Source organism: Homo sapiens, chromosome 20, assembly GCF_000001405.40.
Source record: "Homo sapiens chromosome 20, GRCh38.p14 Primary Assembly".
In the NCBI taxonomy this organism is placed as follows: Eukaryota; Metazoa; Chordata; class Mammalia; order Primates; family Hominidae; genus Homo; species Homo sapiens.
This window is the reverse complement of record NC_000020.11, coordinates 16,720,118-16,792,206: the sequence shown is the minus strand read 5'-3', so window position 1 is coordinate 16,792,206 and position 72,089 is coordinate 16,720,118. Positions and strand designations below refer to the sequence as shown.

The 72,089-nt window shown below is 39.6% G+C and overlaps 2 protein-coding genes across 4 annotated transcripts, besides 4 other annotated features; both read right to left on the bottom strand.

Annotated features, from left to right (window-relative positions):
* Positions 1–40,042: 40,042 nt before the first annotated feature.
* OTOR (otoraplin) lies at positions 40,043–43,849 on the bottom strand. Of its 2 annotated transcripts, NM_020157.4 has the most exons (4): positions 43,691–43,849; positions 43,201–43,340; positions 42,197–42,304; positions 40,043–41,112 (listed from the first exon to the last, which is right to left on the bottom strand). In NM_020157.4, the coding sequence occupies exons 1-4, from the start codon at positions 43,803–43,805 to the stop codon at positions 41,089–41,091; spliced, it is 387 nt and encodes a 128-aa protein (NP_064542.1). In that variant the 5' UTR covers positions 43,806–43,849; the 3' UTR covers positions 40,043–41,088. The 2 variants fall into 2 exon arrangements, with proteins under 2 accessions (NP_064542.1, XP_016883448.1); XM_017027959.3 differs by lacking the exon at positions 40,043–41,112 and having other exon boundaries at positions 42,009–42,304.
* Positions 43,850–49,642: 5,793 nt separating this feature from the next.
* SNRPB2 (small nuclear ribonucleoprotein polypeptide B2) lies at positions 49,643–62,181 on the bottom strand. Of its 2 annotated transcripts, none has more exons than NM_003092.5 (7): positions 62,043–62,181; positions 60,441–60,539; positions 59,871–60,043; positions 54,806–54,946; positions 53,305–53,355; positions 51,794–51,882; positions 49,643–51,361 (listed from the first exon to the last, which is right to left on the bottom strand). In NM_003092.5, the coding sequence occupies exons 2-7, from the start codon at positions 60,502–60,504 to the stop codon at positions 51,202–51,204; spliced, it is 678 nt and encodes a 225-aa protein (NP_003083.1). In that variant the 5' UTR covers positions 60,505–60,539; positions 62,043–62,181; the 3' UTR covers positions 49,643–51,201. The 2 variants fall into 2 exon arrangements, with proteins under 2 accessions (NP_003083.1, NP_937863.1); NM_198220.3 differs by having other exon boundaries at positions 62,143–62,181.
* Positions 61,724–61,773: a silencer, noted in NCBI's record as "silent region_12684". NCBI's record gives its function as "represses an Ori minimal core promoter by ATAC-STARR-seq in GM12878 lymphoblastoid cells {active_cell/tissue: GM12878}" and the evidence as "EXISTENCE:reporter gene assay evidence [ECO:0000049][PMID:35858748]".
* Positions 61,924–62,043: an enhancer, noted in NCBI's record as "active region_17563". NCBI's record gives its function as "activates an Ori minimal core promoter by ATAC-STARR-seq in GM12878 lymphoblastoid cells {active_cell/tissue: GM12878}" and the evidence as "EXISTENCE:reporter gene assay evidence [ECO:0000049][PMID:35858748]".
* Positions 62,094–62,143: an enhancer, noted in NCBI's record as "active region_17562". NCBI's record gives its function as "activates an Ori minimal core promoter by ATAC-STARR-seq in GM12878 lymphoblastoid cells {active_cell/tissue: GM12878}" and the evidence as "EXISTENCE:reporter gene assay evidence [ECO:0000049][PMID:35858748]".
* Positions 62,202–63,070: an enhancer, noted in NCBI's record as "H3K27ac hESC enhancer chr20:16709782-16710650 (GRCh37/hg19 assembly coordinates)". NCBI's record gives its function as "activates a minimal SCP1, AML or CMV promoter by ChIP-STARR-seq in primed H9 embryonic stem cells {active_cell/tissue: H9 hESC(primed)}" and the evidence as "EXISTENCE:reporter gene assay evidence [ECO:0000049][PMID:30033119]".

Below are 72,089 nucleotides of genomic sequence, written 5' to 3'. Positions count from 1 at the left end.
AGATGTCTCAGCAGAAACCCTACAAGCCAGAAGGGAGTGAGGAACAATATTCAACATTATTAAGGAAAGGAATTTTCAAACCAGAATTTCATATCCAGCCAAACTAAGCTTCAGAAGTGAAGGAGAAATAAAATCCTTTACAGACAAGTAAATGCTGAGAGATTTTGTCACCACCAGGCCTGCCTTACAAGAGCTCCTGAAGGAAGCACTAAAAATGGAAAGAATCAACTGGTACCAGCCACTGCAAAAACATGTCAAATTGTAAAGACCATCAATGCTATGAAGAAACTGCATCAATTAATGGGCAAAATAACCAGCTAGCATCATAATGACAACATCAAATTCACACATAACAATATTAACCTTAAATGTAAATGAGCTAAATGCCCCAATAAAAGACACAAACTGTCAAATTGTACAAAGAGTCAAGACCCATCAGTGTGCTGTATTCAGGAGACCCATCTCACATAGAGAGACACACATAGGCTCAAAATAAGAGGATGGAGGAAGATCTACTAAGCAAATGGAAAGCCAAAAGAAAAAAAGGCAGGGGTTGCAATCCTAGTCTCTGATAAAACAGACTTTAAACCAACAAAGATCAAAAGAGACAAAGAAGGCCATTACATAATGGTAAAGGGATCAATTCAAGAAGAGGAGCCAACTATCCTAAATATATATGCACCCAACACAGGAGCACCCAGATTCATAAAGCAAGTCCTTAGAGACCTACAAAGAGACTTAGACTCCCACACAATAATAATGGGAGACTTTAACACCCCACTGTCAACATTAGACAGATCAACAAGACAGAAGGTTAAAAAGGATATCCAGTACTTGAACTCAGCTCTGGACCAAGCAGATCTAATAGACATCTACAGAACCCTCCACCCAGCATCAACAGAATATACATTCTTCTCAGCACCATGTCACACTTATTCTAAAATTGACACATAATTGGAAGTAAAGCACTCTTCAGCAAATGTAAAAGAACTGAAATCACAACAAACTGTCTCTCAGACCACAGTGCAATCAAATTACAACTCAGGATTAAGAAACTCACTCAAAACTGCACAACTACGTAGACACTGAACAACCTGCTCCTGAATGACTACCGGGTAAATAACGAAATAAAGGCAGAAATAAAGATGTTCTTTGAAACCAATGAGAACAAAGACACAATGTACCAGAATCTCTGGGACACATTTAAAGCAGTGTGTAGAGGGAAATTTATAGCACTAAATGCCCACAAGAGAAAGCAGGAAAGATCTAAAATTGACACCCTAACATCACAATTAGAAGAACTAGAGAAGCAAGAGCAAACACATTCAAAAGCTAGCAGAAGGCAAGAAATAACTAAAATCAGAGCAGAACTGAAAGAGATAGTGACACAAAAAACCCTTCAAAAACTCAATGATTCCAGGAGCTGGTTTTTTGAAAAGATCAACAAAATTGATAGACCACTATCAAGACTAATAAAGAAGAAAAGAGAGAAGAATTAAATAGATGCAATAAAAAGTGATAAAGGGCATATCACCACCAATCCCACAGAAATGCCAACTACCATCAGAGAATACTATAAACATCTCTATACAAATAAACTAGGAAATCTAGAAGAAATGGATAAATCCCTGGACACATACACCCTCCCAAGACTAAACCAGGAAGAAGTTGAATCTCTGAATAGACCAATAACAGGATCTGAAATTGAGGCAATGATTAATAGCCTACCAACCAAAAAAAGTCCAGGACCAGACGGATTCACAGCCAAATTCTACCAGAGGTACAAAGAGGAGCTGGTACCATTCCTTCTGAAACTATTCCAATCAACAGAAAAAGAGGGAATCCTCCCTAACTCATTTCATGAGGCCAGCATCATCCTAATACCAAAGCCTGGCAGAGACACAACAACAACAACAAAAAGAATTTTAGACCAATATCCCTGATGAACATCAATGTGAAAATCCTCAATAAAATACTGGCAAAGCGAATCCAGCAGCACATCAAAAAGCTTACCCACCATGATCAAGTTGGCTTCATCCCTGGGATGCAAGGCTGGTTCAACATATGCAAATCAATAAACTCAATCCATCACATAAACAGAACCAATGACAAAAACCACATGATTATCTCAATAGATGCAGAAAAGGCCTATGACAAAATTCAACAGCACTTCATGCTAAAAATTCTCAATAAACTAGGTATTGACGGAACATATCTCAAAATAATAAGAGCTATTTATGACAAACTCACAGACAATATCATACTGAATACGCAAAAACTAGAAGCATTCCCTTCTGGCACGAGACAAGGATGGTCTCTCTAACCACTGCTATTCAACATAGTGTTGGAAGTTCTGGCCAGGGCAGTCAGGCAAGAGAAAGAAATAAAGGGCATTCAATTAGGAAAAGAGGAAGTCAAATTTCCCTGTTCATAGATGACATGATTGTATATTTAGAAAACCCCATTGTCTTAGCCCAAAATCTCCTTAAGCTGATAAGCAACTTCAGCAAAGTCTCAGGATACAAAATCAATGTGCAAAAATCACAAGCATTCCTATACACAAATAACAGACAAACAGAGAGCCAAATCATGAGTGAACTCCCATTCACAATTGCTACAAGGAGAATAAAACACCTAGGAATCCAACTTACAAGGGATGTGAAGGATCTCTTCAAGGAGAACTACAAACCACTGCTCAACGAAATAAAAGAGGACACAAACAAATGGAAGAACATTCCATGCCCATGGATAGAAAGAATCAATATTGTGAAAATGGCCATACTGCCCAAGGTAATTTATAGATTGAATGCCATCCCCATCAAGCTACCAATGACTTTCTTCACAGAATTGGAAAAAAAACTACTTTAAAGTTCATATGGAACTAAAAAAGAGCCCGCATTGCCAAGACAATCCTGAGCCAAAAGAACAAGGCTGGAGGCATCATGCTACCTAACTTCAAACTATACTACAAGGCTACAGTAACCAAAACAGCATAGTACTGGTACCAAAACAGATATATAGACCAATGGAATAGAACAGAGGCCTCAGAGATAACCTCACACATCTACAACTATCTGATCTTTGACAAACCTGACGAAAACAAGAAATGGGGAAAGATCTCCTGTTAATAAATGGTGCTGGGAAAACCGGCTAGCCATGTGTAGAAAACTGAAACTACATCCCTTCCTTACACCTTATACAAAAATTAATTCAAGATAGATTAAATACTTAGATGTTAGACCTACAACCATAAAAACCCTAGAAGGAAACCTAGTCAATACCATTCAGAACATAGGCATGGGCAAGGACTTCATGACTAAAACACCAAAAGCAATGGCAACAAAAGCCAAAATAGACAAATGGGATCTAATTAAACAAAAGAGCTTCTGTACGGCAAAGTAAACTACCATCAGAGTGAACAGGCAACCTACAGAATGGGAGAAAATTTTTGCAATCTACCCATCTGACAAAGGACTAATATCCAGAATCTACAAAGAAATCGAACAAATTTACAAGAAAAAAACAAACAACCCCATCAAAAAGTGGGCAAAGGATATGAACAGACACTTCTTCAAAGAAGACATTTGAAATGCAGCCAACAGACACGTGAAAAATGCTCATCATCACTGGTCATCAGAGAAATGCAAATCGAAACCACAATGAGATACCTTCTCGTGCCAATTAGAATGGCGATAATTAAAAAGTCAGGAAACAACAGATGCTTTAGAGGATGTGGAGAAATAGGAACGCTTTTACACTGTTGGTGGGAGTGTAAACTAGTTCAACCACTGTGGAAGACAGTGTGGCAATTCCTCAAGGATCTAGAAATAGAAATACCATTTAACCCAGCAATCCCATCACTGAGTATATATACCCAAAGGATTATAAATCATGCTGCTATAAAGACACATGCACACATATGTTTAATGCAGCACTATTCACAATAGCAAAGATTTGGAACCAATCCAAATATCCATCAATGATAGACTGGATTAAGAAAATGTGGCACATATACGCCATGGAATACTATGCAGCCATAAAAAAGGATGAGTTCATGTCCTTTGCAGGGATATGGATGAAGCTGGAAACCATCATTCTCAGCAAACTATCACAAAGACAGAAAACCAAACTCATTGTTCTCACCCATAGGTGGGGATTGAACAATGAGAACACTTGGACACAGGGCAGGGAACATCACACACAGGGCCTGTCGGGGGGTGGGAGGCTGGGGGAGAGATAGCATTAGGAGAAATAAATGACGAGTTGATGGGTGAAGCAAACCAACGTGGCACATGTATACCTATGTATCAAACCTGCATGTTGTGCATATGTACCCTAGAACTTAAAGTATAATAATAAAAAAAGAAGAAAAAAGAGAAAAAGCAAAACAATCTAGAGATTCCTTAAAGAACTAAAAGTAGATCTATCATTTGATCCAGAATCCTACTACTAGGTATCTACCCAGAGGAAAAGAAGTCATTATACGAAAAAGATGTTTGCACATGCATGTTTACAGCAGCACAATTCGCAATTGCAAAAATATGGAACCAGTCCAAATGCCCATCAGTCAACAAGTGGATAAAGAAAATGTGGTAGATGTATACTATTGAACACTACTCAGGCATAAAAAGGAATGAAATAATGGCATTCACAGCAACCTGGATGAAATTTGAGATTATTATTCTAAGCAAAGTACCTCAGGAATGGAAAACCAAATATTGTATGTTCTCCGTGATAATTGGGAGCTATGCCATGAGGACGCAAAGGCATAAGAATTATAAAATGGACTTCAGGGACTCTGAGAAAAGGTGGGAGGGTGGTGAGAGATAAAAGACTACACATTGGGTACAGTGTACACTGCTTGGGTGATACATGCACCAAAATCTCAGAAATCACCACTAAAGAACTTATTCATGTAATCAAACAACACCTGTTCCCCAAAAAACCTATTGAAATAAAAAATAAATTTAAAAATAAATGAATAAAATAAGATAAATGTTCTCTGCCTGTATCAAAACATCTCACGTACCCCATAAATACATACACCTACTATGTACCCACAAAAATTAAAAATTAAAAAATTGTTAATAATAAAAAATAAATTGGCTGGGTGCAGTGGCTCACTCCTGTAATCCCAGCACTTTGTGACGCCGAGGGAGGTAGATTGCTTGAAGTCAGGAGTTCGAGACCAACCTGGTCAACTTCGTGAAACCCCATCTCTACTAAAATACAAAAATTAGCCGGACATGGTGGTAGATACCTGTAATCCCAGCTACTCGGGATGTTGAGGCTGGAAAATCGTTTGAACCCAGGAAACAGAGGTTGCAGTGAGCTGAGATGGCGCCACTGAACTCCAGCCTGGGTGACAGAGTGAAACTTCGTTTCAAATATAAATAAATAGAATTAATTAAATCAACTTACTGTTGTTATAAATAACTCCTACTTACATAAAAAATGAGGTTTTTGTTTCACTGATATGAAGATTATAAAAACGTGTTTAAGTGATAAATTATTTTAAACAAAAGAAAATTTAAGTAAATAAAATACAGATTTTGTAAGATACAGTAAAACTCAAGTGAGTAAAATTTGGCAAACATATTTGCATTTTAAAAGACATTTTCTTGTTCTATAAACCTTCAAAAGTATATCTTAGTTCCTCTTATTAGAAGATGAAGATATTAGGCCCATTTTAATTCATTCCACCTTACCTTCTTCTACCTTCCCAATCCCCCTACCTATAGATTTACACTATCAAGATTGGTAATATTAATATTCTGGTATTAGCCCTAATTATTTTTATTCTTTTTGCATATTTTATTCTAAAAGTGTAAAACTATAAGCATCTATATAATTACAACTGTTTTTCTTTCATCAGAGGCCACGTAGTATACCATCTCTATTTTTTCCTATTTCATGACTCTTGTAAGTAGAGAACACAACTATCAATGCTTAATGGAGTCCCTTATTACATTCTACTATTTCTTAAAAATCATGCCGAATTTCAGCTTCCTCCATACTTGGACCTCTACTTCCTGATCTGGTTGTTTATATTATTTTCCAAAAGTTTTTTTAATGCTGTTCTGATTTTAAATTATGTATGCATTTATTTAATAAGTATTAAGTATATACCAAGTATCAGGCAAGAAACAAATAGTCAAATATTCCTGACTTCATGGGTATTATATTTTATAAAGGAAGAAGAAAATTACCAATAAACATAATAAATAGATAAATATTTGCTACCCTCTGCCTGCACACACATGCAGGACTCACCTGCAGGGATTCCTCCTGCCTCACTATCACCCACTGATGTGATATTGCTGTCACCCCTTATCAGAGTGTTGTTGTCAACAAACTGGAAACACCTTAACCCCTCCAGCACATAGGGTGCTTAACCTCAAGAAGCCAGAGAAAAAACCAAGTGTCTGGTCTCAGCCACCCAGTGTTAGCACACACAGCCCAGGAGTGCTGTGGCCCCCTAAAGTCATCCAGAAATGAAGCCAATCAACTAAGTCCAACTTATATATCAGTTAAACCCTAAAGGGTATCAAAGAATGTAAGAGCAAAAAGCCATATCCAAAGGATAGCAACTTCAAACATTAAAGGAACATCAGCCCACACGATTGATAAAGAACCAGCACAAGAACTCTGGCAACTCTGAAACCCAGAGTGACTTCTGACCTTCAAATGACTGCACTAGCTCCCCAGCAATGGTTCTGAGCCAGACTAAAATGGTTGCAATGACACACATAGAATTCAGAATCTGGATAGCAACAAGAATCATTGAGATTCAGGGGAAAGTTGAAACCAATCCAAGGAATCTAAGGAATCCAGTAAAACAATACAAGAGCTGAAAGGGCAAAATAGCCATTTTAAGAAAGAACAAAACATCCTCTAGAGCTTAAAAAATTCATTACAAGAATTTTATAACACAATTAGAGGTATTAACAGCAAAATAGACCAAGCTGAGGATAAAAGTCTCTGAGCTAGAAGACCAGTTCTAAAAAAAAGAAAAAAAAAACTCCATCAAACAAACATAAAGAAAAAAGAATGTAAAACATAGAAAAAAGCTCCAAGAAATATGAGATTATGCAAAGAGATCAAACATACAATGCATGGCATCCCAGAAAGAGAGGAAAAGAGGGCAAGCATTTTGAAAATCATATTTGAGGATATTATCCATGAAAATTTTCCCAATCTTACTAGGGAGATTGATATGCAAATTTGGAAAATTCAGAGAACCCCTGCGAGATACTATACAAAATGTCTATCCCCAAGACATATCGTCATCAGATTCTCCAAGGCCAACATGAAAAAAAAAATATTAAAGGCTGCTAGACAGAAGGGAAAGATCACATACAAAAGGAATTCCATCAGGTGAACGGCAGATCTTTCAGCAGAAACCTTACAAGCCAGGAGAGATTAGAAGCCTATATTTACCATTCTTAAAGAAAAAAATTCCAACCAAGAGTTTCCTATCCAGCCAAACTAACCTTCATAAGCAAAGAACAAATAAAATCCTTTCTAGACAAGTAAATTAAGGTAATTTCTTACCACCAGATCTGGTTTACAAGAGGTAACGGAACTTAAGGAGCAATCTGGGTATTCCAGTGTTGGGTGCATATGTACTTACAATAGTTAGGTCTTCTTGTGGAATCAAACCCTCTATCATTATGTAATGCCCTTCTTTGTCCTTTATGACCATTGTTGGCTTAAAGTCTGTTTCGCCTAAAATAAAAATAGCAACCCCTGCACTCCTTAAGGTGGTGCTAAACATGGAAATGAAACACTATTACCTGCCATTACAAAAACACACTTAGGTACATAGCCCACTGACACTAAAAAGCAACTATACAATCAAGTCTACATAACAACCAGTTGACAACAAAATGACAAGATCTGCCTCACATATAAATATTAACCTTGAATGTAAATGGGCTGAATGCCCCCACTTAAATGTACAGAGTGTCAAGTTGGATATAAAAGTAAGAATCAACTGTATGCTGTCTTAAAGAGACCCATCTCACATGCAGTGACAACCATAGGCTTAAAGTAAAGCTACAGAGAAAGGTCTATTAAGCAAATGGAAAATAAAAAAGAGCAGGAGTTGCTATTCTTATTTCAAATAAAATAGACTTTAAACCAACAATGATCAAAAAAATAAAGAAGGGCGTTACATAATGATAAAGGCTTCAATTCAACAACAACATTTAACTATCCTAAATATATATGCACCCAACACTGGAGCACTGAGATTCATAAAACAAGCTCTTAGAGACCTACAAAGAGACTAAGATAACTACATAACAATAGTAGGAGACTTAAACATCCCACTGACAATGTTAGACAGATCATCAGGCACAAAGCAAAGACATTTGGGACCTAAACTCAACACTCAAACAAATGAACTTAGCAGACAATTACAGAACACTCCACCCAACAACAGAACATAATTCTTCTCATCTTCACATGGCACATACTCTCACATAGACCACATGCTCAGCCATAGAGCAAAACTCAACAAATTAAAAAAGAAATTATCATACCAGCCACACTCTCAGGCCACAATACAATAAAAATAGAAATAAATACCAAAAAGACCTCTCAAAACCATACAATTACATGAAAATTAAACAACTTGTTTCTGAGTGACTTTTGGGTAAAGAATGAAATTAAGGCGGAAGTCAAGAAATTATTTGAAACTAATTAAAACAAAGATACAATATGCCAGAATCTCTAAGACAAAGCTAACATGGTGTTAAGAGGAAAGTTTATAACACTAAATGCCTACATTGAAAAGTTAGAAAGACCTTGAATTAAAAACCTAACATCACACCTGGAGGAACTGGAAAAAACAAGAGCAAACCAACCCTGAGGCTAGCAGAAGAAAAGAAATAACCAAAATCCGAGCTGAACTGAACAAAACTGAGACATGAAAATTCACACAAAAGATTAATGAAACCAAAAGTTTGTTCATTAAAAGAATAAATAAGACTGTTAGACCACCAGCTAAACTAATAAAGAAAAATGAGAAAATTCAAGTAAACACAATCAGAAATGATGAAGATGACATTACCACCGATCACACAGAAATATATAAAAACTCTCAGAGACTAATTCAAACACTTCTATGCACAAACTAGAAAACCTAGAAGAAATGAATCAATTCCTAGAAACATACAACCTCCCAAGATTGAGCTAGGAAGAAATGGAAACCCTGAGAAGACCGATAACTAGTTCTGAAACCAAGTCAGTCATAAAAAAACCTACCAACCAGAAAGAGCCCTAGAACAGACAAATTCACAGCCAAATTCTACCAGACATACATAAAAGAGCTGATATCAATTCTACGGAAACAATTACAAAAAATTGAGGAGGGACTCCTCTCTAATTCATTCTATGAGCCAACATCATTCTGATATCAAAACCTGGCAGAGACCACAAATAAAGAAAACTTCAAGCTAATACCCATGAAGAACATAGATGCAGTGAAATACTAGCAAATTGAATCCAGCAGCACATCAAAAAGCTAATCCAGTGCAATCAAGTAGGCTTTATTCCTGGTATGCAAGGTCGGTTCAACATATGCAACTCAATAAATGTGATTCATCCTATAAACAGAACTTAAAACAAAAAGCACATCTCAATAGACACAGAAAAGGTTTTCAACATCCGTTCATGTTAAAAACCCTCAACAAACTGGCATTGAAGAAATGTACCTCAAAATAATAAGAGCTATCTATGACAAACCCACAGCCAACATCATACTGAATGGGCAAAACCTGGAAGCATTTCCCTTGAGAACCAGAACAGGATGAGGATGCCCACTCTCACCACTCCTATTAATATAGTACTAGAAGTACTAACCAGAGCAATCAAGCAAGAGATAGAAAAGGCTTGCTCTGTCACCCAGGCTGGAGTGCAGTAGCACAACTTCTGCTCACTGCAACCTCCGCCTCCCAGGTTCAAGCAATTCTCCTGCCTCAGCCTCCCAAGTAGATGTAGCTATATGTGTGCACCACCATGCCCGGCAACTTTTTGTATTTTTAGTAGAAACTGAGTTTCACCATGTTGGCCAGGCTGGTCTCGAACTCCTGACCTTAGGCAATCCACCCACCTCAGCTTCCCAAAGTGCTGGGATTACAGGCGTGAGCCACTGTGCCAGGCCAGGATGGGTATTTTTAAAAAGTCAAAAAATAACATATGTCAGTGAGGTTCCAGAGCAAAGGGAGCACTTACACATTACTGGTGAGAGTGTAAATTAGTTCAACCACTGTAGAAATCAGCTTGGCAATTTCTGAAAGAACTTAAAATGGAGTTATCATTCAACCCAGCAATCCCATTACCAGGTGTATACCCAAAGGAATATAAATTGTTCTACCTTAAAGACACACACATGCGTGTATTCATCATAGCACTTTTCACAATAGCAAAGACATGGAATCAACCTAGAGGCCATCAATGGTGGACTGCATTTAAAAAAATGTGGTACATATATACCATGGAATACCACACAGCCATGAAAAAGAATGACATCATGGGATGATGCTCAAATTAGTTTTCTGTGTAAGATAAATGACAATAAATATAAGGAATAAGAAAAAACTTTAAAATTTATTTTTTTAAATGTGTTTATGTGTTTACTCATGTAATGAAAAGATAATTCAAGGAATTAAAAGCTGAAAGAGAATCAGCACATACCAATACATCTATGAAGTTTGCACTAATCCATATTTGAGGGGCAGTTGGAAAAGAAGGACTCTCCAGTGTAGTCTTGCTGCTATTTCCTTGTTCTCTCACCACCTACCATCTCTCTAGCTTCTTTTCTGCTCAAATCAGCCCAGGACAGAGAAACATATTTAAAGCATGCCTAAATATACAGTTGGGGGGAAAAAATTGAAGCAGCAGAATAGGGGAAAATGATAGCACTTTACACATAGATGGGGGACTGCCTACTATAGCAATTCTCCACCAATGCTTCTAAACCACAGAAAATTAGCATAATTATATATTATTCTCATTCCAAAGTTGAGTAGACAATGTCTCATCCATATTCATCAAGTTGCCATTTTCCCGCTTTTTATTTTAAAATGCTAATGAAATCCAAATGTAAATAGACATTGGAAGAAAATCTGTGCCATGAAAGAGAAGAGCTGATATTATTAGAGAAGCTATTAACAGGAGATTAATCTTCTGTTCTTTCCAACAGAACTTCATGTGATGCTGAAAATAATGCTACGTTTGTACTGTCCAGTGCAATAGCACTAACATCATGTGGCTATTGAGCACTTCAAATATAGTTAGAATGATTGAGAAACTGAAAATTTCAGTTGTATTTAATTTTAATTAATTTTTATTTAAATAGCTGTATCTGGCTGGTAGCTACCATATTACACAGCACAGTCCCCAAGTAGGGATGAGATGACAGCCACCATGTAGAGTTGCTTTAGCCACCTTTTAGTAAATTCTGTGGGGTATGTCTGGTGGCTCTTCTTAAATTATTTTCAGATTTAGATTTGTTGTTATTGTTGTTTTTTAATTCAGACAGAAGAAGAAAACTCCCAGTGAACAGATGAATTTTCCATTCTTTGACCTCAGGCAATTCTCCACTTAAGCTGCACATGCTTCCCTCTCACCTACTCATGACCTTCCCTCTCACAGTCATTCCCTCCCTACTGTTGCTATTTTATCAATTTATCTCTAGCATACTAAATGCTGAATTATCTTTCATCTGTTAAAATGTTTTCCCTTGAAAACTGGTTAGCCATATGTAGAAAGCTGAAATTGGATCCCTTCCTTACACCTTATACAAAAATTAAGTCAAGATGGATGAAAGACTTAAATGTTAGATCTAAAACCATAAAAACCCTAGAAGAAAACCTAGGCAATACCATTCAGGACATAGGCATGGGCAAGGACTTCATGTCTAAAACACAAAAAGCAATGGCAACAAAAGCCAAAAATTGACAAATGGGATCTAATTAAACAAAAGAGCTTCTGCACAGCAAAAGAAACTACCATCAGAGTGAACCGGCAACCTACAGAAAGGGAGAAAACTTTTGCAATCTACTCATCTGACAAAGGGCTAATATCCAGAATCTACAAAGAACTCAAACAAATTTACAAGAAAAAAACAAACAACCCTGTCAACAAGTGGGCAAAGGATATGAACAGAGACTTCTCAAAAGAAGACATTTATGCAGCCAACAGACACATGAAAAAATGCTCATCATCACTGGCCATCAGAGAAATGCAAATCAAAACCACAATGAGATACCATCTCACACCAGTTAGAATGGCGATCATTAAAAAGTCAGGAAACAACAGGTGCTGGAGAGGATGTGGAGAAATAGGAACACTTTTACACTGTTGGTGGGACTGTAAACTAGTTCAACCATTGTGGAAGACAGTGTGGCGATTCCTCAGGGATCTAGAACTAGAAATACCATTTGACCCAGCCATCCCATTACTGGATATATACCCAAAGGATTATAAATCATGCTGCTATAAAGGACACATGCACACGTATGTTTATTGTGGCACTATTCACAATAGCAAAGACTTGGAACCAACCCAAATGTTCAACAATGATAGACTGGATTAAGACAATGTGGCACATATACACCATGGAATACTATGCAGCCACAAAAAAGGATGAGTTCATATCCTTTGCAGGGACATGGATGAAGCTGGAAACCATCATTCTCAGCAAACTATCGCAAGGACAAAAAACCAAACACCACATGTTCTCACTCATAGGTGGGAATTGAACAATGAGAACTCTTGGACACAGGAAAGGGAACATCACACACCAGGGCCTGTTGTGGGGTGAGGGGAGGGGGGAGGGATAGCATTAGGAGATATACCTAATGTAAATGACGAGTTAATGGGTGCAGCACACCAACATGGCACATGTATACATATGTAACAAACCTGCACATTGTGCACATGTACCCTAGAACTTAAAGTACAATAAAAAAAATTTTAAAAAAGAAAATAAATTAATAAATCAAATGTTTTCCCTTGACTTCATGTTTTCCGCTAGCTAAACCCTCATTTCTCTGTTCCCTTTTCTGGTAAAGCTACTCCCAAACAACGGCCTAGTTCTCTCTGCTTCCTCAGTTTCCAATGGCACTTGAGCCCACTCTAATTGAGCTTTTGCCTCCCCGAATTCCACTGAAGCCTCCATGTTACCAAATCGGTGATCAGTTCTTAATTCTCATCGTTCCTGCCCTCTTAGCAGCATTTGACACAGTTGATCACACTTTTCTTCTTGAAATATGCTCTTCCTTTGTTTCTGGTTCACTATTTATTCATTGATCAAATATTTACTGAGTGTTACTTGAGAAAATCATGTCATACTTTGAAATAGGAGAAATGCAGATTCCCGGTGTCCTTTCAGAGCCTGCTTCTGGAATTGCCTGCCTTTTATTGACTTTGAGGTAGTTTATAACTCTGTAAGTTGTAGAAAACTGATAATAAAACAAATGATTTTTGTCCATAGAAGTGCAAATGATTTATGTTCTGTGGAATGTAATTAGCTATTCCCTATAGACAGATCAATTCTGCATCCATCTGAAAATTCTTTTCAGCATTCCTTACTACTTATATACATTAAGTTCTTGTAATTCTCTTTTGAACCAGTGGTAGTATGTTATTGGTTCTCTCATTAATAAATCAGTTAAATAAAATCTTAGACCCAGTCTCATTTTATATTTCTTGAAGAGTCATAATTTTACCTTCAATAAGGTTGTGCTTTAACAGTTTGGACTGTTTTCTACCATCATATTTTTAGGGCCTAGAAGAATGGCACACAGCGTACCTGCTCATTCAATATTTGTTGAATAAGCATTTGTTGAAAAAAATGTTGGAGCAACTGTGGGTTCATCCACTACCATTTTCTATGCATGGCCTTCTCTGATCTCAAATAGAGTCAAATAAATTCTACCCAATCCCTAGTAGTAAAATAAAAGAAGAAAGAGGCATATTTTTAAAAGAACTATAAATTTAGTCTTTGTTCTGCTTTTAGGGATAAAAATTATAACATCAGAAACTGTCATCACCTCCTTTCTCTTTCCCTTCTCTTTCATCTTTTCAGGAGGCTCATCAATCAGCTTCCTAACCAGCTATTTGCTATCTGGAGACCTGGGGGGCAGCACCTTTACCACCTGCTGGCTGATGCCTGTGGCAGTGCCATCCTAAAGGGCTGCCTATCTCTTTTATGTCTCACCTGCTTTCTCTTCTACCTGGGCAGCCAATTTACCAAAATAGTAGGACTTCATTATGTTATTTTGAAGGTTTTCCATGTACTCTGAGATCCCAAATAAATGTTTTCCTTAGCTTTTCAGGCACTCATTCATCAAAACAGAAAAAGAAAAAAGAAAAAGAATCATCCACTTTTGAAGGCATTTCTAACTCACAAAACAAATGGAGATGGTGATTTGACAGTTGCTTGACACAAACACTTGACCTCTACAAGAGTTCCTATACAACGAATACTGCCACAATAACCATGATACTCACAGTATTTCACTGGCTTAGAAATTAAAAGTATTTTAAAACTATTTTTTGTATAAATAAATGCTTCTCCCATTAGGAAAATTTCTCATCTGTGGTACAGCTGACAACATGGGGGCTTGTAAGAAGAGAGAAAACATTTTAAAAGGGGCAAAAAGCAAACTGGAAAAATAAAGATATTTCAGGATCCCCATTATCTCTTTCCTAAATAAATTTTCTAAAATGGAATGACAAATGCCCTTCCTATGTCTATGCAGCATTCCCAATTATTGGGACACATTTTCCTGCAGAGCCTGGGCCAAGTTTCAGTATCCTTTTCAACAATGTGTCTATACAGACTCTGCCAGTTGATCAGAGTTTTCACAGGAGATAAATTCCATATGTTATCCTTGGCGCAGGACCAGTGTTGTGCTGGTAAAGCCAGCTGTGTTCACATCTTCCTAACTCTTCACTCAGTAACATCTTGTTGGTAGCTTGAAATCAGCAAGGGTGGGAGTATTTGCACCATGAAAATTGACAAATGCTACAAATCAGGGTTTGTTTTTTCTCCTGAAGAGCTTGTTGTTAAACATTTACCAACACGCTATTGCCTAGAACATTCACCCAAAAAATGAGCACTTACTATGTCTCAGACCTTCTTCTAAGTATTAAGGTTACATTCAGTGAGCAAAACAGATAGAAATCCCTGCCCTGGTGGAGCTTCAATTCTACTGGAGGAAATAGAGAGTAGACAATAAGCACAATAAACAAATAAATTGTGCAGCACATAGAAGATAACAATTATTAATAAAGCTGGATAGAATATGAAGGTTTCAGAATGTTGTGAAGATGGTCAAACTTACATAAAGGGGTCAGGGAAGGCCTCAATGAGAAGGTGAAAATTGGGCAAAGATTTCAGGAAGGAGAGGAACTTCACCAACAGGATCTCTGGGGATGAAGGTTTCAAGCAAAAACAATGCAGCATAGAGAAAGACACTTTCCCAGAATGTTTGAAAAACAATGAGAAGGTCATTGTAAATGGAAAGGAGAGAGCATGGAAAAGAGAAAAATGAGACGATATCAGAGGGATAAGAAGACCAAACTTTTAGTTCCTTGTAAGCAATGATGAGGACATTGGTTTTAATCTAAGAAAGATTGGATATCCCTACACAAGAGTAGCATGGTCTACTTTGAATTTTAACAAGAGCACTTGACCAGTGTGTTAAAAAAGATACAGAAAATATACACCACCCTTTTACTATACAACAACCTTTTACTGTAAAAATACACAACAAACTCAACAAACTAGGAATAGAAGGAGCCTTCTTCAACTTAATAAAGGACATCAATGAAAAACCTGCAGCTAATGTCATACTTAATGGTGACAAAATTGAATGGTTTCCTCCTAAGATCAGGAAAAAGACAAAGTCTACTCCCCCTATTTCTATCCAACATTGTCTTTGAAGCTCTAGCCAGGGCCATTAGGCAAGAAAAAGAAATGAAAGACACATGCAGATTGGGAATAAAGAAGTAAAACTATGTCTTTTCTACATATAAGATGACATCATCTTATATAGAAATAATACTTTTTAAAAATTCATGAAAAAATGATTAGAGCTAATAAGTAAGTGCATTAGTCCACTTGCATTACTATAAAGGAACACCCGAGACTGGGTAATTTATAAAGAACAGAAATTTAATGAGCTCTCAATTCTGCAGGTTGTACAGGAAACATGGTGGAAGCATCTGCTTCTGCTGGGGCCTGAGGAAGCTTACAATCATGGTGGAAGGTGAAGGGGGAGCAGGCACATCACATGGCAAGAGCAGAAGCAAGAGAGAATGAGGGGAGAGGTTTCACACACTTTTAAACAACTAGATATTGCATGAGTAAGAACTAACATATCACCAAGGGAATGGTGCTAAACCATCCATGAGGGACCCACTCCCATGATCCAATTACCTCCCACAAGGCCCCACCTCCATCACTGGGGATTACATTTCAATATGAAATTTAGAGGGAACAAATAACTAAACCATATCGTTCTGCCCCCAGTCCCCCAAATCTCATGTCCTTCTCATATTGCAAAATAAAATCATCTCTTCCAAACAGACCCCCAAAGTCTTAACCCATTCCAGCATCAAATCCAAAGTCCTAAGTCTCATCTGAGACTCATCTCCTTCCACCTATGAACCTGTAAAATCAAAACAAGTTATTTAATTCCAAGTTTCAATAATGATACAGGCATTAAGTAAACATTCCTGTTCCAAGAGGGAGACATTGTCCAAAAGGAAGGAATAATAGACCACACACAAGTGTGAAACCCAGCAGAGCAGGCATTAAATCCTAAAGTTCCAACATAATCCTTGACTCCATATCCCACATCCTGATGTGAAGAGTGGGCTCCCAAGGCCTTGGGCAGCCCCACCCCTGTGGCTTTGCAGGATGCAGCCCACGTAGCTCTCTTACAGGTTGGAATTGAGTCCTTGAAGCCTTTCCAGGCTCCAGATGCAAGCTACCAATGGATCTACTGTTTTGGGGTCTGAAAGGCAGTGGTCTTCTTCCCACTGCTCCACTAGGTAGTGCCCCAATGGGGACTCTGTGTGGGAGATCCAGCCCCACATTTTCCATCAGCATTGCTCTAGTTGAGTTTCTCTGTGGGGCCTCTACCCCTGTGGCAGTCTTCTTTTTGGACAACAGGATTTCTTTTTCTTTTCTTTTTGCTTTTCTTTTCTTTTCTTTTCTTTTCTTTTTTCTTTCTTTCTTTCTTTCTTTCTTTCTTTCTTTCTTTCTTTCTTTCTTTTTTCTTTCTTCCTTTCTTCCTTTCCTTCCTTTCCTTTCTTTCCTTTCTTCCTTCCTTCCTTCCTTTCTTTTCTTTCTTTCTTTTTCTTTTCTTTCCTTTCCTTCCTTTCTTTCTTTCTTTCTTTTCTATCTTCCTTCCTTTCTTCCCTTCCTTCCTCCCTTCCTTCCTTCCTCTCTCTTTATTTCTTTCTTTCTCTCTCTCTTTTTCTTTCTTTCTTTCTTTTTGACAGAGTCTTGCTCCATCACCTAGGCTGGAGTTGCAGTGCTGCAATCTTGGTTCACTGCAACCTCTGCTTCCTGGGTCCAAGCTATTCTTCTGCCTCAGCCTCCCAAGTATCTGGGACTACAGACGTGCACCACCACACCCCACTAATATTTTTTTTTTGTATTTTTAGTAGAGAGAGGGTTTCACTGTGTTGGTCAGGCTGGTATCAAATTCTTGATCACAAATGATCTACCTGCCTCAGCCTCCCAGAGTACTGGGATTACAGGCATGAGCCACCATGCCCAGCCCAGGCTTTCTGATACATCCTCTGAAATCTAGGTGGAAGCCACCAAGCCTTCATCACTCCTGTATTCTGTGGGCCCACAGGCTTACCACCACATGAAAGCCACCAAGGCTTATAGCTTGTGCCTTCTGAAGCAGTATCCCAAGCTGTACCTGGGGACCTTTGATCTGAGGCTGAGGCTGGAGTAGCCTGAATACAGGGAGCAGTGTCCTGAGGCTGCACAGGGTGGCAGAACCCTAGGAAATTAGGGTTCCTAAGAAATTATTCTTTCCTTCTAGGCCTATTTTCCTCTGATGAAAAAAGCTGCCTCATTGATCTCTGAAAAGTCTTCCAGGCTTTTTTCTAATTGTCTTGGCTATCAGCATCTGGCTCCCTTTTAGTCATGCTAATCACTCTAGCAGGTGAATACTCCACAACTCACTTGGATTGTTCCCCAGAAAATGGGCTTTTCTTTTCTATCACATAACTAGGCTTCAAATTTTCCAAACTTTTATGCTCTGCTTCCCTTTTAAATGTAAGTTCCAACTTTAAGTCATGTCTTTGCTCCCACATATGAATATAGCATTTTAGAAGCAGCCAGTCCAAACCTTGAATGCCTTTGAATGCTTTGCTGCTTAGAAATTTCTTCAACCATATGTCCTAAGTTATCACTGTTAAGTTCAAACTTCTAAAGATCCCTAGGACATAAACACAATGTAGCCAAGTTCTTTGCAAAGGTATAACACAGGTGATCTTTACTACAGTTCCCAATAAGTTTCTCATTTTTATCTGAGATCTCATCAGCCTGGCCTTCACTATTCACATCCCTATCAGCATGTTGGTCACAACTACTTAACAAGTCTCTAAAAAGTTCCAAACTTTCTCTCATCTTCCTGTCTTCTTCTGAGCCCTCCAAACTCTATGAACCTCTGTCCATTACCCAGTTCCACAGCTGCTTCCACATTTTCAGGTATCTGCATAGCAATGTCCCACTCTTCAATACTAGTTTTCTGTATTAGGCCATTGACTTTACTATAAAGGAATACCTGAGACTGGGTAATTTATAAAGAAGAGAAGTGTAGTTAGCTCACAGTTTTGCAGGGTGTACAGTAAGCATGGTGCCAGCATCTGTTTCTACTGAGGGTCTGAGGAAGCTTACAATCATGGCAGAAGGTAAAGGAGGAAGAGTTGCATCACATCATAAGAGCTGGAGAAAGAGAGAGTGAGGCGGGAGGTGCCACATGCTTTTTAACAATCAGATTTCACATGAACTAACTGAGCAAGAACTAACTTATTACCAAAGGGATGGTGTTAAAGAATTCATTAGGGATCTGCCTCGATGATCCAATTATCTCCCACCAGGCTCCATTTCTAACACTGAGAATTACATTTTAACATGAGATGTAGAGGGGACAAATATCCAAACCATCAGTGAGTTTGGCAAAGTTGCAGGTTGCAAGATCAATATTCAAATATTGATTTCTATATATTTGCAGTGAACAAACAAAATTTAAATTCCATTTGCAATATCATCAAAAGAAATAAAGTACTTATGAATAAATGTAACAAAGTAATTGCAAAAACTTTAGAACAAAACAACAACATATTGTCCGAAGAAATTAAAGAGGACCTAAACAACTTGGAGAAAAGCCTCATAATCCTGGATTGAAAGACTTAATATTCTTAAAATGGCAATACTTCCCAAGCTTATCTATATTTTCAATTCAATTCCTATCAAAATTCCAGGTTTCTTTTGTATAGAAATGGACAAGCTAATCCTAAGTATTATATGAAATCATAGGATAATACAAATAGCTAAAATAATGTTTGAAAATAGGAATAAAGTTGGAAGGGCTGGGCACAGTTGCTCACACCTGTAATCCCAGAACTTTGGGAGGCCGAGGCAGGTGGATCACGAGGTCAGGAGATCGAGACTATCCTGGCTAACGTGATGAAACCCTTTCTCTACTAAAGTTACAAAAAATTAACCGGGTGTGGTGGCGGGCGCCTATAGTCCCAGATGCTCAGGAGGTTGAGGCAGTAGAGTCACTTGAACCTGGGAGGTGGAAGTTGCAGTGAGCCGAGATCACACCACTGCACTCCAGCCTGGGTGACAGAGCAAGAATCCATCTCAAAAAAGAAAAAAAAAGAATAAAGTTGGAGGACTCATACTTTCTGGCTTCAAAACTTACTACAAAGATACGGTAAACAAAAATGTGTTACTGGCATGAGGATAAACATATGTATCAATGGGATAAAATCAAGAATCCAGAAATAAACCCATACATCATGTGATTTCCAACAAGGATACAAAAGTCATTTCATGAGGAAAGACTATTCTTTTCAACAATGGTTCTAGGACAACTGAATATCCACATAGAAAAGAATGAATTTGAGCCCCTTCCTCAACATCATATAAAAAAATAACTAAAATGAATCAAAGACCTCAATGAAAGTGATAAAACTCTTCGAAGGAAAAAATAGATGCAAATCTTTATGACCTTGGATTAGGCCATGGTTTCTTAACTACAACACCAAAGCACAAGCAATAACAAAGAAAAGAGATAAATTTGACTCATTAAAACTAAAATGTCTTGTGCATCAAAGAACACTACTAAGAGGTCTAAAGACAATCCACATAAAGGGAGAAAATATTTGCAAACCGTGTATCTGATAAGGGTCTAGTAACCAGAATGTATAAAGAACTCTTACAAAAAGACAAACAACTTCATTAAAACATGAGAATGGGACTTGAATAAACATTTCTCCAAAGAAGATGTACAAATGAGCAATAAGCACATGAAAATATTCTGAACATTGTTAGTCAGTAGGAAAATGCAAATCAAAATCACAATGAAATACCACTTACATCCACTAGAATGGCTATAAGACAAAATAATAAGTGTTAGAAAAGATCTGGAACCCTTATACATTGCTGATGAGGGTATAAAATGGTACAGCCACTAGAAAATATTCTGGCAGCTTCTCAGAAAGTTAAACATAGTATCATCATATGACTCAGCAATTCAACTCCTATATGTATATCCAAGAGAAGTGAAAACATATGTCTACATAAAAATTGTACATAAATGTTTACATAAGCATTACTCATAATGGCCAAAAAGTAGAAACAGCCAATGCCCCATAACTTATCAATGGATAACAAAATATGTCATATCCATACAATGGAATATTATAAAGCCATAAGAAGAAATGAAGTACTAATATATACTACAACATAGATAACCTTTGAAATATTATGCTAAGCTAAAAAAAGTCAGGCTAAAAAGGCCACATATTATATAATTCCATTTTCAGAAAATGTACAGAATAGGCAAATCCGTAGAGACATAAAGTACACTAAGTTTGCCAGAGGCTAAGGGGAAGGTAGAATGGAGAGTTACTATTTAATGGGCACAGGGTTTTCTTTTGGGGTGATATTCTTTGGAATTAGATGTTAGCAATGATTGCATAATATTACAAATTTTAAGAGTATAACCACTGAGTTATACTCTTAAAATAGTTAAAATGGTGAATTTTCAGTTATAAGAATTTTATTTCTAATTTCAATTAGAAAAACAGAGAGTAAAAATGAATATAACATAGAGGAGAAAACAATTAGAAGACCATCAGTGTCTGTTAGGAATAAAAGTTTTTTAAAGTCCCAAATTCCAAATTTTAGATTTTTCAGGAAATATAATAAACGAATTTAAACTTTGAGCCACAGTTGTCTCATAATATGATTGTTATGATAGTGAGCTTCCAGCCAGATTATCCAAAGTCAAATCCTAGTTTGGTGTTGTTGTTAAGTTACTTAACCTCTCTATGCCTCAATACTCTCATCTGTAACATGGGAAAATAAAATTGTTCATCTCATCAGATCAATTTGAGATTCAATGAGGCAAGGCAGTACTGACACTTAGCAAGTATGCTATGTTTTTAATTATCATTAAAAAAGCATTAAAAATGAATCCATTATTTTCACATGACAAAAACAATAGAACCCCATTCACCTAATTAGCTTTTTCCAACTCCTCATTGAAAAGGAATCACTCTTGAGATGGAAATTTCTGAGTGGTCCAAACTAGGAACACAGAGTGAATATTATCTTTTGATACTTAAGTCTTTGTTCATGTCTTGTAGCCCTGTCTGCAACATTTTCAAAACATATTCCGCCTTTAAAAAAAGGCTTTTCTTTCCCCAAATTTGTTTCCAAGATTAAAAGATCTATCCAATGACAGTTTCATTTTCAGTTTAGGGATCCTAAGCTGAGATTCTTGATGGGTTTAATATAGACACGAAATAAGCCTTCTTAAAATTAAGCTGAATGAGTGTGTCTCAGTGCCTATGGACAAGGTATAAGCATCTCATGAGAAGCAAGAAACCATCTTTATTTTCTATTTGGCTTGTCTCTTCTCACATTACACAGACATTACAAACCACACAAACATTAATGCAAGCAGAGCCAAGCAAGAGGCTCCTAATTACATGACCGATTAACAAGTCCCTGAGGTGCCACATGGCCCTATCATCATGTGCTCCTCATCCCTAACCTTGGGTCCTCCACTTGTGTCTGTTTCTGGAGGAAATGCATGAGGTTCAAGTCTTCAGAAAGTTACTTCACCAACAGTGAGTTGTCAAGTTGTCTTCTCAACAATAGCAGTACAGTCGCAATTAGGGCATTCTCCTGATTTGATTCCAGAGCCAGAGTTCTTGCCTTGGTCTCCAAATCATTCACACTTTGGTGACCTGGGCGCAAGTATGGGAATCAACCATTTTTATTTATCAAGAAGTGGTTAGATATTTTATTAAGAATATATATAACAGTATTTTTATGATTTAACATTATGCTATGGTTTGGATGTGGCTTGTCCCCAACAAAACTCATGTTGAAATTTGATCCCAATGTGGCAGTGTTGGAAGGTGGGACCTAGTAGGAGGTGGATCCCTCATGAATAGAGTAATGCCCTCCTGCAGGGGTAAGTGAGTTCTGGTTCTCATAAGAATGAATTAGTTCCTGAAAGACCAGGTTGTTAAAAAGGTTCTGGCTTCCTTGGTTTGTCTCTCTTGCTTCCTCTCTCACTGTGTGATCTCTTTGCACATGCCCGCTCCCCTTCCACTTTCTTCCATGAGTGGAAGCCTGAGGCCCTCAGCAGATGCAGCTGCCCAATCTTGAACTTCCCAGCCTACAGAATCATAAACTGAATAAATCTCTTATCTTTATAAATTGCCCAAGCTTAAGTATTCTATTACAGTAACACAAAACAGACTATTACAATCTATCAGGCATTTTTCTCATTACTTTACATATGTTTCCTTACTTAGCACCCACAACAAGATTACTATTATCATCATTATATATATTTTCTTTACAAATGAAGAAACTGAGACACAGCAAGATTAAGCTGCCATCCAAAGATCGTACAGCTGACAAGTGGCTGAGCCAGGATTTGAACCCTAGAAATCTGGCTCTAGGGCTCTAAAGTTCAAAATCTTAACTGCTATACTAAGAAAGTTGAGACAACAGGCCATATTCTAGCACTGTTGACTAAGGGAAACAAAAGAGTCACCACAATTTATAGAGTAACAGCACAGGGAAGCAGATCAGAGTTTCATAGTGACATCTGGCTGCAAGAAAAGCTGGGAAACATAATTGTGTTAGTTGGGGTTTCTTCAAAAGCAGACCCTGAAATAAGGACTTGGGCACAAGTACTTTACTTAGGAGATACTTCCAAAATATAGAAGTGACTGAGTAATAAAAGTGAGTCAAGGGAAGAAGAAAAGCCAGTAGAGGGAGTGTCATTGAGCTTCTTGCTGCTCTAGGCATCTGGGGTTCAATCCCACAGGAGGCCTTTGGGGAACCTTGTAGAACACAGCTCAGAATTAGTCCATCTAAGGAAGAGGAGGTGGCGGCCTCTATCCACCCACTACCATCCCCCATTGGCCGAGGGCAGTTGTCCCTACAGGTCCAGGTTATGCCCACACTTGTCCTTCCACAGCTTCAGAGAAGAAAGAATAGAAAGACTCCATGTGTGCCTGATGCCTGAACTTGTCGTCCAGGGCTGCCATGAGGTTACAGGGACTGCAGGGCAGCAGCATGAAGCATCACAAGCACCTGAAATAGGAATCTTGATTCTGAGTGGTCTGTGCATTGCTAAAATTCAGGAACTTACTACTACTAAAGGATGAAGGAGAAAACAAATTTGGGGATTCAATTGGTGGTCTCTGTCAAATACCCTTTTACTTTTATCTTTAATTTTTTTCTCAAAAAAGCCATGCCCAGGGACCTTAAAACCAGTATCATTTAAAGGTTGGGGCCAGAACTGCCTTTATATTTCTGCCAATCATCTCCACAAGGAAAGACCTCATGCCAGATCTAGATAGAGGCTTTATTAAGCCAGAGCTTTGCCTTTAATGTTTGTTGGATCAGCTAATGTTCCTGGTACACTCTATGTCTCTCCAGGTTCTTTCTCTGTCTTAAGCGATATCTCAGCAACTCTCATAAGCATTACACTCAGATATAGGGAAGAGGAGTTAGCTGTTGCTGCATGAAAAACCACTCCTAAACTTAGTGGTTTAAAGCATGTATTTTCCCTATGAATCTGAAAAAGCAGTTTTGTCAATGGGGACAGCTCATCTCAGCTCCATGTGGCATGCTCAAAGACTGGGGCAGGGATCTTCTGCAGTCTCACTCATATGGCTGCTGCAGATGGTATAGATAATGGGTGGCCAATGTGAGCTGTCATCTAGGACCTCAGATAAGGCCTGTGGCCAGAACAGCCTATAGTGGCCTTTCCATGTGGTGGGTGGCAGGATCCAAGGTCAAGAGTTCCAAGAGGGCTACTGAAAGTTGTATGGCTCCGAGGACTTTTATTCTTAGAAGTCACACAGTATCCTGTTCACCTAGTCACAGGCCCACCCAGTGCCAAGAAAAGGAACATGGGTGATGGAACATGCTGATAGGGCCATATTTGGAAAATTCAATGTGTCACAGAAGGCATGAGATTTAGACAGGCTATTCCTACCAAATACCTGTGTATGTGTGCGTTCATAAGCATTTTAACTGTGTGTCTCCTTTAATCACTTATACCCATGCCTAATGTCTGACCATGGAAAAAGCCCTTTATCTCTCCATATTGCAGGCTGTGGGACACCTTGGGAGGTTTCAGGCTTTATTTAATACTTTTAATAAAATCTGCAGAGCTCTGAGTGTTATAAATCATGTGCCAAAAGTTTCGGCTTTGTGCTTAATGGCAAAGCTAAAACAAAATGACTTCCTCTTGAGTTTCAGCAATTTGTTAACTTAGAAATATTACCATTCAGCAGTTTCCAAACCTTTCTCTCTAATAACCGTTTTATCCTGTTAGTATACTTTATGGATCTCTTAGCCTTTTGTTTCTCAATGAAGAAATCCAAATTATCCTTCTCTGATTACCCTAAGTATTTACTTTGTTCTGGAGTCTGCTTGTTATAGTTCTCTTCTCTGATCAAGGCAGCTTGCTCAGTCTCTTTCCTTTAGATCATACACCCAAGTCGTTACACACATCAACATAGCATAGATCCACACATAGCACAGTCCTGGCCGTAACAAGCTTAACAGTTAAGAATTCATTTGGCTGCAAGTAATCAAACTCTTAACCCGTAGAGACACATCTGTTTCACATAATACACTGATGGTTCCAGCTGCCAGTGGTGATAGACTGGCTTATGACTTACCAACTCTCTCAATAAGAGAAAACAGAAAAGCTGCACAAAATATATGAATATGTTTGTGCTTTCAGAGAGCTACCAAAGCAGTGAGGTCGTGAAGAACCAGATCCCAGAGAGAAGGAAGCACAGTCTCACTGAATTAGTACAACAGAGAGAGAGCAGGCACCAGCCCATTAGAACAGAGCAGAGTCCTGAAGGACAGATGCTCTTCCGGGCATTCACCCTCTAACTGTTTGAGGTCCTTGTGATAACAGGGGAGGGACTTATGAGGCAGGTGTGGCAGTGAAGGAACACTCTTGGGGGCTTCAGGGAAATAACTATTTACCAACTAGTAAAGAAGTGTTTCAAAATATATGGGTACAACTAGTACCCATGTATCTAGGAGAATTAATCTACCTTCCATACATCTCACAGATGCAACAACGTCTATCAAATCCAGATATTCAAAATGTCACTTCTACACAATATAACAAGTACAAAGAAGTTCCTGAGAGGGTTTGATTAAGTCAGATTTGGATGAGAAAATTTGCTGAAATTTAGAGAGCGTCGTTAAGAGCTTGGGAAAAAAAGAGCATCCCCAACTCTTCATTTGACCATGAAACAAGAATGTATTGCCTGGTGCTTGCTCGAAATCTTGGTGGCCTCCTACATGTGGGGCTTCCAGAAAATTGAGAAGCTTCCCAGACCTGGGTGTTGCACCCAGCTCCCTGCCAGCCCCACAATTCCTCCCTGTGGCAGAAAGGCACTGTGCTAGCTGCATCTGTGAAATGTAATGTTTCTGGCCCCAGAAAAAGTTCGAGTTGCTGCTGCATTTCCCAACCCAGTTGTGTCCTTGGGAAATGGGATCTGATGGAAAGGGTGAAATGGCAGCAAACAGGGCACAGTCTGGCAATCTGGAACATGGAGCTGCCTGGAGAAGCCAGGTGCTGTGAAGGAGCTGGTTAGGTCTTGCTGGGAAGGAGGGCGGCTGGCACCTCCAAATGCTTGAGAACTTGCCTCCTGTTTAAATTGGAGGCTGCGCTGGGGGCCAATTTAGTGGCACTGCTTCAATTATGTATTTGTTTTTAAGAATAATTGTGTTTCAAAACTGACATATGAATTTTTGAAATTTTGAAAGAAGAAGCAAATCTCCACTTAGAACCGCCAGTCTCCCTTTAAAAAAAAAAAAACTATTTTAAACTATTTTTCTTTCCCATTATATTTTAGTTTGACCTTTAAGTAAAGACCTTTCTCAACCTAGCAGCCATTTTATTCAGCTTCCTGACTTGAGAAAATGTTCCCTCTTTGTTGAGTTCTAAGGCATTAAGCAAATGTTTGCCTAACCTTTGCTTCGAGCATAATCTTACCTTTTAATAAAATGCACCCAAAAGCCTGTACTACAAGGTTTTCGTAGCTCTGAGTCATGTTCCTACCAGAAAGTGAGGAATTAAAGAACTGTCTTGTTTGAATAGTCAGTCCTAGCTTGATGAATTTGAAAGTGACGGGTAGCTGGGAATGGTAAGAAGCTTTGAATATGAAATAGAGACAAATAGTATTTCTTCTTCCTGCAAGGAAGCTTTCAGAGAGTTCTGACCCAGGGCAGCTTGAAGTGTCTGCTACTCTGAAGTGGAAGTGGCCTGGGATAAACCTGAACTATAGCGAGGAGAAACATTTTTTTCAGGTTTATTCTTTTATTTGGAGTGTGGAGTGTGAAATGGAAACCTGAAAATAAATTTTGCAATTATTTTACTACTGTGCTTTCCACTGTCACTTCCCCAGTGAAGAAAGAATTGGAAACCCTGTTGATCAGAATCTGAGAAACTCATGGGCCAAGTTCCACTAGTGGGTAGTGTCTCACTCTGTTTAGTGTTCCTATAAAGGAATACTTGAGGCTAGGTTATAAAGAAAGAGGGTTTGTTTGGCTCATGATTCTGGTGACTGGAAAGTTCCAGGTCGGGTGTCTGCATCTGGTGAGAGCCTAGGGCTGCTTCCGCTCATGGCAGAAGGTGAAACGGGGTCACTATGTGCAGAGAAATCACATGGTGAGAGAGAAAGAAAGATGAAGAGGGGAGGTGCCAGGCTCTTTTCATCAACCAGCTCTCTCAGAAACTAATAGAATGAAAACTCACTTGCTCCCCCAGCCAAAGGAGGGGATTAGTCTATTCATGTACGACCTGCCCCCATGACCAAAACACCTCCCTTTAAGCCCCACCTCCAATACTGGGGATCAAATTTCAACTTGAGGTTTTGTGAGAACAAACATCTAAACCATAGCAGGTGGACACTACAGGGCTGAGAGGGCATGCAGCTAGGTCGACACATTTCTTTCACCTCCTGTGCTTTTGAGTGCCAGGTGTTCTTCCCAGGTGCTTCCCATGCTCCATGCTTTCAGCAGCTTCGGACAGGATCTGCCTATTAAGGACAGAATCAGTCATACATTTGGTCTTAGTACAGGCTTCCCCAAGAAGCAGACACTGAAATAAGGATCTGAGTACAAATAATGTATTTGGGAGGTGATTCCAAGAAACATCAGTAGGAGAGTGGCAAAGTGAGGCAGGGAAGAGAAAAAAGCCACAAAGGGTGGATGTGTTATCAGCAAAGCCATCTCTGTGGGTCCCTGAAGCTCAATTCACTCCAGACCTCTGGGAGACAGAGAAGACTGCACACCTAAGAGGTATCCCCTCACAGGGTGGAGTGTGATAATATAGTATTATCCACCAACCCCTGTCAATCATTGCTTAAGAGCCCTCCCAGGGGAGTGTTCATTGCCTGCACTTCCAAACTGCCATGAAACAATAGAGCAAACTCCGATGACCATAAATGCCATCAGACAAAGAGATGTGGGAGGTGTGGACCAGGTATCAATAGCACCTAATCTTCTTCCTCTCTATTGCTTTAGTTTCTCCATCTGTAGTTGACAGCATCAGCCATTGGTCTAAATGGCTAGCTGAATCCTGTTTCACAGACCAGGTGACTTAGATTCAAGGAAGCCGGAAGAAGAAAACCTCATGTCTACTTCCCAGGCTGAGCCCCATCATCGAGTCCAGCCTATGCCACAGAAGCCCTTTTTTGGGAGATGCTGGCATCTTTGGGTGCTTACCTAATGGTTAATTAAGGTGACAGTTTGCAGCCCACTGGGTTCTTTCACCTTGTGGATGCCCCTCCCTGGGCAGGTCTCAGGAGCAGTGAAGGCAGAGAGTGCAGGGTTTGGGGTGATCAAACCGACTTCCAATCCCTGGTATGTATTTTAGCCATCTTTTACTTTCTTAGTTCAGATTGTCTATTTTGAAAAATGTAGGGTGGGAGGTTTTTGGGAGAAGGGCGGGGAATATTTTATTTATTGTAAACTTAAATTTGATAGCGACATCAAAAAAATGTCACGCAAGCCCTATTCAAACTCAAAACCAGTAACAGGCTGGCCTAGACCAGGGATTAAGTTTAGGATTCATTCAAAAATCTACGTTCACGGATGCTTGGAATATGAGATAAAGTAGCACGTTTGAAATGAGGCTTTGGGTCTCCAATTACACATATATTTCAAACAAACTCACAATTCTAATAGATGAGAACTGCATGATCTCTTTCTCCCTGTCTTAGAATTGATGCACTGGAAAGTACTTTGCACATCTAGTTATTAACGCTTAAATAAATTTTTCTCTACAAAATGAATAGTGTCAACATTAGACTAAATATGCAGTGTTTAAATTTTAATTGTATCCACAGATGCACAGAGACTCTATAAATATAATTGTGTGCCTAGGAAGCTCTTCTGAGAAAGGTTAAACAGGATGACAATAGCAAAGGTGGGGAAATAAAGAAAAAAAGAGATCCATGTTGGGGAGAGACAGCTGGTGCTATTGAAACTGACACTGCATACATTACAGAGGGGTAAAGAAGCACTATTTTTACTTGAAAAATAATAAGATGTTGTAATCATCTTTGGGAAGAAGCTGTAAAGCTAGGAGCACATGATAGCTGTTTGAAAAGCAATTAAGCAATCTCCTAGAGGAGACAGAAAACAGACCCAAGAAGAAATGAAAATAAGCCTTCAGACCCCATCATGTGTCAACCCTTCACACTGGGAGGCTTGCTGGAGCACATGAAGGGCATTTGGTGAAATGCTAAATCAGGAGCCAGGATGTGCACAACTCAAGCATGAAGCAAAAGGAACGTGCTTAAAATCATGGAGAAAGGGAATCACCAGGGCTCATTTGCAACAAGCAGCATGAAGGTTCTGTCTTGACAGCTCTGGCCAGTGTGATGAGATGTGTGCCAGGATAAGCCTGAACAAACCTATTTTTCAGGTACCAGCTCTACCCAGTGGCTTGTTAGTGAGCAAATATGCCCCAGAATGGACTTAGAAAACAAATGCACACCCAGATAATTGTTTAGGTCCTCCAGCATTCATCATTCTTCATTCTTTCAAAATTCACCTATTGATTAATATCATCTCTTAGAGTAGGGTTTCCTAACCTTGGCACATTGTCGTTTGGGTCCTGATTATTCTTTGTGAGGAGCTGTATTGTGCTTGTAGGTTGTTTAGCAACATCCTTGGCCTTTACCCACTAGATGCCAGTAGTGATCCCCTTCAGTTGGAACAAGCAAAAATGTCCTTGGACATCACCAAATGACCCTGGGGAGAGGGGAAGAGGGGAGGAATGAGAGGTCAAAGTAGCCCTGAGTTGAGAACCACCCTGTTAGACGAAGTAGAAACCCAGATTTACGTTTGTTTAATCATATTCTGGCAGGGTGTTGTGGACAGGTTGTGGGTCTTGAAGCCAGGTTATCTGGCTTCAAATTCCTGCTCCTAGAGTGAATGACTTGAGACACCAGGTTCTGTGCCTTCCAGCCACCCCATGGTGCCCCTGGAGGGAACTACAGGTTGTGTTAATTGTTTTCTAGGAAGTTTCTACTCTCTGAGCTCAAGGTGCTATTGCTGCTTTTCTATAAATGGATTAAATCAACTAAAACTATCTACAAACTCTGCAGGGCTCCATATCAAAACAAACATACAAGTAGGTTTGAAAGTGAAATGTCAGCTTTCCCCTAGTATGTGTATTTTCAGAATCAATCAAAGTGACTATAAGGTTAGCAATAAAGGCATATTAATACCCATATCTATGCCATGTGTCAAGCAGATTTTAAATTCGTGTGTGCTGGGAGTGAGGGGGAGTATGGAGAGTACCTGAGAAGGCAGCCCTGACAGTGACAATTCCAAATGCTGTTGAGAACCACTCACACCCTGGGTTGTTGATTCTAGTCCAGAAATGTCTCTCTGGATGCCAGATCTCAAACTGACCACTGGAGGTCATCCTTGTCCCACCAAAGCTTCTCACTTAAGACTAACTTGCACAGCAGAAAGTTTCAGCAGAAGCAAATCAAGGAGAAAATGTGAGGCTGTATTAGCGACCCGACCCACAGAGGTTGTGGCAGGGACTAGATTGTGAAAGGACGAAATGAAATGAAATGAAAAGCCACCTTGGGCGGAGCTAGTAAAGTCAATGCAACACCCAAATGCCCTTGAATGCCATTGTAGTGTTTTCACACACCTCCTGGCTTCAGTGGTATTTATTGCCAATGCCAGAACTTCCAGCTGCCTTGAGACCTCTTTATCTATATGCAAAACTGCCTAAAAATTATGCTTTCTCACCAAAACCCTGAATCCATAACTGACAGGCCACAAGAAAGCTCAGCTTCCTCTCCTTAGGTCCAGGCAACTCTGAGATGTAACTTTCCAGCTCCCAGAGGCCCCTGTGGGATCAGGCACCAACCAGCCACTGTAGGACCTTGCCTGAGATTGCAGCTTGTCTGAGATTCCTCCCCTTCCGTGTCCTGCAGTCCCTCTCTGCCTTACCTATTTTCCCTGGGAGTCATTATTTGACAAATCATTGTACGTAAATCCTCATTACAGGGTCTGCTTCTGGGGAATCTGACCCAAGACACTGGTTTAAACTTGATGCTCAAAACTTTTGATTTTTTTCCCCCATGGTCGTCTACCTGGCTGCTTCAGGTAACCGTGGGATTTGGGAACACATATTACCTAGAGTAGCCTCCGTGCCCCTTGGCATTTTCCTGCAGGACAGACCGGTATTGCAAGTCTATTCCTGGGCCTCAGCAGGCTCAGCTGACCTCTCCGTGTCTGTCCATCGCAACATTGGCTAAAGTGGTTTGCAGAAACCTATGTGTCTGCTTGCGGTTCCTGGGAATCCAGGCTTGAATCTGTCTGCTAATCCATTTGTAGCAGCACTAAGAGTAGTAATTTAAAGCCCAGGGAAAGATCTAGGAGCAGATAAAAAGATCCTTAAATTATTTCAGAGTCATGAGGGGCAAGGGAGGCGAAGGAGCTGGAAGAGATCTGACAAGCCATGAATGGATCCAGTGAGAGGGTAGGGTGCACACCTGGGTGGGTGTTTCACGGGGGAAAAACCTGGCTGTGACTCAGGATTTCTGCCTTTGGTTTGTAGAAACCTAAGCCCCAACATTGGCTTTTTATTTTTTTTTTCCCAGTTCAACATAGCATTGCTCAAGCAAATCAGCATTCTCATCTCAACTGATTCATTTGGCCATTGTAAATTCATAAGCTGAAGTGAATAGAGAAAAGGGAGGGAGAGTTGGAAGAGATGGAAGGAGGGAGAATTGGTGGGGTATTAGCAGCACTACCCTAATTTTTTACCCCCACAACATGCTGACTTTAGCATAGCGTGCGCTTGAGAAAAATGATTAAAACAATTGCTCACGTGTGACAGAAAAGTAATTTCCATTTAGAAAAATATTTAAATCAAAAGACAGGGAGCATTCTCTTTGTTAATAATGGGCTAGATTACATAGAGGGTAGATTATATAAAGTGTGTGGATCAATATATCATTTTTCTGATTAAGTTACTGATATACTATGGTATTTGCAGGGGATGCAGCCCAGAAGACCTTTATGTGGTGAAATTGTGTTTCAGTGGTATCATAAGGAAGATTATTAGCTTTTTTCTTATTTTTTCCACCATTTTCAGATAGATGAGGATGATGGTTGAAGAAATGAGATTTTTTTCCCAGTGCATTTGATCTTATTTCTTCTCTCCACTCATAGCAGAAATACCCACTTCCTCCAGAGATTAGTTTAAATACTACATGAATAAGCTAAACATTTCCCTGTACTAAACCTGATCCCTGAGGATATTCACATCCCCTCAGCCAATAAACCTTAGAAGCAGTGATGGGCCCCATTTATCTGAGGTCAGAAGTGGGTGATGCTAGAGAGAATGACACTCTCATCTTCTAAGCTTAGGAAATACGCCATGGTGTTCTAAAAGTTTACTGCACAAAAACTGCTGCTAAATTTAGTCACAATGTTCATTGTGAACAATGAACTAAGTCATCTGTGACTCAAATATTTTTCACACAGACTATGTCTTCACAAAAGCAGTTCAGGAGTGGGAAGGAGGGATTGTAGGGGGATGGTGACTACAATAACCCAAATGTTTCTGGTAAAACTCTACTGACAATTCCAACAATTACTTCAGTTATTCCATTTCATTTTGCCATTTCACACAGCAATTCTGAAAAAAGTCTTGCTAGGCCTGCTTCAGAAAGGATCTTATGAATTCCTGGCCAGGCATTTAAAGGATTGGTTTCTAATCTTAATATCTGATGGGGATTCTGATTTCTGACTTACCTCTTACAGTTTTACAGAAAGCAAAAGTAGCAGTTTCAACCACATGCCCCTTGAAAAAGAGATATAACTTTTAACAAAAGGAGTGCTATTACAGCAACAATATGCTGCCCAGTCTTCAGGGAGGAGCTTAAGTGGCTTTCAGCAGGTAATCGAAGCCCTGCCTTAAATTGCTCTTTCCTGCTATTTCCTGAAGGTTTGTTTCCATGAAGTAGCCAAGAAAGGGAACTCAAAAGCCCATACACTGAAAATGAGGTGTTCTGCAGATGTAAAGACCCATAAACTAGGTCATTATTAATAATTTCTACAGCACTATAAATGTTTTATTCAAAAGGATCACTGGCCACTTTTGTATTAGTCATCCCAAGGACAAGTGCTCACAGAATTGGCTAAAGTCGAGTGAAGTCACCATTGGCTGGGTGTAGGACAGCAGGGAGAGTAGAATGGCCTCCTGCCATTTGCAATGTTATTCATTCCAGGATCCAAGAGACTGAGGGAGAGAAGGACTTAAGGTAGGAACATGGGAGCATATAAGAGAACAAGACCTTCCTGGTTTGATCTCTTTTGCCTAGTGCCCACCCAGACATTAAGAATAACATTTGTCAAGAAACAGAGAGAGAGAGAGAAAGAGAGTTTTCACTGTTATGCAAAGTATTAGTAACATGCCTTGCAGACCATTTCAGAAAAAAACTGTGGAGAAAAGCAAGAGCGTTCTAGAAGGAAAAGATGCTCAAGATATACTTCTAATTCACTAAAAAGAAGTCTAGTTCTTCAAACATTTCAAAATGTTTTAAAACCCTCTCATTTTAAAGTTTAATTTTACTACCATTTATTACATACAACCGTGTACTGTGTAGTGTGCTGGGTGATTTTGCATACAGTATCTAACTTAATGCTCACAATTATCCCAAAGATAGTTACCCTCCAAAGGCATTACCCATTTTTTAGATAAGTGAATTGGTAAGCAAGTGGTTAGTTGAACATGGTCCCACAAACAAAAGAAGCCTGAGCCATCATTCCTCACAATGTGGAAAAATTCCTGAAGTTCTGAGACCTATAATGATCCCCATTTCATGTATTCCACTGACATTTACGTAATATAAGGAAACCAGTAAAACATAGCCTATTCAAATCACTCGTATTTATTATAGGATTACTTAACAAAGTTGTATCCAATATAAAATCACGCAATCTCGTAATCTATCCAGAATAAACTTCTCATTGGCATGCATCCCCCACCCATGTATACTTTTTTAGAGGATGATATGGTTCGGCTGTGTCCCCACCCAAAATCTCACCTTGAATTGTAATAATCCCCACACATCAAGGGCGGGACTAGGTGGAGATAATTGAATCATGGAGGCAGTTTCCTCCATACTGTTCTTGTGATAGTGAGTGAGTTCTCGCTAGCTCATGAGATCTGATGATTTTATAAGGCTTTTATAAGGGACTTCCCCCTTTGTTCGGCTCTCATTCTCTCTCCTGCTGCCATGTGAAAAAGGACATGTTTGCTTCCCCTTCCACCATGATTGTAAACTTCCTGAGGCCTCCCCAGCCGTGTGAAACTGTGAGTCAATTAAACCTTTTTTCTTTATGTATTACCCAGCCTCAGGTATGCCTTTATTAACAGCGTGAGAACAGACTAATACAAAGGAGTAAAAGCCACAGTACCTCAGTCTCCAGATGGGCACCTGTTGTGGTCTATGGAGGCATTCTGTCTTCACTGTGCTTTGGATCTTGCACAAGACTCTTATCAGAGTGAGGTTCAAAATTTCTAACCAGAGACTTGGACTTCTAGCATCAAGAAAGCAGAGGGACAGAATACACTTCTGTCCTCATAGCAATTGTCATCAAGCTATGGAAACTCAAGGTGCTTACACTGTGGTGAGAAACTCTCTTTTGGAGATTGTTTCCCCCAGAGATGTTGTTACATGAGCTTTGGAGAAGACAAACATCCAAACCATATCACCATCCTTGCTAAGATGGTGATCCTTGCTAAGATGGTGATATGGTTTGATGTTTGTCCCCTCCAAATCTCATGTTTAAATGTAATCCACAATGTTGGAGGCGGGGCCTGGTGGGAGGTGTTTGGGTCATGGGGGTGGATTATTCATGAATGGCTTGGTGCCCTCCCCAAGGTAATGAGTGAGTTCTGGCTCTATTTGTTTGTGTGAGAGCTGGTTGTTTTAAAAAGCCTGGCACCTCCTCCCCTCTCCTCTCTCTTGCTCCCTCTCTGGCTGTATGACATGCTTGCCCTCCTTTCACTTTCCACCTGAGTACCAGCTTCTTGAGGCCTCACCAGAAGCCAAGCAGATGCCAGTGCCATGCTTCCTATATAGCCTGCAGAATCAGGAGCCAAAAAAACCTCTTTTCTTTATGAATTATCCAGTCTCCGATACTTCTTTATAGCAATGCAAAATGGACTAACACAGAAAATTGGTACCAAGGAGTCTGGAATTGCTATAAAAATACCTGAAAATGTGGAAGTGGCTTTGGAACTGGGTAACAGGCAGAGATTGGTAGAGTTTGGAGGGCTCAGATGAAGACAGGAAGATGAGAGAAAATTTAGAACTTCTTGGATACTGGTTAAATAGTTCTGACCAAAATGTAGATAGAAATATGGACAGCGAAGGCCAAACTGACAAGGTCTCAGATGGAAATTAGGAATTTAGTGGGAACTGGAGCAAAGGTTACATCTGTGTTACATCCCAGCAAAGAAGTTGGCTGCACTGTGTCCATGTCCTAGGGATTTGTGGAAGAGTAAACTCAAAAATGATGACCTAGGGTGTACGTGGCAGAAGACATCGCTAAGCAGCAAAGCATTCAAGATATGGCATGGCTGCCATATCTACCAACCTGCAATCACAGATGGAAGCAAAATACTGACTTAAAGTTGGAACTTATAACTAAAAGGAAAGTAGAACGTAGAAATTTGGAGTATTTGCAGCCTGGCCATTTCTTAAAGAAGGAACAAGCATTTTCAGGAAAGGAATCCAAGCAGGCTGGGAAGCAACCCTTGCTAGAGTGAATTGCATGACTAAAAGGGAGTCAAATGCTAATAGTCAAGGCAACAGGCAAAAAGTCTTGAAGGCTTTTCAGGAACCTTTGAGGCAGCCCTTCCCATCACAGGCCCAGAGGCCTAGGAGGAAAAAAGAATGGTTTCAGAGGCCTTGCCCAGGGTACTGCTGCCTTGTGCCACCTCAGGATGCTGCTGCCTGCACCTTGGCTCCTCCAGCTCCAGTTGCAGCTCAGAAGGCTCCAGATACAGCTTGGGCTGTTGCTCCAGAAGACATAAGCTGTAAGCCTTAGTGGCTTCTATGTGGTATTAAGCTTACAGATACACAGAGCAAAAGAGTGAAGGAAGCTTGGGAGATTCTACCTGGATTTTAAAGGATTTACTAGAAAGCCTGGGTGGTCAGGTAGAAGCCTGCTGCAGGAGTACCAGAGCCCCACAGAGAAACTCTACTAGGGCAGTGCTGAGAGGAGATATGGGGTTGGAGCTCCCACACAGAGTCCTTACTGGAGCACTGCCTAGTGGAGCTGTGGGAATGGGGCCACCACCCTCCAGACCCCAGAGTGATAGAGCCAACAGCAGCTTGCACCTTGAGCCTGAAAAAGCCACAGGCACTCAACTTCAACCCATGAAAGCATCCATGGGGGCTATACCCTGCAAAACCACAGGGGTGGAGCTGCCCAAGGCCTTGAGAGCCCACCCCTGGCACCAGTGTGCCTTGGATACAGGACATGGAGTCAAGGATTATTTTGGAGCTTTAAGGTTGAAAGTCTGCCCTACTGAGTTTTAAAATTGTGTAGGGTCTGCTGCCTTCTTCTTTTGGCCTATTTCTCCCTCTGAGAATGGGAATTTTTACCAAATGCCTGTACCACCGTTGTAGCTTGGAAGTAAATAATTTTTTTTTTAATGTTACAGGCTCATAGATGGGAGGAATGTGGCCTGAGTCTCAGATGAGACTTTGGGCTTTGGACTTTGAGTTAATATTGGGATGAGTTAAAATTTGGGGAGACTGTTGAGAAGGGATTATTGTATTTTGCAATGTGAGAAGAACATGAGATTCTGGGGGCCAGTGGGTATATTAGTCAGGGTTCTCTAAAAAGACAGAACTAATAGGGTATATGTGTATATGAAGGGGAGTTTACTAGGAGAATTGGCACACGTGATCACAAAGTGAAGTCCCACAATAGGCCATCTACAAGCTGAGGAGCAAGAAAGCCAGTTTGAGTCCCAAAACCTCAAAAGTAGGGAAGCCGACAGTGCAGTCTTCGGTCTGTGGCCGACGGCCCAAGAGCCCTTGGCAAACCACTTGTGTAAGTCCAAGAGTTCAAAAGCTGAAGATCTTGGAGCCCAACATTCGACGGCAGGAAGCATCCAGCACAAGAGGAAGATGAAAGCCGGAATATTCAGCCAGTCTAGTCCTTCCATGTTCCTCTGCCTGTTTTTATCCTAGCCATGCTGGCAGCTGATTAGATGGTGCCCACCCAGATTGAAGGTGGGTCTGCCTCTCCCAGTCCACTGACTCAAATGTTAATCTCCTTTGGCAACACTCTCGCAGACACACCCAGGAACAATACTTTGCACCCTTCAATCCAATCAAGTTGACACTCAATATTAACCATCACAGTGGGCAAGAGAAAGGATTTGGGAATGTTGGCTTGGCTGGGTCTGATTGGAGGGCTTTAAATTTTACCATTTACAGAAAGGTATGTTAAGGAGGATTTTAACCCCAGATCTTTAGGGCCAACAGACCCCTCACTTCTGAAAGTGTTCTGGCATTCATGTTCCAGTCCTGTCCTGGTCTTCTTGGCTCCAAAGGGAGGATTTGTTGGTTTTGAGTATTGTTAGAGGTCAAAGCTTTTTGTATTGTGCAGGCCTAGGCAATAGGACTTGCAGTTTTGGGCTCTGTTATACTTAAAAGACAACTCAACATTTTGTTATCGACAGAGTGGGTCCGGTTTGGGCTGGTCCTGCAGTTATAGTCAGAACCTTATCTAAGTATACACAGCTAGAAAACGGCAGCCCAGTTATTTTAAAGCTCCAAGATGCCCTGGGATCTTTTATCGTCACCTCGCTTTTCTGAGCCACCAGTGCCACCCAACGCATTTCCTTTCAACATGATTTCATTTTGTTGCCAACTATCATGTGCCATGCCCTGACTCCTCTCACCTCTGATCAGTTTCTTAACTTGCCTCATCCTGCCCTGGTAATGCCTTGCAAGGGCTCTGCTGTAGGCAAAGTCTACCACTTGCCCCTAGCTGGCTTATGAAACCTACCTGCCTTTCCTCCCCACATCCACTGCTCTGCAATGGTTCTTTATTCTTCTATAGGTAGATGTCTTACTTCCCATACTCTGTGAGGTCAGAGATGGAGGATTAAATGTCTTCTTTCTCTCCCACAAGGAGGCAGGACGAGCTGCATAGTAAAACTTAAGCCCTTCCTACACGAAATTAACTATCTTTAGACTAAAAGATAAACAGTAGCAGCGCCCTTGTTCTGTTTAATCTTGGCTAAAACAGAATGAGTTTGCGTAGCTGGGGACTCTCCACAATGGAGCTGGGTCACAGGTACTCAAGTGGCCAGGCCCAACTACCTGGTACATGATTAATAAACTAAGGCAAAGACTTGGGCTGCTTAAAATATATACGTATTTAATATAGATAAATAGAGAGAGATATAGATATATATCATTTAGCTTGGGGTATCAAGGAAGCCTACAAGTTAGGGTTAGACTAAAATTCTTTTTATGTTAACAGTTGACAACCTTTTAGAGGTGTGAAGATGCCCTTTCTCTTAGTGGGAAAGGGAGAAAAACAATTCATCAAATGGAAAGGAGTCCCAAAGGCCTCACTGCCCACAAACTCTCACCCTGGCACCATTCTGCCCCCTTTTCTCTGGGTAGACATCAGTGGAGAATCAAGACAGTGCTGTGATAGGGTTGGGAAAGTACTGATAGGAATGTTGCAATCCTGTTGTTTAATTTGGAGAGAGTTGCTGTATCTCCTATATACTCTAGCCTTTTGTTTATTTCTTTTTCTGTAAGATGAGTAGAGGGAACTAAAATCAGTGTTTCTCAATCTTTAATGAGCACAGGAACCCCCTGAGTTATTGTTAAAAATGCATATTTTGACACAGAAGGCATGCAGTGGGCAGAGATTCTGCCTGCTAACCAGCTCCCAGGTGAGGACCACCTGCTGCTGCTGCTGGTCCAGGGTTGGCCATTTGCATTTTTAGAGGACAGATGAATGTTTAAAGTCCTGCAAGTGCTTGCTTTCTTTTAATGCAGATAGGCCCCAGAAGATAGAAATCAGTCAATGACCTTCCAACTCCTGGATGAGCTCAGTTTTGATGGGTTGGAGCTGACTGAGTTAAGGAGGGAGTTCTGCCCTGGAAGCCCCATGCATGGGGAGTGAAGCTGTGTGCCTAAGGCCAGGTGGGAGCAATGGGGTTGCTGGGCACCTCAGGTGTTCTGGGTGTTTCTGGAATGGAAAGGCCAGGAAGTGAGAGGCAGATAGAAGCAGAAGTAGGATAAATACCTCTTAGTCTAAAGTTGTGTCGAGAGCCCTAGATGCTACTTGAAACCTCTTTGGAATAAAGTAAAATAGAAACAAATAAACATTGGTATTTTATTTTATTGTGTTTTGCATTTTGGTACTTTACTTGACCGACCTACATAAGAATTTGGTAAAAAGATATTCACCCAAAATCACAGCTGACAGAGCTAAAAAATGACCCTGGGCCAAGTCTGTGGCTCACCCTAAATGCCCTCTTCTGCTCTCTTCTTCATGCTTAGGGGATGTCCAGATCACAGAGAACTGAAAAACAAGCTTCATTCCCAACTCCCCCACACTTTCATTCTCTAAGGTGAAAAATGTTTTAGAAAAAACTCAGAATTGTGACATTAAGTAGAGGCATTTTAATTATATGCAAACAAAGAAAAACTCATGACTACATCAAAAGAATTATATTAATAACACAAAATCAAAGCATATTTCCAGTTAAATATAGAAAAACTTGTGGGCCCATCAGGACCACAAAACCTGCATCCTCCTCAGATTTCTTGATATATCACACTTGACTAGAGGAATTTGCACAGGAAGAGGAAATTCAAAGTTGAAATAGAAGTAGAGAAAATAACCTACAGACTTTTTTTTTTCTGGGTCTTTTGATGACTTGCAGCTTGAATAATATCCAGCAAGGATACATATTAAGGGAAAACTATTCCATTAAAAATATTTCCATAAACTACCTTCCCCTATTAAATATACACATACTTCTTTAAAATTGGGGGAGAAGTAAATTGATCATTTAGAAGGCAAGTTATTCAACTGAAATCATTTTTGAGATTTTTCTAAATGACAAATTAGAGACATCATCCAAACATCTATGGGTCCAAAAACTCTTCTTCCCCCAACAGCTTTACCTCCAAAAGGCATCAAATATTAAAAGTAACAAAAATACTAGAATACTCTTTGATAATACAGACCTTTTATTAATAATTCAATTGGCCAGAGAGACAAATGAGTAGAAAACATCATGTCTAAAGGGAAGACATACGACCCACCTATTTTATATATGGCAAATCAAAGAGCTGGGAAGAATTACTACTTAGAAATAACTACACATACATGATCTGTTATATGCATCCCCCTGTAAGAGGAGATTCTCTAGGTTGAAAAAATAATTTTCTGGTCTCAATTTACCCATTTGAGCTCAACATTTCCCCGCTCTAGCTCGTGGGCAGACCAGGCCAGCAGGAAACAAGATTTGAGTTGAAAATCCTCTTTTATCTGCCACCTCCAACCCCTAAGCCCTTGCTCTTCTGTAAGGTAACAAATTCTTAAAACGTCAGTCCAAAATTACAGACATGCATTTTTTGGCCACTTTTGCTCTTTTCTTTATTTTTGGTGTTTTCTTTCTATTTGCAGTTTTAACTAATTTATTACTCGCAGAAGAAGTCAATATCCTGGAAAAAAACAAAAACAAAAAAAGATTGAACGAAATAGCCTAGGCTAAAAAAACAGATGTAGATTCTGTATTTAAAGTCATATCTAATCAGAGAAATTTGGATTTAAAGTAAGTAAAGGTTGACCCCCAAAAAATATGAAATATTTACCACTTTAAGTCAAAAACTACTTACAATGAAGGTCCTAAAATGAACCTTTAATTTGCAGTTATCTGACAGATTTCAGCATAATGCTAAGAAGTGATGACAAGTGAGTCCCATTTGTGTAGGATGAGCAGTGTTTGAAGCACAACAATTAGCTCCAGAAGAATCACTTCAAAACAAGCACCTTGCAAAGTAGCTCAGAAAGCATCTTTTATTTCTGTCCTGAGTTTACAGGACCCCAGGGCATTAGGAAGAGTATAACTTTATTTCATACATAAATAGAATCTATTTACCACAAAAATAAGACATTCAAAGATTGTTCTAGAATATTTCGATTTGATCAAAAACATAATAATTTTTTTTCAGCCTATCTTTAGTGAAAACCATCTGTAAGAGTCAGTGCTGACTTTGGTTTCTTTATTTGTTACATAGACTGCTTTGCAAGACAACTTGCATCTAAAACAAAAGAGGTACTGTATTGTATACTTGAAATTTACTAAGAGGGCAGATCTTAATGTTTTCACACACACACACACACACACACACAAAGGTAACTATGTGAGGTGATGTATGTGTTAACTAGCTTGAATGTGATGATCATTTCACAATGTATATCAAAACATAATGTATGCATTAAATGTATGCAATTTTTATTTGTCAATTATAACCCAATAAAGCTGAAAAAATATAGAAAAAAGATGAGACAAAAAGTAGTAAACTGAAATAAAACAAAAGGGGGTGGTATAGAGAAAGTTTACTCATCTTTCAACTTTGACAGTAGTTATAAATGGTCCCCCAAACCTCATTATCTCAGAAAAGTCGCCACTGAAAGTTGGAGGCTTTGTTCTATACAACTTGTAAGTTGCATGATGCATTTTTAACACCGGCCTACATTGCCCCAAGATCTGAGTCCTTGTCTAGTCACTTTTGAGATGCTTACCGTGGTGGGAACTTCCTTGGTAGCTTCCTGGTACACACGCTGTTCCTTGACCAAGTTCCTGGGGAAATAACCCACGACTCCCATCTCGTCCTGGCCATCACCATAAACCTAAGTGCCCAGAAGAATAGCAATCAGGAAAAAGCTGATGCTGAGTGTCTTCTGAGAAACTCGCAGGCGTCCTCTTTGCTGATAGTGAGAATCATAGCTGCCAATACCTCCCTTTCACTCCGGGGTCCAGGGGGCGCTGCGGCAAATCCGAAGTTTACTTGGAGCACTAAGTTAACCCGCAGGAATTGTGCATCTACTGTTTAGTGGCCCAGTCTTATTTCGCTACTTTAGCATGACTTTATTTTACGCAATCTTGTGAGTTGCCTGAAATCTTTTTTGAACCCATAAATAAATATATAAAGACAGTACATTTTTTTAAAGTACTGTAGACACTTATTTTAAATGATGCAAATTTCTCAGTTTTCAACAATTCAAATGAACAGACTTAAATGGCTTTAAATTTAATCCTTCATTAATTTAGAACTTACCTTTAGGGTTGCAGATGAGGACAGAAAATCATCCCTGCTTCATCCCTCCCCAGGGACCGCCCCTGTATATTTTAACTGAAGAACGCTGATTCTTTCGAATTAATTAGGGTGCAAAGTTTCCTAAAAGAATATTGATACTTAGACTCACTGCCAACACACATGCCTTCTACTTGGCAAATCTTCTCAGACGTTTTCGGATAAGATTCAAATTCTTTGGGATGTTTAAGCCCCCATGTATTTGACTCTTTTTTTACCAAAATATCACATTAACCTACATTTGGTTTTGTTACGAAATTGATCTTTCTTTCTTTAAAATGCAATAGCAAATATACCTGAATTTTTGCATTTCCATCTACAATCACTACATGGTTCTTAACAACTAGTATTAAGCATTAAAATAGGTTGAAGGTAGGTAATCAAGGAAAGGTTAAGAGCAATATTCGTCAATAGGTGTTTAAATTATCTTACACTGCCAGCCCAAAATTCTCCAGCTCCATTTTCTTTTACCAGCTTTGAGTACACATAGATCTGCTGCCCTTTTTTAACGTTAATGAATCTACAGTCCGGGGCATTATAATCTTCTTGAGCACTAGCCAGAGAAATAGTATCTGGAAGAAAAAAAATTTAAATGATTACATTTTAGGCTCCTGAATTTTATAACAGTAAAAGGCAATGTATATTAGAAAAACTAGAAAATCAGAGTGACTGATAATTCCCAGTTCATAGCTGGTGTCTATCCAAGAGAAAGAAGACAGCCAAGATATTAAAGCTGCAACAAAACTCAGCCAAGTGAATTCTCCGTAGTAAGATACCAAACATGCAGACCAGAAGAAACAAAGCTGATAACATACACATTGGAGAAGATTCACTTCAAAGTATAATTCGATTTTATGCTATTAGTGGATATATTTTCAATTATGTAATAGAAAGATAATGAAAAGCATAAAAAAGTCCTTACAGACACACTCATCATCTGCACAGAGCTTCTTGGAAGCTAGACGGTCCATAAATATTCCATGCACAGCACATACAGCCACAAGACCCGGGAGGAAAAGTAACAATATTCTTGCCATCTTCCTTTTTTCTGTTTTAACTTGAACTCTGACTGGAAGCGGGGACTGACTTCAGTGGTTCCTGCCTTTTATGTGAAAGCCAGAGCTCTGGGTAAATACCCTGGCCAATTAGAAGGGCCTACCACCCCTCCGTTTTCATAACAGGCTGCTCGGCTTCAGGGGCTATTTAGCGTCTGATTTTCCAAACAGAGTCAAACTCTGTGTCTTTCTATACACAGATAATATCCAAAATGGTCCACTATTGTTAAAGCCGCTTTAGCAGTGGTCTATTGTATCAATCAGTAGGGCTTTGCTGAGAGGACTATGAGAATTTCAAACCATTTTTAGTTTTAATTCACCCCTAATTTTCCTTCAGCTTATGAGCAAAGACATACTAGTTGTAGGAATTTGTTGAAAATGTGAGATCTATAGCACAAATAATTTGATTTAAACAAATTCAATTAATAAATCTGGATTTACGTAATAGATAAATGAAAGATTCTTATGCTTACAAATCTTTCATGATAGGATTCTTAGAAGGCATGCCTGTCCCAGGCTAGAGATGAATTCTAACATACTAATTGATGCCCCATTTAGACCCTACCAGTGGGGAAAGAGATGGGTGGGTTGGGAAAAATAGGTCAATCTTTCCCCTACCTCTTCTCTCTAAGACTTTTGCAATTCAGTCTCAAATGCTCAAGGGTGACAGGTCAAAGAGAAGAGAGTGAAGTTACAAGTTTATGTTACCTGGAACTTCCTGCTTCTGAGCATGTTTCCCATGGGGAGAGGAGCACTCCTAGAGGCACCAAAGTGGAACCGCCAGTCCCTAGCTCCGTCTATTCAGCAAATATTTACTGAGCACTTACTGTGCCAGGTATAGTTCTGGGCACTAAAGATATAGCAGTAAATTTAAAAAAAATATTTTGGCCCCAAGTGTTGCTTTCTATTAGAAGAGACAGACAGTAAGTTACTGCTTTTTATAGGGTGTTTGAGGCTGGCATCTCTCCCATAAGGTGGCCCTTCCCCTGTTCTTATCCATTGCTTCTAGAATAGAGATCCTCTCAGGATGCCTTCTCCACCTTGGTTGATGATGTGACTTCGGAGCAGTGCCTTCTCCCCCAACCCCAAAGTCGTAACCTCATAAAATGAGGGACAAGAATTTAACTTACTAAATAATTTTGTGCAATACAATTTCCCAAGGGATAAATGGGTAAGGCAAAATATAATAAAAAGGTTTTTTGTTTTGGGTATATGTGTGTGTGTGATAGAGTTGTATTGGTTTGAGTGCATCTGTGTGTGTATGTAAAAGAGTTTTGGTGTGGGTATGGGTGTGGGTATGTGTGGCTGTGTGTGAGTGTGTGTGTGTGGCTGTGTGTGTATGTGTGTGTGACTTTCAAGGGAGGATCTTTTATATAGCTGGTCCTGATTGGAAAGTCTGTTTTATTCATACCTTCATTATAGACAAGGAAACTGAGGCACAGCAAATGCCAGAGTGGTCTTTTTGTTTTTTGTTGCTTTTTTTTTTTTTTTTTTTTTCCGAGATGGAGTATTGCTCTGTCACCCAGGATGGAGTGCACTGGTGCAATCTCGGCTCACTGCACCCTCTGTCTCCAGGGTTCAAGCAATTCTGCTGCCTCAGCCTCCCAAGTAGCTGGGCTGGCAGGTGTGCACCACCATGCCCAGCTAATTTTTGTATTTTTAGTAGAGACGGGGTTTCACCATATTGGCCAGCCTGGTCTCAAACTCCTGACCTCAAGTGATCCGCCCTCCTCAGCCTCCCAGAATGCTGGGATTACAGGCATGAGCCACCGCACCTGTCCTAAAGTGGTCATTTTGAACCATCCTATCTAAAGGTTACCAGAGGGATCATGGTTCAATGCTATTTCAATTCATTGTTGTCAACTTGGAATTGACAAATTAGAATAAATCATTTATTTCCTGTTTCACATCAAGGAAAGATTGAATTCGATATTATTTTTGAAAGCAGAATGCCTTTCCAATTTTTCCCCTGTAATCAATCTAAAGGTCTAAATTTCTGGGAAAACTAAAGCATTGATTAAATCTTCTTAATCCTGATTGCGCAGCTGTTTTATGGACTGTTCCAGTCTCAAACCAGCCCTCAGCATAGGAGAGTTAAAAGACAATTGTCATTTAAGAGGCACTTGAAGAAATGGGGACTGCAAAAACTCCCCATTGGGGAGCATATACAGATCCCCAAAAGCAGGATAAAATGATTAAAAACAAAAAGCAAAATGTGACATTCAAGCTATCACAACTTAGAAAATCAGGCTAATGCTAACGTGAAGCCATTATTGGACATTTGAAGGTGAAGAAATAAAGTAATGAGATAACCAAGCCTTCTGAGTGCAGCCTGGGAAAGCTTGTGGTGTTCTGGCATTCTAAAGTGGCAGACACAGGACAGAAGCTAGAGGCTTCTTGGTAAAATTGCATGCAAATAGGAATTTGAACTTGCAATAATTCAGCAAGTAGCTGTGTCTGGCAGTTATGCCAAAGACACTGGGGCCACTGGGGGTTCAGTGAGGGTTCTGGCCCCAGTTTTCATACTCGTTCCTCTAGATTTTCAGACGTATTCTCCAAACATTCAATCCCTAAATGACATTTTTCCCCTTCAGTTCCTAAATTAGATTCTCTGTCTGGAGTTCTTAAATGGAGGCCATGGCTCCTTTAGGATCTAAGCATGGGCTCGGTCAAGTGCAGGCAGCCTCCTTGTCATGGCCTACAAGCTCCTGTAGGATCAGGCCCTTCTACCTCTGGGATTTCACCTTTTGCTCTCTCCTCCACTCGCTCTGTTCCTCCCATACCAGTTCTCTCTAACTTTTGAAAACACTAAACTCATTTCTGCTTCAGGTGCTCCGAACTTACCACCTAGGATGCTTTTCCCCAGATACTGGCATTCAGGTTCCTGGCCAAGATGCCTCCACAGACAGAACAATTTAAAAGAGCCACTTCAAACCTTCCTCCACCCAATCCCTGTATCACGTGGCTGCAGTACACTGTCCTAAGGCATGTATCATAGCTGACATGCCTGCTTTATTTACTTAGTTTGTCTTCCAACCAACAGTATAATGAAAGCTCCACAAGGCAGGCATCTTTGCTATCTTGTTCCTCACTCTGTCATTAGCACCCGGAAAGATACTTGGTGTGCATTAAATAGGTATTCACTGAATGAATGCACAATTGCTCCGAAATTGTACGCATAGGGGTGTGTGTGTGTGTGTGTGTGTGTGTGTGTGTGTATGCATGCATTTTTCCCCTGGGCAAAGTCCCTGGCTTTAAAAACAGATTGATAACACCTCTAAGAGTCATTGAATAAATCATTAGGGTAGAAACTCTGGGGTCTTGCAACTTGCCACCAAAACATGGTCCCCAGACCAGTAACTTTGACATCACTTTATAGAAATGAAGTTTCTCAGACCTCACCCCGGAGACACAATCTAAATCTACGTTTTAATGAGATACTCAAGTCACCTGTATGCACATTAACATTTGAGAAGTACTGTTTCCAGGCAAGTAAAATACCGTAATTTTAGCTCACATTCTTCATAAGGTCTTGGCTGGATATATTTTCAAGGAAAAACAAATGCTTGTTAAATACTCAAACAGAAGATACTATAAGGCTTAAAGTTTAAAATGGAGTTTTGAGTTTCTTGCAACTGAGGTAGGAGACCAGAAGAACTTGTTTTCTGGTCACCACCCTGCTGACCAGAACAGGATCTGGTCCAGGCAGTAAAAAGTGAAGAAACCAGCAGGGACAAGGAGATGTCAAGAAAAGCGATCCTCAGCTGTCTTCATTGTTTATTAGCATAAGCCACTCCCATAGTGCCATGACAGTTACAAATGCCATGGCAACAACCTGGAAATTACCACCCCTTTCCATGGCAATGACCCAGAAGTTACCACTCCTTTCCTAGAAAGTTCTAAATAATCTGCCCCTCAATTTGTATTGAGCCTCCCCTTAATTTGCATGTGACCGAAAGTGAGTTTAACTGGGTATAAATGCAGTTGCCAAGAGCCAATACTTTGCCAACTCTGGGCACACCGTGTATGAATTAGCCCTGCTCTGCAAGGGGCAACACTATTTACCAAAAGACTGCTGTTTACCACCATGAGCTCACCCTTGAATTCTTTCCTGGATGAAGCCAAGAATCCTCCTGGGCTAAGCCCCAAGTTTGAGGCTTGCCTGCCCTGCATCACAACCATTTCCAGAATTAACATTATCCTCTATTTATCAATATACTACTTTTGAAAAACACCATTTGAGTCAATGATCTATGATGCCCTACTTCATGAAAGTAGAAACCTGCTTTGTTAGTTCTTAATCTTGGGTGACAAGGGAATCACCCTGGGGGGGGAGGGGGGTTTATAAAAATATTGATGACTACGTTTCATCCCTGGAGACTAATTGATCTGGGGTGTAGATTGAGCATGGGTATTTGAAAATGGCTCCCAGATGATTCTAATATGCAGCCAAAGTTAAGAACCACTATATTAAATAACATCTACTCCCTTCAATCATTCCTCAAAACTCACACTCCCAAAAGATGGATGAGATAGGGAAGGTCAAAAGATCTTGGTTTGACCAAATCTTCTTTAAAGCATTGCTGTCTCCTTTTTCCTTTCCCCTGCTCCCTATTGAAGCCTTATAGAGTTTGATTGCACAGGAAAGATTTGGGAAAATTAGCAAATATAATATATTGAAGTTAATGGGACTGGTGGAGAAGTGATTTATACACAGGGGAAGGGGGAGAGCCAGGATGAACTCAGTGCTGTTAAGACTGCAGAGACATTCTTAGACATTCATAGTTTTTAACATAACTGTGTAGATATATCCAGAGGTAGACAGACTATCTCTATATAAAATTCACATCATGAAAGACAAGGAGAAGCTGAGGAATCAACAGGAGGCTAAAGAAACATGACAACTACATGCAACACAATCCTGGATTGGATTCTTGAGCCATTATTGGAATATAAACAAAACTTGGATTGGATGATAATATGGGATTATTTCCTGTTTTGTTTGAGACAGGGTCTCACTCTGTTGCCCGGACTGCAGCATAGTGGCATGATCACACATAATTGTAACCTCAACCTCCTGGGCTCAAGCAATCCTCCTGCCTCAGCCTCCCCAGTAGTTGGGACTTCAGGCACACACCACCACATCCAGCTTATTTTTTTTCTTTTTGTAGACACAAGGTCTCACTGTTGCCCCAGTTGGTCTTACATGACCCTCCCACCTCAGCCTCCCAAACCACTGGGATTACAGGCATGAGCCGTCGCACCCAGCCACATTCCCTGGTTTTGATGGTCATTATTGTGGTTATGTGGGAGGGTGGTCTTGTACTTAAGAACACACATTGAAGTATCATGGAATAATGGGGTATCAGGTCAATGTAATCACAACCTCAAATAGCCCAGAAGCCTAGAAACATTAATGATTAATTTGAAGTGTTATGAAAGTTCTGTGTACCATTTCTGCAACTTTTATGTAAATTAGAAATTGTATCAAACTATCACTCTTCTGCTTGAAATCTAATAGAACATATGCCCAGACTTGTATGTAAATTTTCATAGCCACTTTCTTAATAGCCTCAAATTGGAGAACGCAAATGCCCATTCATTGGTGGAACTGCTGATATAGGCAACAGCAGATACATTTCCAAAGCATTCCAGACAGGGCGAAACTGTTGGGACAGAAAGCAGATCAGTAGTTGACTACGGCCAAGGGTAGAGGGGAATAGATTGACTGCAAAGGCGTACAAGGGAAATTTTGGGGGTGATGGAATGCTCTGTACTGATTATTACATGACTATATACAATTGCCCAAACTCATCAAATGGAACACTAACATGGGTGAACTTTATTGTACGTAAATTCTAACCCACTTTAAAAAAATTCTCTAAAATAGTCCCCCATTTCACTCAGAGTATAAGCAAATCCTGAAGAAGACCTACACGACCCCTCTTACTATTCACCCCCCTCATTCTCACCCCAGGTGAGCCACCCTGGCTTTTCTGCTCCAATACAGCCACTCAAAGCATGGCCAGGACTGGGCATGGGATCAGTCTGTGAATTATTTTCAGTTCTTAGACAAGTACGGTATCCGAGAGTAAGCAGTTAGAAAATTTATCAGCAATTGACATCACTGTAATATACAAGAACATGGCCCATTTTCTAGTAATTCACTGTTAATATATTTTACAAAAGTACAGGAGCTTGACTACTGGGATTAAAAAAGTTATTCAGAAGAGTCAGACTAACTGTGACAAAGTTATAGGAAACATTTTTTTCCTCTTTATGTATGCATAAGAGTGATGTGATACTGTCTACGTAAGTCTAAAAGTCTTTCCATAAGTAGACAATAAAAATTCCAAGTGATAAAGGTTTTGTTCAAGGAATACTAAAACAGGAACACCAGAAAAATAAGTACTGTTTTCTTTTTTGTTGTTGTTACTATTAATATGTACCATACTTGTAAAAACAAATTGTCCACTTCTGGAGATACCCATGGTTTACTCAGCAGAGGACTGAATCAATAGCCTTAAACATAAATCAAAAGCTAAAGAAAATGGGCTTTGGAAATATTTGAACATTGGTGTTTAAGAATTACAAAGAAGTAGCAAGCTTAGCACTGGCAACTCTTTATTAATCAGTCTATTTGTCTTAAGGGGGAAAAGAGACTATAGATCAAAAAATTTTTACCCTGGAGGTCTTTCAATAAAGAGATTGCATATTAACCTTAGAACAGTCCTGCCTCATGAAGGAAACAGCATTAAATGCAAAGTGTGAAGATAGCATTCCCTTTCTGTTTTCTCAGTAAACAGTAAGAACAGCCTTTATTTAATACTGAATGAAGAAAACTTGTGGAATCCCTACTAGCAGCAAAATAATATATTCATTTCTTAAAAGGATACAAAGATCAAATTTAGATCCTGCCTGGGTCTCATTTTCTTCTAATACCCAGAACAATCATTGTTACCATTAATACAACAGTCATCTACTAGCTTCTGTGATCTAATTTTACTTAACTTTTATTGAATGGTTCAATGATGTTGTATAATTAGCTCCTCCAAAGTAACACTAGAAAAGCATCCTATTACACAAGTTTATAAACCTTAAGTGTGTTCTAGACTAGAAGTCATTTGATGATAGGGAGATGGGTCAATCAAGAAAGCATTATATACACAGAATACAAATAAAAGTTTATTGTACAAAATTAAGGCCTTCGTATTTCATAGTTCACCAAGGCTAAAGAAACACTGGATAATTTAAGTCCTTCACAAAAATTTCACTTTTACTCCTCCTCATCTCTAACTATTAAAATGACCCAGCCAAATGTTATCAAAACAAACACTGTAAATAACACCAAGTCTTTTAAAGACGACTATCCCAAATGTTATTTCTTGGCATAGGTGATCTTCATAGCATGGGACGGTGTGATCTTAAATCCCTGTAAAGCATCCCTGGCAGCTCCAGCCTGCCCATCATTTTCAAATTCAACAAAAGCAATGTCATGCCTCCCTGGTACCAGACGTACTTCCTTGAAGCCAGGGAACCTATAAAGAAGAAAAACAATTCATGTATACAGCAAGTACATAAATGTTTGCTTTGTGTTAAAATTTGTTAAGCAACTTCCTAATACTAGTCCAAGAAAAATAACCATACTCTAACCAAGAATACTGAGTAGACGGAAGAGCCTCATGTGTAATTAATACCATGGAAGAACTGCAAGAATAAACTAATTCTATTTTATATTATATCAAAGCTTTGTTATTACATCAATCAGAGTTAAGAATTCAAACATTAGAGGAAATTTAGCTTTGTATTTGCTAAATCGGCAAATTGGCTCCAATTCATGATTCATCCCAAACCAAATCAATGAACCTGTAAGGAATTACTGCTGTGTGATAAATGGATTCAACCCACGGAAGTACTACTTGTCCTGTGAGGAAGCTCTCAGAAACAGACTTATTTATGAAAAAACTTACTGATTAAACAGCATGGATAACATCATCTCATTAGTCTCTTCTGGTAAGTTATTAAGGAATAAAATATAGTTTGGAGGGTAATCAGGGACCTATTAAAAAGTAAAAAGGCAAAGTTAGCTTGTAAGTTTAAACAGCATCGTAAGCTAGGCATGTGAAATCTTACTATATCAAACAATAAAGCTGAAAAACAATGACACTGGAGAAATAAATCAAAACCTTACAGTAACTAAGCAAGGCAGACATTCAAGTAAAGACACTGAAAGTCTGGAAAATTACAAATCTCTTAAGTGTTTAACAGTATATGAAACAATTATGTTTTAAGCTTCTGGAGGTGAGTCGTGATTGGAGAATTTTGTCACCTGGATAACATAATCAAAGATCTTAATAAAATTAGAGATGGCCAGCAATGTCACCCCTCCGTAGCTGGTTACCACACTCAGTATCACTCAGATACTCAATTCCTCTGTACTGTTACTACTTCCCAGCATACTAAAAAAAAAAAAAAAAATTGGAACTAGAAAGATTACCACCGAGAACCACTGCTTAGGGACTTTTAATTTACTTATTTTTGGCAAATAAATGAGATATACACAGCATCTAGTTACATACAAACAAGCAGTAACAAACACTTAGTTTATTAGATATTACTCATTTGATATCCCACCCAGAGGTTATGGGGAACTAAAGAAAGGGTCTTCTATATAAGAAAAGAGCTCTGTCTTCCTGCTACTGTCATAAAAGAGAAAAGAGCAAGTATAAAAAATAATTAGTGAACAACTCAAGGCTTAGAGGATTAAGTGCTGGCATTTGTGAACTGGACTATAAATGCTGAGGAGATAAAAAACCCAAGTAACTTAAAACAAGAGGAGAAAAACCTCAGTGGTACAGAGAATTCTATGGATTTAAGGATCTTGCCAGACCCCGCCATCTGGAAAAAAAAAAGTATGAAACCATCAGCACATTACTGAGGCCTTCTCTTTGAGGTATGTCATGGGGAGATTTAATACGGAGTTTCTAAAACATTTGTACAAGGAGGCTTAAAAAAAAAAGGCTGGAATTTATTTGTGTTCAGGAAGTGAGAGCAAAGGTTAACTATAAAACTATGTGCCCAAAGAGTGTAACACTGTAGTGTTTCAACCAACTGGAATGGAAGAGAGCCCCTGACCCTGCCAGTTACCCTTACCCATGCAACTGTGTAAAGCTTTAGGTACTGTAGAGGAAACCAAAATGTTTGCTCCCAGCCCTTAGAGTTTAAAGTCTGTCATTTTGATTCTGTCATTGATTCATTATGGAAAACAAGAAATAAAGTCAGGTGTCGTTTTCTCTCTCTAAAAAAGAATTAAAATGTTCTTCAGGAGTTGAGTTCTTACATTGCAGTGGCAGACAATTTAACGCACTGTGTCTTGTAGATGAAATCATTTTGTTTTTGGAGACATGGAAATTGTTTTATACCACTGCTGTAATTTTTACAATCTTATTTTAAGGTAAGCACGACATGGAAAAAAAATTACCTGAGGATTTGGTGTTGAATTTCCTTGGGTATTAGCTGAATTTGGAGTTCCCTAAGCAAAATAAATAGGGAGAGTTTAAATATCCAATCCCTCCAAAAACGCAGCAGGTATTTATATTTATAATTACTGCATTAAAAATAACATTAATTCCAAGAGATATCCTTCTTACTCCATTTAATTTTACTTTAAGAATTTATATCTTAACACTGACTCAAACACTCATGTTCTTAATTTGTCGGTTATTTTTGTTAAGACCAGCCCTAAACTTTAAATAGTATATTATAAAATTTAACCTCTTAGCTTTAAAATTATGGAGAAATATATAAGAGAAAACCAAGGCCTAGTCTTACTTTTAAAAACAACTGGACATAAGTCATTTAATAAAACTGACTTTTAATCACTTTCAATCCAGAAGTAATTACTTTTTGGTGAATTTCACTTTTTTTTTTTTTTTTTTTTGAGATGGAGTCTTGCTCTTGTCACCCAGGCTGGAGTGCAATGGCATAATCTTGCCTCAATGCAACCTCTGCCTCCCAGGTTCAACCAATTCTCCTGCTTCAAGCCTCCTGAGTAGCTGGGATTACAGGCATCCACCACCACGGCCAGGTAATTTTTTGTATTTTTAGTAGAGACGGGGTATCACCATGTTGGCCAGGCTGGTCTTGAACTCCTGACCTCAGGTGATCCACCCACCTCAGCCTCCCAAAGTGCTGGGATTATAGGCATGAGCCACCATGGCGCCAAGCAGTTCATTTCACTTTTATCTGGTATTTCAAATTATATTTTGCATTACTGAATTGTTCAAAGAAAGACACTGTTTTTTTTGTTTGTTTTTTGGGTTTTTTTTTTTCTTTTTTTTTTTTTGAGACAGAGTCTCACTCTGTTGCCCAGGCTGGAGTTCAGTGGCACAATCTCGGCTCACTGCAAGCTCCACCTCCCAGGTTCATGCTATTCTCCTGCCTCAGCCCCCAGAGTAGCTGGGACTACAGGCACCCACCACCAAGCCCAGCTAAATTTTTTTTGTATTTTTAGTAGAGACGGGGTTTCACCGTGTTAGCCAGGATGGTCTCGATCTCCTGACTTCGTGATCCTCCTGCCTCGGCCTCCCAAAGTGCTGGAATTACAGGCAAGAGCCACTGCGCCCAGCCAGAAAGATACTTTGAGTGAAGTACTCATGATTAAAGATAATAACTACAGTATTATTTATAGGCAGCAAAACTTGAGAAATAAACCAAAAGGTATTAACATATTTTAAACAATGATCGAATTAAATGCCATGCAAATATAAAACTGCTTAATATAAATCTCCATGTTAAGGTTTATATTTTGTTTCTTAATACTGAATTTTATAAGTCAACCATTCTAGCTTCTTAAAACCACCTTTTAAACACACATTTATGCACATATACAGACAAGCCTAAGATCATTCCTTACCTGTAAGACAAGCATCTATCAAGTTTTTAACACCAATACAAACAGGAACTTTCTTGGTCTTTCTTACCTGGCCAGGCTTTTTGTTTGTGGTTGTTGCAGTCTGTTCCACAGTTTTGGCTTTTTTCTTTTCTTTTTTCTTTTCTTTGTCAGCAAAAGTTCCACGCATTTTTGATATTATATCCGAATCTGTTTTTGCATACTGTATTCGCTGTTTTAATTATTTGAAAACAGGTTACTTCTCATGCTGAAGGATGTTTACACTAGTCATTAATATTTCAAATTTCATTACGCAAATACACTACAAGCTAATTTTAAACATATCCCTAAGAAAATCTGTCAGAATATACTGAGTGCCAAATGGAAGTAAACTGTGGGCTATAATTCATAATTTAGACAAAGTTAGATTCAAGTGTGTTTATTAGATTAAAAAAACATATATTTTCATGTGAGAAACACAGGACTTTGAAATATCTGTACCACGGCTTCTCTCCATTTAATCAAAGAATAGAGAAAACTGCATTGAAGTGTTAAAGGAACAAATGAGTGGGCTCCACCAGCGGGCTTTGGAATCCTGAACTGTTCAAATCTCCTCAGTGCCTGAGGATCTGGCTCAAGATCAGCTATTCTAATCCAGAGGTATTCAACAAACAACATATAAAACAAACAAAAGCAAAACTGCTCAGCTTGACATAGAACTGTGGCTCCAGAGCCCACTGGAGGCCAAATGCCCTTTCCTCTCCAAACCTACCCTCACCCCACAGTCACAGAGGGAGCACCTAGGGATGCAATTTGAGGGAGCTGGTGAAAAATAAAGAAAATCGCCATTCTAGACTAATCCTGTTTTACAGATAGAATAGGCCCACAGAACACTAGGGCTGGTTTGGCAGAGTCCCCACAGAACAACTTTTCTGGCAGAAAACTAGATGGAAAATTTCTTTTAAACCATTTTTAATGAGTTTATTTGAATTTTTTTTCATTTTTTAGAATTCTAAACATCATAAATGTGAGGATTTAAATAAAACTTTTTTGCATCGTAACTTTTTGGATGTACAGCTCTGAGTTGTAACATTTGTAAAGATTAATGTATCTACCACCACAATCAGGACACAGGGCAGTTCTATCACCTAAAAATCCCCTCATGCTTCCCCTTTGTTACCCCACCCCTCCTCTTCCAAACACTCATCTGTTCTCTGTCCCTGCTGCCCTTTCCAGAATGTCACATAGATAGGATCATACATGATATAACCTGGAGGCTGCCTTCCTTTACTTGGCATAATGTCTTTGAGATTCATCTATGCCGTTGCTTTTAACAGCGAGTAGTATTTCATCGTATTGATGTACCAATTTGATTTACATCATTCAATGAAGGATACTTGGTTTGTTTACAGTTTTTGGCGATTAGGAATAAAGCTGCTATAAGCACGTGTGTTTAAAAAAACAGACACACACAGAACAAAAACAACAACAACAAAAATGCATTGGAGAGTTGCCTTCCCCTTACCAGTGACTCTCAATAGAAGCATTGACATGTGTCGCAGCTGTGGAATGTGTCATATGGAATGTTACTTCCAATAGTTAAAAGTACAGAAGACTGGGAATGACTTTCCTTTGAATCTATCACCTTTACATGAAATGACTTTAACAGTGGAATCAACTTACTAAATTTTAAAATGTTTTAAAAGGAAACAAAAGAATGGAATCACAGATAATGTGACTGGACCACTTGCATATGCCTTTCATGCTGGCACCAAGAGGCAACAGTTACAACAGGGAAGGGTTCAAAAACTTGTCCAAGATAGTATTTGATCAATTATAGTTTGCATTCCAAATGCCTGGAAAGTAGGTAAAAGCTCTGATGTAGTAGGTCTGGGCAAACCTGGGATTCTGCACTTGTAACAAGCACAAAGAAGATGGTAATGTTATTGGCATGGGGACCACATTTTGAGTAGCCCTGGCTTAAAGCATTATCACATAACTATACTCAGCGCCAATGAACTGTCTGAATATTTCTGCCATAAGTTAAACCGTTATCTAGGTAGGACTATCTGCAATCTCCAACCTCCATTTCAAGCAAACTCTTCCTCCTTGGAGCTGAAAGAATTATTGCCTCTCTGATCAAAATGCAATAATCCTACAAATTACTACTTTGTAGTAATCTGTACAAATTACTTTGTATACAATAGGTATGCAAAATTTTATTGCCTCGTATAACAAGAATTTGATCTTGATCTGAAGAGAACAAGAAACATTTTAAAGTAGTGTGGATTACAAAGCAAAGAATTTGTCAAAACCAAGATCAGTTCTTCCTCTTCCTTTACTTCAGCTAGAGATGACTACACTGGGGAAACAAGAGGGGAGGGAGTAGGCCTAAACCCACACCTCAGAATCCCAGGCTCTTTCTGGCTGGTCTGGGCTGCCGTACCACAGTGGCTCTAAGTGTGCTTATCCCTGCATGCAACTCTGCTAGTCTTGCCATCATCATCTAACCAAAAGGAGACAGGCTGAAGGGTTAGACTAACTTCTGACTTGGTCCTAAGGGTTCCCTCACAACTCCCTTGGCTCTGCAACCTCGTGCCTGACCTGAATAGATCTTCGGTGACCTGATTTGTCTGTCCTTATGACCTAGTCACCTGTGAAAACACCTGATCTCAGCAATAGCTCTTAGCTGGCTCATTTAAACCAGTGGTTCTCAACCAGAGGTGATTTTGTCTGTCAGAGCACAGCTAGCACTAGCTGGAGACATTACTCGTTGTTATGCTACTGGCATCCTGTGGGTAGAGGCCAGGGATGCTGTTAAACACGGGGTAATGAACAAGACAGCCCCCTGCAACAAAGACTCACTCATTTCAAAATGTCCAAAGTGACAGGGTTGAGAAACGCTAGTCTAGGCTAAATACCTATTAGAGATAAAAGTCTAACCACAACTTAGAGAAGGGCAAGATTTACACTTATGCCAAAGTTTTCATGACGAAGCCCTTAGGAAGACAGTTCTACTTTATTAAGGTACTTTTGGCATTAACTAAATGCCCTTGAATCAGAGAGAGTAATTCTGTTCTGAGTTCCAAGTTATAGCAAATTTTGTTCATTTCTGATCGGTATGTTGGAGTTAAAACAGAAGAGCAACTACAACCACAGTAAGACATAAACAAGACAGCCCAAAGAACTCTATTTCCCCTCTTCTAAGATGGAGATTTGGCAGTATCTGTTACCTTTCTGTAGGAAAAGAATAGACCTCCCAAAATGCTTCAATATAATAATCAATCTAATACACTTTCCCACTAATTTTAAAAAATAATTAGTTGGCAAGGTGAGGCTGGTGCCCAACACAGCAAACAATTTCCTTTCCTGTATCTGAGTAACAGACACATGCAAACTTGTCATCTCAACTCAGCAAAATAGCTCTAAACCCTCTATGGGAAGAAACTGTACTTTCAAGTTAATATAATTTTAGATGTAAGCTAAAACCCAGGCCCTATGCTGCTGCCAACTGAGATCTCAATTATGGTGTTTCTTTATACTACTATGAGAGACCGCCTGGTTTCAGGAAACACCAATATACTAAAAATTACATTACATAGGTACCATCCCACAGTTTCCTGGGATAGGCTTTTCCACAAAAATGGTGTCCAGTCAGCTGGGAAGTGATGGGAAAAGGAGAGCTGGATAGAGGATGAGAAGAACTTGCTCTAATAACAGAAAAAAAGGTGCTGAGGCTTGAATTAAGCATCATGGTATAAAACAGGGGTCCTCAAACTACTGTCTGTAGCCAACACTGCCTGTTCTCATCTGGGACTGCTCTTCCTGCTATAAAAGCAGAGTTGAGTAGTAGTTGCAACACAGATTATCTGGCTTGCAAAGTGTAACATATTTACTATCTGGTCCTTTACGGAAAGTTTGCTGACCTGTAATGCAGAAAAAAAATCACAATACTAGCTGTTAGATTAGTTGTCAACTCCTGAGGCTGCCACTGGTTATATTACTATAACCTAGATGAACAATTAAACTTTCTATGCCTGTTTCTTCATCTGCAAAATGAATGGGTTAGATCAGCGGTCTGTACCACAGTCTGTGAGCCAAACCCTGCCCACAGGCCTGCATTAGCATGGCCTACATGAATTTTCTTAGATAATGTTAAAGGGTTGTTAAAAAACGTAAGTACATAAAAGAACAGGTAACAGAAACCATATATGGCTTACAAAGCCTAAGGTATTATGTACTTCTTTACAGTTTTTGCTGATGCCTGCATTAGACCAAAGAACAACCAATTTGTTTACCGGAGGTGGTAAAACTAACCACGGGCACAGAGCCAGTTAATAGTACAACCAGAATGAAGACCCAGCTCCTCTAAACCCTGGCCCTTGGCTCTCTGTCCAACACTCCTTCACATCACATTCTAATCGCAGAAAAAAAGCAGTTTGGAATCCACACCTAAGATATGGTGTATTCACTCATACATAGAAACCCCTTGCTTCACACTCTGTGGTCACCCTTATCTGATCCTCTACCATCTCTGACTTACATCAAGGGCCTCCTAATTGAGTTTCCCACTTCCTTTCTGTCCCTCCCACAATGCGACCTTCATCCAGCAGCTAGATGTGAATCTCATTATGTCATTCCTGAGTTTAAAACTCTCCATTCATAACCATTTCATTTCCATTGTTATTCCTAAAACCTATGAGTTTAAACCTATCATTTTTCCTTAGATCACTGTTTCATCTAGACTGTGCAGCTTCTGACACATAGTATTTCACTACGACATATTCTAAAACTTCAGACTGAATTTCCTCTTTGACTCATGACTTTTGTTTCGTAATGTTTTACAAGTTTACAAACAGGTTTCTTTTCAAGTCTTCCAGGATATTATTAATTTCTAACTTTTTGAGATAAGACTATTGCCTAGACTGCCATTATTTTTTAAAATATTCTACATCTCAATGTATTTTGTTTTTGCCCATCTGAACTGTCATAAATTAAACTCTACCACTACTGTTTTTCTATAAAAATACATAAACCCAAACACACATAATTAAAAGCAGAAAGCAATAGCCACAGTTTCAAGCATATTTACAAATCTACTGTCCCATCAATATCATTAATTTCTTGATTAAAGTGAAATAATGGAATTGGCTTACCATTGGTTTACCATAAAATGGAAATCCTTGTAGCTGTCTCAAGGCATTTGTGGATGAGCCCAGTTCCTTAAATATGACAAAGGCCTGCCCCCTCATCTTCATGGTCTTTAAAGCCACAATGTCCACCACATGACCAAACTGAGAAAACAGGGCATATAGGGATCTCTTCAATTCTGTCCAAATTAGAAAAGAAACAAGTTATTGGTAATAAAGTAATGACAAAAGTCTTCATAAAATGATACTGCATTGAGTTGCCCCCCCCACCATTCACTTATTTATACAGTTATATATTTTAATATTTATAAAAACATATACTATTCCCATTGGCTATATGTAATTTTAAAAGTTATATGAAACCATTATATCTATGAGTAGAAACAGACTGTACACACTGTCAGTTCCTACCTATTTTTGTTTTTTAAAAGCCTTCAAATCCCTATAGGAAATGGGATAAACCATTATTTCAGGCACTAAGATGATGAGGTAAGAGGTTTTGAGGCAGTACAATTTTTAAGACAGTAGTAAATAAACACATTTTAGTAGTGAACAAGTATTCTAAAAAGCACTTACCTTCCTTTTTAATTTTGTCATTCATATTGTTGATATAAATTGTATGATTTGGTCTGATATCCATGTTTGTGTTAAATTCTTCAGGAGACAGTAAAAAATCTGTTATAAAAAGGAAGGAGTAAATTATACTGGACTGTGGCATAAGGACACAACACAAGAATTATTAACTTTTCATTTCTCTTTCAATCCCAGTTGTCAGAAAATGTCAGTTTGGCTGTAGCCTTTATTGTATCTCCAGCACCTACTAGCCCTCCTTTTCATACAGAAGAAGAACAGTTTCTCACATTCAAAACTTGGAGCACCAATACCTAGCCAGATTTTAGTAACACCATTTAATTCAACACATTTATTTTTACACTTACGTTTCACTTATGACACGTGACATTTTCTTTCCACCTCCTCAATGAAATAATTTTAAAATGTAGATTTGAAGAAAAATGACCAAAGTAGCAAATGTACATCCAGTAAAAATCATAAGGTTAGACATTAATGAAGTTTGCCAACTACTTAATGGGTGCACTTACAAAGTCCTTCCATACCTATTAATTTGTATACAGCATCACCAAGCTGTCTGGACTCCAAGGTTATCTCTAACCGACTTGAAAGAAAGGAGCTCAATGACAGCAGTGTGGCATGACGATTAAACTCAGATTCCAGTATCAGCCAGATGTGAATTCAAATCCTATTTATGCTTCTTACTAGCTGTTTGCCTGAGGGAAGTTCCTTAACCTCTCAGGTCCTCATCAGTAAAATAAGAATGGTAACAGAACCTACCCAATAGAACTCAGAAGACTAAATGAATTCTAGCACAGTTCTGCATCAGCGGTAAACACTTAAGAGTAGCTATTATTAACAGCTATTACCAGGTAAGGAACTTGCCTAAGGTCACACAGCTAATAAGCATCAGGCCTGGAAATTCAGCCCTTGCTTTCTCCTCTACACTTGTCTTCCTCATATACCACACTATTGCATTTTTTACATGGTTTTTACTTGCAAATTGTGAACTTGGATGATTTCCTTGTGTGCCCCACATATTCCTTTATCTCACAGTATTTACAGAGCATCCACTGTATGTGAACTGCATTGGATGATTGACAAGGGAAGAGCCTACAAGCAGGGGCTGCACTTGTGCAGGTAACAGGTAAAACGTAACGCTTCTCAAAGCCTTGCGACCCCCTAAATCGAAATCTGGAGAAGGGGCAGGGGTCGCAAAGGAGACGACGAAAGGGAAGTGACTGAGGCAGAGGTCAAAGTGAAGGTAGGGGGACAAAGGGGAGGCTCTTGCAGGGTTTCATGCGAGGTTTGATCGTGGGCTGCGTTGTTACAGGGACACCCTGAATTACCCGCCACCACCAAAAGGGAGCCGCTGGAAGACACCTGAAAGCGCAGTGAACTGTCCACGCCTCGCACGAGCAGACTGACATTAACTATCCTTTACTTCGTACGCGCAAGCCTCCCGCCTCTCCAGACACAAGCACCTTCGCCCAAGGCCCCCTAACGAAGTCCAAGGGAGCTGCCACGCGATGCCCGGCCCCAGAGTCAGTCTCCTCACCCCCAAGCCTGCCCCTCCGAGATCCAAACCCGGGCCAAACGCGTACCCACCCCAGCTTCGCGCTTCGTCCGCTCCCAGCTGCAACAGGGGAGAAAAGGGCCGAGGAGCCAGGAAAACCGAAACAGCGAGGTAGAAGGCGCACGAACCCACCTAAGGCCTACGCCGACTACTGTAAGAACCAAAAGCAGGAAACGGAGCCAGGCACCGGAAGCAACGTAGCCACGCTCCTCAATCGAGCGCCGACAAGTCTAGAAGCCGAGCACAGAGCCGATCGATGCTTCCGGGTCTCTGGCAGCCAGGGCTGGCAATCTCTCTGCGCGTGCGTCTGCCCTGCGGGCAGGAGAAGAGTCCGGAAATGGAAATGGGGAAAGAGAAGGGGGTTGTGAGGACCATGCTGCGAGGGAATAGTGAAGGGGAGTGAATCATTTCCCCTACCACGACCTTGCGAAGCTTTACCCGGCGCAACAGTGCCTTCCACCTTTACAAATCCTATGTAATTTTACAGGCGCTGCCCCTCATGCTATGGGGCAGTTAGTCCTGGTTTCGCCCTTCTTTGGGCTCTAGCTACCCCGGTTTAAAATCACCTTTAGGATAGCCAGTTCCTCCTGCCTCCGAGTCTCCTCTGATTCATGGGGCTCTGCAGGAACTGTCCTCCAACACTGTGCTGATGAACTTGAATCTCAGAGGCTACTCAGTTTGAGGGCCCAGGGCAGACAGAACTGGTGTCTGCCCAATTCTCATCTCTCACCAGATAAGGCAACCATGCTGACTAGAACCCAGTCATCTGTAAGATCATCTGCCTCAATTCACTCGAAAAAATAATTCCCTACCACCCTTCCCACTCTTTTCTTCCAACAAAAGGTCTAGATTTTTCTAGGGTATTCTAAGGAGTTAGTATTTATGCCAAGCTGAATGGGAGTTCCCAAAGTGCATGCATTCATTCATCCATCCATTCATCAGATGTCTGTAAAGCATCACCTGGAATATGAAATGGTTGTTAAGAGTCAACTGGAACCTAATCTTGTACCCTCTGCTTAACTAATCTCTCTGACCTTCACTTTTTTCATCTGTAAAATAGGGATCCTAATAGTACCTCCTTCTAGTTGTTGTAAGCATTAAATGAGCTAAAATAAATGTAAAGTGATTGGCACATTGTCAGACACAATAAATGCTCAAAAATGTTATTTCTGAATTCTGGCTATAACTTGGTTCTACTGGTGAGGCAGGTAGCTGTCAAATAAGTTGGTTTTATCAGCTGGGAATTTTTATTTTTTAAAAACACCCAAAGTTGCAACAACTTGAAAATAATATAAGCTTTTTAAGGGTGGGGTTTTTGTCTGCTCTGTTCACTCAAGTACCCTTAGTAATGGGAAAAGTGACTGATAATTAATATGCATTGGATAATTCAATGAATGACATGGAAAACTAGGCAACAGTAAAACAAATATGCTTTGAACATGCACCTGAGTGTAGAGAATGTTAAGGGATCACAGAAAAGCATCGTTTTATTATATAGATCTAAAACTAGAAGAAATGGCTGAGTGTAGTAGCTCACACCTGTAATCCTAGCATTTGGGGAGGCTGAGACAGGAGGACTGGTTGAGTCCAGGAGTTCAAAATCATCCTGGGCAACATAGTGAGATCTCATCTCTAAAATAAATAAACCAATGAGAAGAAATGTCCTATCTCAGTCAAAGAATTATATCTTTAACAAATTAAAAGAGAATATAAACTTAATATAAACAATTTCTAAATAACAAAGGACAAGCTGTTTTGCATATTACTATGAGCATCTCAGCAATTAGTTCTGTTTGATAATAATGAGGATGGCTACACTACTGAGAATAAACTATACTCTGTATTGTATAAGGGGATCTAGCCAAGAGTTGATAACTGTTAAAAGAGAATAAGATGTGATTATACAAAAACACTCCAACCTGGGAAGAAAATACCACAAGAAACACAGAGGCCTGAAGACAGACTGCATGTTGTGTTCTATTAACAATTAAATTACAGCTATTGTACATTACACTGTGAGAAGGAAATCATCCATTGCCAACTCAGCCGCAATGGTCTGCATGCACTTTTCCAGGTTCTTCTAAAAAGAGCCAGTGCATTTTCCTGTCCTTGGGCAGTCACTCTGGGCATTCCAATAACCCGTTAATGATTCTCAGTGGTTTCCTGAACGATTTGAGAAGCCAGTTATTGAGAACAGTACAGGAAGGGAATGATAAGGATCGAATAGCTTTTCTGGTTTTGTGAGAAACCTTGCATAGCCTGGCTATGTAACTATATTAAGAATATTATAGCAGCTAAACTATGGTCACATGTACTGTAAAACATCATCACTTTATAACCAGATCCACTTCTTGAGGGTGAGATCAGGAATCAGATGTCCAAAACTCACATTTTTAAAAACTAGAAGAGCAAATGAGTTTTGTTAGTTCTGCTCAGTCTGTTCTTTCACATTTGGGTTAGGTATCGTGATTTATTTTCCTGTGAAACAGGCTTTTTTTAATCGAGAGAAACAAGGAGGCAGCGTTATAACCACCCTATCCAAGTGTCATGTATTTGCAGATGATAAAACTTGCTTATTTTGGGAGTAGCAGAAAAATTACTACAAACAGTAGGGAATAAAACTGTGCCAAGATGTCTAAATTATAAGGAAGATAACTGAGGTGTCTCTTAGTGACTCTGAATACACATACATTTCCCTACCTTATCTGCACGTGTTTTATGTTTCTCATTAATTGTTTTTGGTATCTTGCTGCAGTAGTTTTAAGAAGGAGCCATGTATAAAGGAAAATGCACCATAAAACTGGTGGATAAATTTTGTCTTATTTATGTTACATAGAGTCACAAAATGTATGGCAATTCGTTTGTATCTTCTTTCTCTCCCCAGGTGGTGATTACATTAAGAAATGTATCTAGAGTGAAATTATTTTCACAACAAGCATTAAACAAATCTAGGCGTTATTGTTGAGCACCAAATCAGGTTTATGTTTTCCAGGGAGGTTGGGATAATGTTGACTGAAACTTCCTAAAAAGCACCACTCTCCCACCCCCAATTCAGGGAGGAAATAATTTTGTGCAATTTTCTTTCATTTTACTTAATTCTTACATTTCATTCTTTGTGGATACATTCTTGCTTTTAGGAATGAAAGAAACCCAAATATGACTATTGCCTCTGATGTTCACTACTGTATTAATGTTAAGAATAGTGTGTCTTTCACATGCAGCAAAATACCCTCTCCCCAGAATGGGTGATGTCTCAGATAGGCTATGAGAATGTGCACATTCCATAAAGTTTGGAAATGGTAGTTTTTCTTTGAGGACCTGATCATTAATCCAAAGAAGTGTGGGGAAAACCTGAACTTTTTTGGTGAACTTTTTGTGAGACATGTAGGTTGTGCTCAGTATTGTATCACCTGCCCTTCCCTAAAGGAGCTAAAGTAGCATCATACAACTGTCGTTCTCTTTGAGACTAGAAAATTAAGATTTCAGTCCCATGAGATGCTCCCATGAAATAAAATATTATGCACACACAACTTTTAAATATAATGGGTTTTGCTTCCCCTATGATTAATCCCTGTAATTTTTTTTGAGTCTTAAGCCTTAGGACAGTTTGAAAACACAAAATTTAAAAAGAACAGCTTTAAAAAAAAAAAAAGACTGTCAGGCCCTGATTGTGTAATTTCAAAAGTGATATATTGTTGATTTCTTGGGCATTCCCCAGATATCTTAATCCAGTGCTGAGAAGCTGCATTTGTAGCAAACTCCCGGATGATGCTGATGCTGCTGGTCCCATACCGCATTTTGGGTAGCAAGAACCTAAGCATTTCTTTTTTAAGAATGGTTGGGGTCGGGCGCGGTGGCTCAGTTTGTAATCTCAGCACTTTGAGAGGCCGAGGCAGGCGGATCACAAGGTTATGAGTTCGAGACCAGCCTGGCCAACACAGTGAAACCCTGTCTCTACTATAAATACAAAATTAGCTGGGCGTGGTGGCAGGCGCCTGTAATCCCAGCTATTCTGGAGGCTGAGGCAGGAGAATCGCTTGAACTCAGGAGGTGGAGGTTGCAGTGAGCCAAGATCATGCCACTGCACTCCAGCCTGGACAACAGAGTCAGATTCTGTCTCAAAAAAAAAAAAAAAGAAGAAAAAAAAGAATGGTTGGTAGGCCAGGCATGGTGGCTCATGCCTGTAGTCCTAGAGCTTTGGGAGGCTGAGGTGGGTGGATCACTTGAGGTCAGGAGCTTGAGACCAGCCTGACCAACATTGTGAAACCCCATCTCTATTAAAAAAATAAAAAATTAAAAAAAATATATATATACACACACAAAAATTAGTCTGGTGCCATAGTGCATGCCTGTAGTCCCAGCTACTTCAGAGGCTGAGGTGGGAAGGTGGGAGAATTGCTTGAACCTGTGAGGTGGAGGTTGCAGTGAGCTGAGATCACACCACTGCACTCCAGCCTGAGTAACAGAGCAAGACCTCATCTCAAAAAAAAAAAAAAGAAAGAAAAGAAAAAAGAAAAAAATGGTTGGTAGATTATTCTAGTATCAAACTGTAGTTATCTCTAGAGCCATAGAGATACTACCAGATACAGAATACTATCTTCCTTTTGAAACACAAATCAACTATTTCTTTCAAAGGAGCTCGTATTTATTTGAAACTTTATTTTAACTGTCTTCTACTGGGCATGTAGACATAAACCTGGAGAGAAAGAAAGTCTGGAATATTTATTCTTTTTAACAGGTGATTGCTTATTTGGGGAGCCCTGGGTCACTTTCTAATTTGTGGTAGTCATTTCAGCTCTTCACAAATACTGTGATTCTTGCTCCTTCCAGGCTCATGGAGGGCTTGCACTACTCTACATCCTTTGAAAATTGGCATGGCCAAGTCACTGCTTTGGCTAATGAATTGTGAGAGCATGAGACATGCATCACTTCCAAGTAGGAGCATCACAGGCCAGTGCACAATTTGCCAGGTGCCCTTTTTCCTGTCCTTGTGATCTTGGAAACATATTGCAAGATGGAACCTCTGTCAAGTGTAGGCACTAATGATTAAAGGACACCCTCCTCCTGCCCAACACACACACACACACACACACACACACACACACACACACACACACACAAATTCAAACTGGTCATGTAATAAAAGCAAGAAATAATTAACTGATATTTAGGGGATATTTGTTAATGCAGCATAGCCTAGCGCCTCCTGACTTTATACATTGATCAAAATCACCTCTGAGAAATAATTCTTGGCTGGGCGTGGTGGCTCACACCCAGCCTGTAATCACAGCACTTTGGGATGCCGAGGCAGGCAGATTGCTTGAAGTCAGGAGTTCAAGACCAGCCTGGCCAACATGGTGAAACCCCATCTCTACTGAACATACAAAAATTAGCCAGGCATGTTGCATGCTCCTGTAATCCCAGCTACTTGGGAGGCTGAGGGAGAATTGCTTCAACCCAGGAAGCGGAGGTTGCAGTAAGCTGAGATCGTGCCACTGCACTCCAGCCTGGGCAACAGAGCAAGACTCTGTCTCAAAAATAAAAAAAAAAGAAAGAAAGAATTTTGGACTATTTCACAACTATAAACTGTTTTTAGTACATAAGAGGTTATATATCTGAGGTGACTCATACCTTTTAAAGGGAAAGTCAAAGTAATCAATGTTTTTCTGCCTAATTGACATTCCAAAAAAAAAAACCAAAGTAATCAATGTTTAGCTATATGATCCATCTTCTGAGTGACCTTTATCGAGTGATTTAACCCCACATTTATTAAGCACCTATATAAGATGACTATATGTGAGAAAATATGTTAGGGCCAAGCTTAGAGAAGAATTGGTGGTTATAGCATTTTCACAAACCTTTAGAGAAGGATTCTGAAGACATAAAGAGATATCATGCTCACAGTCTAATTTTAGGTTGGTCAGAATCATCCTGCAACACAAGATCAGATATTTATAAAACATATCAGGCAAGATTTAAACTCAGGAGACAGGTTGGATTCTTATCACAAAGAAGTTGAAAGAAAAATTATGAAGCCTCTAGTTTGAATTGCAGATTATGCACGGACAAGACAACCCTGAAAATTATTTCTGTCTAGAGAATCCAAAACAATTATGTAATTGAGGCTGATATTTCCTATTCTATTTTAAGGTGAATGTGGGTCAATTCAAGTATTGTAAATTTCTCTATCATTCACTGGCAGAAACATCATCACAAGAGTTAATGAGTTTATTAAAACTGGTGCTGAAAAAATAAGAAATTGTGTTTGTCTCTTATTGATATTGGATGGTCTCTCTGTAATCATAGTCTTTGTTCAGCTTTAATATGAAGCTACTTCCTGACATTTAATGTTACCAAATTACTTCAGCTTTCCAAAGATATTAATATAACTTATAATACATTTTGTCATCTCAGTAGAAGATTATGAATAAGACTGGTCAGTTTAGAAGCCTGAAAGAAATTAGTTCTAAGTTATTTCCTCGTGACTGAAATTGCAAATGTCAGATTCCATTACAAGAGGCTGAGATGGAAAGAGCTCATTCCTTTCTTCGGTTAACATAGGATATCCCAGAAGTCTTTGTACAGCGTCAAGCTTTAAATACTTTAAGTAACCTAAAACCATACTAAGACTTTGGGACTGTCTCACCTTTATTTGGCACCTACAACATAGCAAATCCTACATCTTACCTTTATTGGGCACCTTTAGTGTTTTACCTTTATTGGGCACCTACAACATAGCAAATCCTATGTTAGCTATTGGAGATACAGTAGTGAGGAAGATAGGCATGGTCCCTGCTGTCACAGAGCTTCCCATCTCACAGATGTCACACCAACATGTCAACATTTGGGAGTCTGAATAACTACTATGGAGGTGCTCCCATTACCATTGCTGCATGACAAACTACCTCAGAAAGTTATTATTTAAAACAACAACTGTTAGATTATGCCTTATGAATCCAGTAGATCAGGAATTCAGTCAGACTGTGGCAGGTGAACAGCCTGGTCTAAAGGATCCAAACAGTTTCACTCCCATGTTTAGTGGTAGCAGTGGCTAAAAGGCTAAGCTCAGATGGGACTGTCAACTGGAGCAGCTCCACAGGTTGTTTTCAGCCTGGTGGTCTCAGGGTTGTTGGATTTCTTACATAGGTGCCAGGTTCCCCCAGACCAAGCATTCCAAGAACATTAGGTGGGAGCTTCATGATGCTTTGTAACTTGCCTGGAAAGTCACACAACAAAACTTCTAGCAATTTCTGTTGGCTGCAAGTGAGCTATGAGGCCAGCCAGCTTATATTCAAGGGGAAGGGAATTGGACTCCATTACTTGATGTGAGAATGGAAAATTTACATTGTAGACCACTTCTGGGAAGGAAGAGACTATTCTGGTGGAGGGGCAGGCTTTCTAGACTTAAAGGTAAGAAGGAGCTGGTAGTTAGAAAAGTAGTAAGTAGGAGGAAGGCAATAGAGAGTTCCTCAGGCAGAGAATACTTCTTGCAAAGGTCTGAGATGGAAAGGAATTTGCCAAATTTGAGGAACTGAAAAAAAAAAAAAGCAGCAGACAGTTACAGCTGGAACACAGGAGATGAGAGAGAAAGTTGACTGAGATGAGATTTCCAGGATCAGCTAGCATCTTGTAAGCCATGTTAAGGCATTTGAGGGTTATGCTAAGAGCAATAGAAATCAGACTTCTAAGCAGGAGAAGACATGATATAATGCTATGTGTGGATCTTTCTGAATGGAATGGAGGGGTCAAGTCTAGGCTAGTGAAGAAATGGTGGCAGTGTCCAAGGTAGAGATGAAGGTGGCCTGAATTAAAGTGGCAGCAGAGAAGTAGATAGATCCCAGTTCTATTTAGAGACATGATTCAAAGCCTTGCTGATGGATTGAACATGGAGGGGGTGAGGGTTGGAAGGTGTATTTATTTCCTGGGGCTGCTATATCTAGCTACCACAAACTGGGTGGCTTAAAATAACAGAAATTTATTCTCTTAGCTCTGGAGGCCAGAAGTCTGAAATCAAGGTGTCAGCAGGATCATGCTCTCTCTGAAAGCTCTAGGGAGAATCTGTTCGGTGCCTTTCTCTTGGCTTCTGATGATTGCTGTCAATCTTTGGCATCTCTTGGCTTATAGATACATCACACTGGTCTCTGCTTCTGTCATTACATGTGTATCTCTTTCTGTGTCTCTTCCCTTCTTATAAGGACACTAGTCACATTGGATTAAAGCCTCATCATACTCCAGAATTAACTCAATTTACATCAAATTCCATCTGCGAAGACCCTATTTCCTAATAATGTCACAGTCACAGTTACCTATTTTAGGAGGGGTGCGGGGGCACAATTCAACACAAAACATAAGGAAAAGGGAGGAATAATCAAGAGGCACCTTCCAGGTTTCCAAAGCAAATACCTGGGGAATAGTAATGGATAGTGTTGGGGCAGCGGCAGGCTAGAGGCGGCTGGTAGGTAATCAGGTGTTTTATTTTGGATAGCTTAAGTTTCAGTTGACTGTAAGATATCCAGGTGGAGATGGGAAGCAGACAGATGGATAGGTGAGCCTGGATGTTTTGGAAACTGTACCCTGCTGAGTGACAAGCAAGCGCAGGATAACTGGCTACTATGACAGAGAAAAAAGAGGGACCCAAGGGACCTCCATTCAACCTCTCAAGAAAATGGAGAAAAAATCAAGGTCAATGATGTGCTGATAAATGCTCGACAACCAGCTCTCCAGGGATAGGAGAAGAGAAGAATGCCCCAATTTTTAGTCTGCCAATTTCTATGGTGTAAATACCCCAGCTGGCTGAAAAAATTGCTGAAAACTTGAAAACTGAGTCTCAAGCTAGAACAAGCTGTCCCAGCACAGCACTGAACTCAAGGCCCTGTTTCATGCTACTAATTGTGTGAGTTGAACAATTAACTTACCGGCTCTGGGCCTTGAGGCCTTTATTTATAAAATGAGTGGCTGCTCTGAATGGTCTCTTCAAGGTTCCTTCCTGCTCTCACATCACATAAATCCCAATAGCAAAGCTTTGGTTCTACCCGATAGCAATGAAAGGGGCCCTTTGAACAGAGTATGTGATATTTTACAATCAAACAGTTGAATGGGTAGTGACACTTCTGTTCATGGACTGTCAAGTCTTGGCTTATAAATTTATATACACACACATACAGAAGGAATTTGAGCTTGAATCATTAAAGAAAACCACACAGGCATGTTGAGGACGGATAGAGACAAATAAGAATTTGTCGGTCACATTCAGGGGACAAATGAATAAACTTTGCCAGAATGTTAGAGTCGGAAAGAAATGTGAAATGAACTTGAATAAATAGTAGTGAGCAGCTTCTGTTTTTGATGTTATAAAATGGAGAGTCATGGCAGCCATACAAAAGTGTGAGTTCCGTGTCCTTTGCAGGGACATGGATGAAGCTGGAAGCCATCATTCTCAGCAAACTAACACAGAAACGGAAAACCAAACACCACATGTTCTCACTCATAAGTGGGAGTTGAACAATGAGAACACATGGACACAGGGAGAGGAACATCACACACTAGGGCCTATCGGGGGGTGGGGGGTAAGGGAAGGGAGAGCATTAGGACAAATACCTAATGCATGTGGGGCTTAAAATCTAGATGATGGGTTGATAGGTTCAGTAAACCACCATGGCATTCATATACCTATGTAACAAACATGCACATTCTGCACATGTATCCCAGAACTTAAAGTAAAATAATTTTTTTAAAAAAGGGGGAGTCATTGAAGGTTTGCTTTTCTTTTTATATTTTTTTTAAAAAGAGATTTTTAGTTTTTTGCTTGCAAATTTTATTCTTACAAGGAAGATAATCCATAGACGTCCAATGAACCAAGGCAAATACAGGATTTATAAGAGAAAGGAGAAAAGGGAGAGAAAAATCGGATGGTCTTGGAACAGTGAATTTGGTTTACTTGTTTGGATAAACTGACTTGTGGGCAGTCACCTGATAGGTCAGCTTGACTGACCTTGAGCAAGGGCACTAAATACACTCATTTTGTTTCTTTGTAGATGTGGTAAAAGCCCTTGAGAGTAAGTGTGGCACACTTTGGCAAG

Bases quoted from the DNA above. Each gene is read 5' to 3' on its own strand.
- OTOR (XM_017027959.3), bottom strand. From the start codon at position 43,805: ATGGCAAGAATATTGTTACTTTTCCTCCCGGGTCTTGTGGCTGTATGT. The intron at 43,341-43,690 runs GTAAGGACTTTT...TTTTTCTTCCAG, and splicing joins TGCAGATGATGAGTGTGTCT to ATACTATTTCTCTGGCTAGT. The intron at 42,305-43,200 runs GTAAGATAATTT...CTGGGCACTTAG, and splicing joins GAGAATTTTGGGCTGGCAGT to GTTTATGGTGATGGCCAGGA.
- SNRPB2 (NM_003092.5), bottom strand. From the start codon at position 60,504: ATGGATATCAGACCAAATCATACAATTTATATCAACAATATGAATGAC. The intron at 60,044-60,440 runs GTAAGTGCTTTT...TAATTTGGACAG, and splicing joins TGACAAAATTAAAAAGGAAG to AATTGAAGAGATCCCTATAT. The intron at 51,883-53,304 runs GTAATTTTTTTT...ACTTTTTAATAG, and splicing joins ATTCAACACCAAATCCTCAG to GTCCCTGATTACCCTCCAAA.